The sequence below is a fragment of the Pecten maximus genome, chromosome 18 (assembly GCF_902652985.1).
Source record: "Pecten maximus chromosome 18, xPecMax1.1, whole genome shotgun sequence".
Taxonomy (NCBI): Eukaryota; Metazoa; Mollusca; class Bivalvia; order Pectinida; family Pectinidae; genus Pecten; species Pecten maximus.
This window is the reverse complement of record NC_047032.1, coordinates 20,335,154-20,396,101: the sequence shown is the minus strand read 5'-3', so window position 1 is coordinate 20,396,101 and position 60,948 is coordinate 20,335,154. Positions and strand designations below refer to the sequence as shown.

Below are 60,948 nucleotides of genomic sequence, written 5' to 3'. Positions count from 1 at the left end.
TCAGAGATACCTTCATCAGAGATACCTACATCAGAGATACCTTCATCAGAGATACCTTCATCAGAGATACCTTCATCAGGGATACCTACATCAGAGATACCTTTATCAGAGATACCTACGTCAGATATACCTTCATCAGAGATACCTTCATCAGAGATACCTTCATCAGAGATACCTACATCAGAGATACCTTCATCAGAGATACCTACATCAGGGATACCTACATCAGAGATACCTACATCAGAGATACCTACATCAGAGATACCTTTATCAGAGATACCTACGTCAGATATACCTTTATCAGAGATAACTACATCTGAGATACCTTTATCAGAGATACCTACATCAGAGATACCTACATCAGAGATACCTTTATCAGAGATACCTACATCAGAGATACCTACATCAGAGATACCTACATCAGAGATACCTTTATCAGAGATACCTACATCAGAGATACCTTTATCAGAGATAACTACATCTGAGATACCTTTATCAGAGATACCTACATCAGAGATACCTACATCAGAGATACCTACATCAGAGATACCTAAATCAGAGATACCTTCATCAGAGATACCTTTATCAAAGATACCTACATCAGAGATGTCTACATCAGAGATACCTACATTAGAGATACCTTTATCAGAGATACCTACATCAGAGATACCTTTATCAGAGATAACTACATCTGAGATACCTTTATCAGAGATACCTACATCAGAGATACCTTCATCAGAGATACCTTCATCAGAGATACCTACATCAGAGATACCTCTATCAGAGATACCTTCATCAGAGATACCTACATCTGAGATACCTTTATCAGAGATACCTACATCAGAGATACCTACATCAGAGATACCTAAATCAGAGATACCTTCATCAGAGATACCTTTATCAGAGATACCTACATCAGAGATACCTACATCAGAGATACCTACATCAGAGATACATACATCAGAGATACCTACTTCAGAGATACCTTTATCAGACATACCTACATCAGAGATACCTAAATCAGAGATACCTTCATCAGAGATACCTTTATCAAAGATACCTACATCAGAGATGTCTACATCAGAGATACCTACATCAGAGATACCTACATTAGAGATACCTTCATCAGAGATACCTACGTCAGATATACCTTTATCAGAGATACCTACATCAGAGATACCTTTATCAGAGATACCTACATCAGAGATACCTACATCAGATATACCTTCATCAGAGATACCTACATCAGAGATACCTTTATCAGAGATACCTACATCAGAGATACCTACATCAGAGATACATACATCAGAGATACCTACATCAGAGATACCTACATCAGAGATACCTACATCAGAGATACCTACATCAGAGATACCTACATCAGAGATACCTACATCAGAGATACCTACATCAGAGATACCTACATCAGAGATACCTACATCAGAGATACCTACATCAGACATACATACATCAGAGATACCTACATCAGAGATGTCTACATCAGAGATACCTTCATCAGAGATACCTTCATCAGAGATACCTACATCAGAGATGTCTACATCAGAGATACCTTCATCAGAGATACCTTCATCAGAGATACATACATCAGACATACCTACATCAGAGATACCTACATCAGAGATACCTACATCAGAGATACATACATCAGAGATACCTACATCAGACATACATACATCAGAGATACCTACATCAGAGATGTCTACATCAGAGATACCTTCATCAGAGATACCTTCATCAGAGATACCTACATCAGAGATACCTACATCAGAGATACATACATCAGAGATACCTTCATCAGAGATACCTTCATCAGAGATACATACATCAGACATACCTACATCAGAGATACCTACATCAGAGATACCTACATCAGAGATACCTACATCAGAGATACCTTTATCAGAGATACCTTCATCAGAGATACCTTCATCAGAGATACCTTTATCAGAGATACCTTCATCAGAGATACCTACATCAGAGATGTCTACATCAGACATACATACATCAGAGATACCTTCATCAGAGATACCTACATCAGAGATACCTTCATCAGAGATACCTACATCAGAGATACCTACATCAGAGATACCTACATCAGAGATACCTTTATCAGACATACCTACATCAGAGATACCTACTTCAGAGATACCTACATCAGGGATACCTTTATCAGAGATACCTACATCAGAGATACCTACATCAGAGATACCTACTTCAGAGATACCTACATCAGATATACCTACATCAGAGAGATACCTTCATCAGAGATACCTACGTCAGATATACCTTTATCAGAGATACCTACATCAGAGATACCTACATCAGAGATACTTTTATCAGAGATACCTTCATCAGAGATACCTACATCAGAGATATCTACATCAGAGATACCTACATCAGAGATACTTACATCAGGGATACCTTTATCCGAGATACCTACATCAGAGATACCTACATCAGAGATACCTACATCAGAGATACCTTTATCAGAGATACCTTCATCAGAGATACCTTTATCAGAGATACCTACATCAGAGATACATACATCAGAGATACCTACTTCAGAGATACCTTTATCAGACATACCTACATCAGAGATACCTAAATCAGAGATACCTTCATCAGAGATACCTTTATCAAAGATACCTACATCAGAGATGTCTACATCAGAGATACCTACATCAGAGATACCTACATTAGAGATACCTTCATCAGAGATACCTACGTCAGATATACCTTTATCAGAGATACCTACATCAGAGATACCTTTATCAGAGATACCTACATCAGAGATACCTACATCAGATATACCTTCATCAGAGATACCTACATCAGAGATACCTTTATCAGAGATACCTACATCAGAGATACCTACATCAGAGATACATACATCAGAGATACCTACATCAGAGATACCTACATCAGAGATACCTACATCAGAGATACCTACATCAGAGATACCTACATCAGAGATACCTACATCAGAGATACCTACATCAGAGATACCTACATCAGAGATACCTACATCAGAGATACCTACTTCAGAGATACCTACATCAGACATACATACATCAGAGATACCTACATCAGAGATGTCTACATCAGAGATACCTTCATCAGAGATACCTTCATCAGAGATACCTACATCAGAGATGTCTACATCAGAGATACCTTCATCAGAGATACCTTCATCAGAGATACATACATCAGACATACCTACATCAGAGATACCTACATCAGAGATACCTACATCAGAGATACATACATCAGAGATACCTACATCAGACATACATACATCAGAGATACCTACATCAGAGATGTCTACATCAGAGATACCTTCATCAGAGATACCTTCATCAGAGATACCTACATCAGAGATACCTACATCAGAGATACATACATCAGAGATACCTTCATCAGAGATACCTTCATCAGAGATACATACATCAGACATACCTACATCAGAGATACCTACATCAGAGATACCTACATCAGAGATACCTACATCAGAGATACCTTTATCAGAGATACCTTCATCAGAGATACCTTCATCAGAGATACCTTTATCAGAGATACCTTCATCAGAGATACCTACATCAGAGATGTCTACATCAGACATACATACATCAGAGATACCTTCATCAGAGATACCTACATCAGAGATACCTTCATCAGAGATACCTACATCAGAGATACCTACATCAGAGATACCTACATCAGAGATACCTTTATCAGACATACCTACATCAGAGATACCTACATCAGAGATACCTACATCAGGGATACCTTTATCAGAGATACCTACATCAGAGATACCTACATCAGAGATACCTACTTCAGAGATACCTACATCAGATATACCTACATCAGAGAGATACCTTCATCAGAGATACCTACGTCAGATATACCTTTATCAGAGATACCTACATCAGAGATACCTACATCAGAGATACTTTTATCAGAGATACCTTCATCAGAGATACCTACATCAGAGATATCTACATCAGAGATACCTACATCAGAGATACTTACATCAGGGATACCTTTATCCGAGATACCTACATCAGAGATACCTACATCAGAGATACCTACATCAGAGATACCTTTATCAGAGATACCTTCATCAGAGATACCTTTATCAGAGATACCTACATCAGAGAAATCTACATCAGAGATATCTACATCAGAGATACCTACATCAGAGATACCTTCATCAGAGATACCTTCATCAGAGATACCTTTATCAGAGATACCTACATCAGAGATACCTACATCAGAGATACCTACATCAGAGATACCTAAATCAGAGATACCTACATCAGAGATACCTTTATCAGAGATACCTACATCAGAGATACCTTCATCAGAGATACCTAAATCAGAGATACCTACATCAGAGATACCTTTATCAGAGATACCTTCATCAGAGATACCTTTATCAGAGATACCTACATCAGAGATACCTACATCAGAGATACCTACATCAGAGATACCTTTATCAGAGATACCTACATCAGAGATACCTTTATCAGAGATACCTACATCAGAGATACCTACATCAGAGATACCTACATCAGAGATACCATTATCAGAGATACCTACATCAGATATACCTACATCAGAGATACCTACATCAGAGATACCTACATCAGAGATACCTTCATCAGAGATTCCTACATCAGAGATACCTTCATAAGAGATACCTACATCAAAGATACCTACATCAGAGATACCTACATCAGAGATACCTACATCAGAGATGTCTACATCAGAGATACCTTCATCAGGGATACACAAACTTCGTCAGGTTTAATCACCGGAACATACCAACCACAAATCGTGATTCTATGACTTTTTATTTTTGAGAAGAAGTCATTCAAGTGTTTCATCAAATTGACCCTTGTTAGCTTGAGTATTGGCAAAGTCCTTTGCATTAACAAACTTTGTCAGGTTTAATCCTCGGAACTGATCCTGTAATTGCAGAAGGCGTTTAAGCGTTTATGGTCATTTCTTTTCGCAAATTTTGTCGGACTTCATCCCAGAAATAGCTACCGTTGGACCGCTGATTATTGGAAAGATGTTGTATAACGGAAAATCTTGACGCCGGACGGACGGATGTACGGACGGGTTTGACTTGTGAGTTTCATTCTTTTGTCCGTTACTTGTGAGTCGCATTCATTTGGTCGTGACTTGTGAGTTGCAACCCATTTTTTTTATATACGGATTTCACTTTTATTACCTGCTCATTATGTCGCTAAAAATACACATGCGCAGAGAGGAATTCACCATATAAGTAAACATGCGGACGACAGCTGACGGACGCCGCACCAAGTAGTAAAGGAAATATACACTGTATAGGGAAGTTCACGAAAATAATAAAATACCATTATATTTCATTGGTTAGCAGATTGGGAAATCAGTCTTTTGAGAAGGAAATAGCTCCTTGACAGTAATTAAGCTACCATTTTTTAACTTGCTATCTAGTAATTGTTTGGTTTTTATGTATTGGTGGGCCATTTAGCTGACTTTCTATCATCAGGTATCGTTTTGACTATGATACATTTTTTATTTTGGTACTTAAACAGTTCGGTCATATTTCAAATCACTGTGCACGTGCTCACACATATAAACTGCGTGATATACTCGTGCCTCAACCTTTCCGATATTGATGTGCACTCACTGTGGTCGAAACACGTTATCGCGTTTATTCTGTTTGAAATGTTCTATGTATAGTAGAGTACATTTACATGCCAGATGTTCTTTATAATATAATTGTATCACTCTAACCATGAAAGTCAACTAATCGTATGAACTTTGAAGATTCCGATCTTTCTATCAAGATGACGCCGAAGGGTAAGAAAAACATGTGAAAATTGACACAGGCAGTATTAATAATTGAAAATGAGACACGCGAATAAATATATAAGGAGTATGGGAGCTCTGCTAGGAAGGTGTAAAGGAAAAATAGGACAGATTATTTAGATTCCATTTATCCTCTTTACATGTTGGTCATTCGGGTTATATACAAATAAAAGCATCCCGATATAAAAGCGACTGCTGTTTGAAGATGATGATCAAATTAGTCCAGTTGGACAACTCAAAGCCGAAGTCAACAGTTAAAACAAAATATAATTTACACCTTTGTAATGCAAGTTTATTTTATTTTCAAAAAATAGCATCACTTTTTATTTTTGTATTTCATGATACTTTATAATTAAGAAGATCAAATACATCTTTATATGTAAATCTATTGATGTAGCTGAGATATCAAAATATAACAATTCTAATATAAATAACAGATTTTTTGGGAACATTGTTGGTTTTTTTTTGCATTTGTTTGTTTGTTTGTTTGTTGTAACCTTCTTATGATTGGTAAACATGAATTAGATTTCGGACTTGCTCTGTAGATATGTGTTTATACACATTCCTCGTTAATTTTATTTTTGAAAAAAGATGTATAGCATACAATTTAAAACAAACAGACCGTCACCACAGGAACCAGTTGAGGGGCTATGTTCTTTTATAGTTCCTGACATGAAAACCACGTGTAATTAAATATCAGTGTTAGCTAATATGCTATATAATCTGGTCTGTCTGGGTCTAAACGCTGGAAGCTACGCGAACCATACCGCTGGCTTGTTAAGAAGGGTGCCTGGCTATTTTCCGACCTGAACTCACTATGAATACATAGTAAACATTATGGTATTTTTTCCAGAATCAAAGAAATTTTGATTACTTAATCATCAGAGATACTTAATATAGAAAACATGAAAACAAATACAAGTACAAACAGTTTCGACTGGCAGACCAAGACATTCACAGACCAATGCACAAGTGAAAGCATTGAGGAAAACATTAAACTTCTCAATTTTGCCCCGTAAATCATCTCATCATATGTAAAAGTAAAACTTTGAAGAAATAGATATTATGTTTTGGTGCGTTCGGGCGCGTGTGTTTTGTGCGTGATATTTGATTGATATTCCTTTTGGGACACATATTATCGTGCGCACTAGATAATATTTTATCAACATTGATTAACTATGCTGTAAACGCAGTTTACTATATCGTATGCACGAGTTGGTTATGTTGTGAGCACAAATTAGTACAGTATATCGCGCGCATGAGTTAACAATTCAGTATATCGTGTGCACGAGTTAAAATGACACTTTATCACTAGCCCTCCACCTCTGGGTTGCGAGTTCGAAACCTACGTGGACAGTTGCCAGGTACTGACTTTAGGCCGGTGGTTTTTCTCCGGGTACTCCGGCTTTCCTCCACCTCCAAAACCTGGCACGTCCTAAAATGACCCTGGCTGTACGTTAATAGGACGTTAAACAAAAACAAACCAAGTACATGTATCATGTACGCGAGACATTGTCTAGTAAACACGAGATAAAGAAGAATTACGGACATTTCATTAATAATTAGAAGACTCATTTTTTACATGTACTACTTCTTTTCTTTATCCTTTTCCAATTACATGACCCAGTAGTCACCAGAGAGAATGTAGATTTGTTGGTTAAGCGATCCAAACGACATTGTTCCTATTTTATCTGAAATGACTTCGCCTTCACCAAAGGTCACATGTCCGATTGAGTAAACATATCTCTCGATATGATATACATTGTACGTATATCATCAAATGGCACAGATCAACACGAATATTGGTCGACATAAGATAACTATTTCTAGTCATGCAAGCATTATAGCGATGCTTTAGGTTATGCTAACGGTCAAAATACAAGAAACCAAATGTGACCGACTAATAGCAGATCATATTTCACAACTCGCATCAGGTACAAATGTCAATGTGAATCTCGCGAAATATCACAAATCTATAAATATATTGATTAAGCTGACCATTCTTCTTTAACATAAGGGTCTTGCCTTCACATATATCTCCATGTGTATACAGCGTAGAAGTTCCCGGTTTTTAAGTCTGCCGTCCCCTGTACGTCTGGGTTTATTTCCCCTCCATTTAACAAACCACAGGCGCCTGTTTCTAGTTAGTATTTTTAGTTGATATAGAAGTAGGGACAGATAATTTTATATTCGCCGTCAGGTGCTGTTTTGGTTGTGTCTATGGATAACACACTTTACCCAAAGCATACTAGGAGTCTTCTGTACGTGTTCGAGTCAGATAGCCACCAGCTGCTACAAAAAAAATTATGGCTCAAAATGAACCAGGTTGTTTAGGGTTGATAAACACAACAAACAGGTTTTTTTTTTATATAAATATCGTGTGTCTATATGTGTAGAATTATTTCTAAAACTATCATCGGATGAAGAGAGGTAACTCTCATGTTTAACGTTTCCTTGTGTTGTACAGTAGTAGAGATAGAAGATAGTAAGTATGATTTCATAGCAACATGACCGCCTCAAACCGGTTCACACATCATTATCCATGGTCATTAACCCTTAATCTACTTTGCACAAAAATGTTTAGACATGTAGTTTCTTACACTCACCAATTAAATGATTTGCTGTAGAATCGATGCTATCAGTTTCTTCTATAGAGTTACTTTGTGTTAAGGTGTAGCATGTCACAATTCTAATATAAGTCACCCAAATGACCAAACCTGAAAAATAGCCAAGCTGTTCATTGCTTAAATTCCAATACAAATCCAACAAATAATAGTCAAAAATGTGATTTCCCTTTATAAACTATAGTAAAGTTAACCCCCTCCTCAGGGACAAACGTGAGACCTAAGGGACATGAAATTCACAATTTTAGTAAGGCACCTTAAAACCCTTCAATCTATGAAGATTATTTGATTCTATCCCTATTTGTGTCTTGAGAAGAAGATTTTTGAAAGCGCAGTCAATTTGACCCTTTTTAGCGCGGCCCGCCCATCAGCCCCTGGGGGTCAGTCAGGGCCAACATGTGCATACCATCAAATTGTCAACCTTGCTAATAATGTTAACCAAGTTAGTATGAATTCCAATACAAATACAACAAATAATAGTCAAAATTGTGATTCCTCTATATAAACTATAGTAAAGTTAACCTCATCTCCAGGGGCAAACTAGAGACCCCAGGGTCATGAAATTCACAATTTTTGTAAAGAACCCTAAGACTCTTCCAACTATGGAGTGTGTTTGATTCAACCATATCTGAGCGTAAAGAAGAAGATTTTTGAAGTTTTAGTCAATTTGACCCTTTTTGGCCCTGCCCCTCAGGCCCCTAGGGGTAGGGACCATGCATATAATTCACAATTTTGGTTGTCTTTTAGCGATAGAAGCTTCCTGCCAAATTCATCGAATTTGTTTCACCGGTTTTGGAGAAGAAGTTGAAATAAAGGAGCATTTTTATCATACTTTTTAAGATCTGATCATAGCAAGGACCTTTTTAAATCAAATTATTTAACTGGAGAGTTCATGGCCTTTTTTAGAAATAGATGTATTTTTACCCCAATCTCAAGTCTTCTTACCATTTTGCGAGCTTTTTTATAGTGTCTAATAAGAGCATTTTTGACGCTTGAAATACCTCCTTATATGCCATATTTTTGTGATGTCATTCAAACAGCTTAACAAATTACATGTCAACAGCAAGTCCCACAGTTTGTAATGATACATACTAAAAGTTCATAAAATTATTTCTGTTAATTTGCACCATAGTAGAAATTCATAAGCCTGCAAAATATCACTGTTTTGACTGGATTTGCTGTTTAGATGCCCCTTAAGCAACCAGCTAATGTCTCCACTCCCTGGGGAACATACAGTCCGGAGCTGCCATTTAGGCGCCAGCTTACACACGACATTTCTTGCATTGCCATATCACGTACTCGTTTACAGCCCAGTCTACTGGAACACAACAGAGTAAAGTATCTTGTTCATGGATACAACACAGCGCGGTGTAGGGACTCGAACTAGTGACCCTTTGGTCACGTACAAAGTAGCAATGCGTCCTACTACAACACTGTCGTGCCTCAAAGGAAGTAAAGGTAAAATGAAGGTAACCAGTCAATAACTGACTAATGGCGAATATTTTAGAATGTCATGACCTCTTGGGCTACCAATTAAGTATGTAACATGCAAAACAAACAACATTAATTTAATATAAAATACCTTTTATTGACAAATTGCACCAATAAAGGAAACGTGTAGACTCATTACAACTGAACAATTTGCTACCTACACAATACAGCGGCTTAATTTACAACCTTGTTATTATGTGAAGTGGCTTTCTATATCATTTAAAAAAAGTCTTTCTTCTTTACCAGACTTTATTTCCAAGATATATGATGGTCAAGGTTTTATAATCGTACAGGAAAAAATCCCAGAGAGTGGTAATAAAAATTTATGTCAAAAACTATCTAGTCATGAAAAACAATTTAAGAAACCAACCACTTTGGTCTTTAAAAAGGTTGTCTACAGCACTGTGGTCTATATATTGGAATACATTATTGAGGGTGCACAATGAAATTCTGAAAAATGAATTTTAAGACACTTAATTTCTATCATAATCAACTATTTTCCAAAAGATCCTCTTTTTTCTTATCAGAAAAAATAATTCTTGAAATAAACTACTTATAACATAAATCCTATCTGTGATAAGCAATGAGCTGAATTCTGAAATAAGCAAAACGCCTTACAGAACAAGCCGACACATTAGGTCCAAAATTATAAAACATGACACATACACTGTACAAGGTAAAGGCGTATCAGTTCATTGGTAAGAAATGTGCATTTATTATTAGCAGGCAACATAAATTTATATAAGATTTTTGTGAAAATTCACAAGCATAAATACCTGCATAGGTGGAGGCTTTATCCATATTTAATTTTTATAATATACATACTTAATGGTATATGTTAGCCAAATAAGGTAATCAAGTTATTTTGTATTGTGGACCAAGGAATGTGTTAGTGGTAGGAAACATACAATATATATTAGTCTACTCTCTCCTCTCCTTCCCAAGATCGAAGTTAATTAATAATATTTTACCCATCCCCTTCAAGAGATTCAGTATCTATGTTAATTCTGGGGGAAAAAAACAACAGATTGAAGTTTCTTTGCTCCACATTGAAGGCAAGACTAGAAATAATAATAGATACAACATATTCAACAGAAAAGTTATCTTTGGAAAAATGGTCATTTGGAGATACAATCATGTCAGTAGTTATACAAATACAGGATGACAAAGTTTGTGGATAACTATTTTCCACCGTTATTTACCTTTAATATACCATCGACTTACAGTAAGCCCCTGCTCCGCCAATAAGACGTCCCTGCTAAGCAATAAGCCCCTGCTTGGCAATGAGTTCTTGTTTTGCAATAGCTCAAAGGTCCTATAAAGTCTTTTTGAATCAAACTTTTACCCTATATTTAGCTATTCCATATAATAGTATCCTCTAGTGTTATCAAGTACTACAAAGAAAGTTTTATCAATCACTACAAAGACAACTTGACCCTTCAAGGTCACTAGTGTTATCAACTACTACAAGGAAAGCTTGACCCTTAAAGATTCCTCTAGTTTTATCAATCACTAGAAAGACAACTTGACCCTTCAAGGTCACTAGTGTTATCAACTACTACAAGGAAAGCTTGAACCTTAAAGATTCCTCTAGTTTTATCAATTGACAGCTTGACCCTTCAAGGTCACTCTAATGATATCAACCACTAGAAAGACAACTTGACCCTTCAAGGTCAATCTAGTGTTATAAACAAAAACTTGACAACACTTTGATGTCAACCATAATACCACACCTATATGACATGCATTTATATATATTATGATTGAAATATCAGACTTCTCCACAGGATCATATATCAACTTGCCATTGCTACAAACTTGATTTTAGAAAATCTTTACCCAGATATATATCTATCAATAAAACAGAAAACAAAATTTATCAAATGAAATAAGTATGTACACAAGACTGTACATGAATACTTCAAGAATAAACTCACAAAAAGTTATAGATTACCAGGAAAATTAAATATACTTATTTTTTTCTTCCCCGACTGAACATAGTTAGATAGCTACACTTCACAATGTCCTCTCCTCTGAGTCATTACATTACAACAGATACATGCATACAACAGATGGATACAACTCTAGGTTAAATGATTTAGCCCAATTACCATACATCTAAGCAATGATGATGCAATCAGCAGTCTTTCAGTTAAATTTTCATTAAAGAATTCATGAATATGTATGTGGAAATGTTTACTTGTTTTTCCGTTGACATTTTGGGGCTGATGATAAGTATAATTCCTAACTGAAATGAATTCATATTTAAGCCAAATTCCCAATATTTCTTGAATTTTTTTTTCTCAATTTGCCATTCAAAAATTTTCCTTAAATGAGGCAACTGAACCGGCATCCCAAACCAGTGTAAAAGCTGTGAAATTGGTATTTCTTATGCTTGTTGGATTCTTTTTGCCATGCGCTGTATAAATGAAATTGTGGAGCATTACCCAATAACAAAAATATTCTATGGACATTGCATAAATATATAAAGATACATGGCCATAATTACCCAAAAATTCCAATGATGGTAATAAAGCAACTGGTTCAAGGTTAATGTGAAAATATCCAAGATGGGTCGAAACAGTTGAGAAATGTTAACGTTGTTAACAACAATATTTAATGTCCTGTAACACAGGGACTTGGTCCAAATTTCCAACACAATGATCCATATACCTACATATAATACATCTGCCAAGTCCCTGTGTCAGTAAACACTACACTACTAATTTATTTGACGAACACTGTTTAATGTGTACCTCAACCTAAATGATGTATTTACAATTAAGAATAGATCTTTTCTCAAACATTCTGTGATTTAAATTGGACACCATGTCAATCACACCCATTATCAAACAAACATTACTTTTTTAAAAGTTTAATAGCTGAAAAATTATGATATACTATAATTTGAACATCCTGGATTTTTGTTTTCCCCAATTTTCATTACAAAACATCTCTTATGTGATCATAAATTATATAACATCTGCATTATATTTGTTAATATTACATTATGAAACATTCAGCAAAAATTTGACTTGTGTGTTTACATATCCCTTAAATGTCAAGGGACAACTAGAACTAAAACTACAGAGAAAGAACGTTTTAATATACATTTCTGTATACGTGTGATTGAACTTCAACCTTGTACACTGTACGTCAACAAAGTAAAAATACTATATCTAGCATAAGGAAATAAAACCCTTTGACAAAATCCAACAAAACATTTTACACAAGAGTATGCATGCAATAATAAAGTAGATTTACATAATTAGTAGAAAATGCATTTCAATTAGAACACATGTGAAGTTTCTAACATTATAGAAAGCCTGATCATTAGACACTTAAATTTGTATGTCTACATTCATTTTACTTAAGGACAGGAATTCAGGAATAATATTGCTCTACATGAAAATCTACACATCCAGCTGATCGCTTTAAAGATCCTTATCACTTTAAGGACATTGACCACTTTAAATATCCTGGCTGCTTTAAAAATCCTGGTCTTTTTAAAGATCCTGTTTTCTTTAAAGATCCTGGTCTCTTTAAAAATCCTGGTCTTTTTAAAGATCCTGGCCTCTTTAAAGATCCTGGTCTCTTTAACAATCCTGGTCTCTTTAAAAATCCTGGTCTCTTTAAAGATCCTCGTTTCTTTAAAGATCCTGGCTGCTTTAAAGATCCTATCGTATTGTCAAATGTTATCCAGAAACCACAATACAACAAACGTCTTAGGAAAAAATGCAATACCATCAAATAATTTTTTTAAAAAAGAAAGAAAATGGAAATCTTGAGTTGATAATTTTGATGCAAAATGCATGTTTTGGTCCTGATCAGTTAAAACTGTTTCCCTTTTTAATGATATAAGTGTGATCAGATACTTTCATTTCAGTTTAAAAAAAACATTCTTGTTGCTGGTAGATGTATTTTCTTCATATTATTTCTTTCTGTTTTCACAAAGATTTATCAATAATTAATCACACACACTATTTGTCAAATGAATTTCGTCTTGTTATTTTCTGCTACCATTGAATAGTTCAGTTCCAAACATCATATTTTGATGACATATAAAAGTATGTTTGAACTCAAAGAAATCTTTCACATCCCACAATGGAATCAGGTACTTGCATTCAGTCATCTGAAAACAAAAGTAAAATAAAATGCATAATATCGGGAATACAGCTGCAATGATATCCAAATACAAACTGATAGAGATACACACAAAACGAAAATTACTACCACACACTATAGTATCAATTTTTTGAAATCAAATTGCAAATTTTACATTAATACTTAAAATTAGATCATTTAATTAAAGTAATTTTCCACAATCAATTGAATTTTTTATTCTTTTCTTTAGGTGCAATGCTGACAGTTATCAGCCATCTATCTCATGGATAACGGCACTTTGGGTATCCTGATACATAATAAACCAACCAATGCCTTCCAGTGCCTACACTATAGAAGTTGTCATCTGAAACATCAGAGAGACAACATACCATATGCATATGTGCAGGTCTTACTTGTAAACTATGCAACAATGACACGGAAAGATAGATTCATAAAGAGAGACTATCCTGAACCATTCCTTGACAACACCATCGCTATGGCTAGTCAAGTGTACTGTGATAGCCTTTTGGACAACCGGACCAAAACTGGGAACCAGACAGTCATAGCATTTGTACTACCGTACAATCCTCAGAATCCGCCGATAGAAAAAACAATTAAGAAATATGAACACGTACTAAGTGATAACCCAGAGACTACGAAAGTTCTGGAGGCGAGAATACTGGTATCATACACAAAACCAAAATCTATTAGGAACTCAAAAGGTCCTGAAGAAGACCCTGCCATAGGATAGAAACTAGCAGACAACAAATAAAGTTCCTACTAAATGGTAATGCTTTAGTATGCTGCGTTACTAGTATTATCTCCAGCCTGTAATTAGTTTATCTGCTCTAACTGCCCGGCATATAAATATATATACCTCTGGGGTATCCATACTCAATGCCAAGTTCCACACTAAGATAACCCACTGATCTTGTCTGGTATTGGCTACTCCCCCCTCTGAAGTTACTCACACTACTAGTTACATAGCTAGTGTTTTCCTGTAAGTAAATAATTAAAATTGTCTAGGTCCCTACAGATTTATTATGGCAAATTAAACCAATGCCTTGAGTACCAGTACTCCAAATTAAACCAATGCCTTGAGTACCAGTACTCCAAATTAAACCAATGCCTTGAGTACCAGTACTCCAAATTAAACCAATGCCTTGAGTACCAGTACCCTTAGTATATTTCTGACTAACAAGCTATGACAAAAAGTGACTTATAATTTTTTTCTTTAAAATAATTTTTCAGTCCTATAATTAACCTCAGTGCAAACAAGAGTTGTCTCCCCTCTACTGCCTTCTGTAGACCTAAACAAAAGTGTCAAATCCATGTATTTGGCCTGATAATCAGTGGCCTGACTGCCATTCAGGAGTATATTAAGCACATGTTTTGAATTTATAATGCCATAGGCATAATTTACCTAATATTTGGCCAGTTTCTTCATGTGTACACTTGTTGTAAGATTGTACATTAAACAAGAGTACCATTATCAGTACAAAGCTTGCCTCACTTTGTATATCACTATACGTCACACTAGAATTACGGAGTGAATTCAGCAACTGGAATCTATATTGGAATACATGTACTCCAATATGTTAACAAAATATATTGCAATATTTAAAGGTAAAACAGACGTAGCTCAAATTAGTTTTTGCATTGTAGAAAGCAATGAAATTATCATTATTATGAAACATATTCAACTCCAGGAAGCAAGTCATTAACCCCACATCACAGCAATCCTTAAACCAAATATTATAACACTAGTACAATTATAAAGGAGTCTACTGACGCTTTTCATTACTTTCACCTAAAACTTCACATTTTCCTCCTCTGGGAAGGTACTACTCTTGATACATATAATACATTGGACTACTGGAAGGAGTTGGAAGTTTGTGCCAAGTCTCTGTGATAAATATTATGCATGAAGTGCGTTATATATTTGCTTAATAACCAATCAAATATGATGACGTTACTTTTCATGTATTTATCTGTGATTGGATAAGTCAGAACTTCATATGATTTTAGACTTCAGTTTGTTTTATATTCCAGGGCCCTGAAGCTATAGGGGAATATGTTTATAAAGTTTTCTACTAGCTGTCTATTACTCGGTAGTTTACTGTTCAAATAGTTTATGTCCATAAAACTAGTAAAATGAAACATTCTATGATATCATATCTAGTTATCACAAGATCAATTGTTATCCCGAATCACTCACCTTATATCCGATAAATACAACTACGCATCCTTCAGACAATCTGGAAGAGGATGCTTGGGATGCTTCATCTCAAAATGTTGTCTGTATGTCTTAGGGTCGGGCATCTGTGACTGCAAAACACAATTACTCGATATATATATATACAGATTGACGATTTATATTTTTTTTTTATGTTCATAAACAAGTTCCTTATTGGGGGGAAATTTTATCAATATATATATATAGCTAGTGCCGTAAAAACATTTAATACTTTATCATATTTCCAATTGCCTATTAGATGCTATGAGTTTATAGATTGCAATATACATGGATGTGAAAGGTACACATATTACAAATATTTTGTCGTAATTGTGCTGTGTTGAATAAAAGAATTCTATGACTTGTGCCCAGACTGGGCCTCGAACTCACAATCCATGGCATCTAATCACCCAGCCATAGCTTTTGATCATTGGTTTGAAGAGACACATCTGTGTTTTGGATATATGCTTGGACTTTTCAGATTTCTGACCAATGCTGATATGACAGTTAAATTGCCAAAAGTCAAGAAAGCCTCTCGAGTCTTGACATTTGAATCAGAGAAAGTTGTTTATTATAAACTTGTTAATTACAAAATGTTTAAAATACACAGAATATCATGAATGAGAAGGAAAGCAGACCCACCATACAGACAGTACACTTGTATACGAGCGCTGCAGCAGCAGCCTTCTTGGAATCTTGAGCTTGTCCCTTCTTTAGTTTGGCCTGCTTTTCAGCATTCTTCTGTTGAGACTGTATTTTCTGTTGTCCACGGGCCATTTTGCTTTTTGTGTCTTAAACACTGCAAACTAGTGCTCCTGTAATAAAAGTCTATATATCATATTCATGAACATACACAATATTTCAACAGAATATGGTTTTAGGTTTTTTTTTTCAAAACCATGGATTATAACTACTGGTATATATAACAGCTAGAGAAAAATATTCATGTTTTTGGTAATATGTATCAAGATGTTTCGGTACTTCTACATTTGTTACAGTACACTGTATCATAAAAAGTTTGTTTACATTGATTAACTCAAGTTTTAACCATCGATTATTGTTCTATTACATGTAATTTGTTGACAGTCAAATGCAACTTGGATACATGTAAAAAACAGTAATGTATCTTTAGTGGAAATTGTCCATTAATCTGAATTGTCAATTTGTCAAGCTCTCTTTTCAAAGCTTGATTATAACTGAAAAATCTCAAAATCTTTGTCTTCATCCATGCAAAATCTTTTTTGAGTGGTAAAAAACCCCAGAAAAGTCAAATGGAGCTAATGGAGTGAATCTATCGAAATGCAAGTTGTTTAGTACTTTAAAATTAAGAACTGTAGTACTTTAGAATTCTGTTTAAACCTGAAAATCCTCTCAAATATAAAGCAAACTATAAAACAATTGAGGATTCCGACTGGAATGATACATGAGTTCAAATGAAAATTTGTGAGTAAAGAAAAGTATGAAAATAGGTGTATAGATATAGTAGTGCTGGATAACTGGATACCTGATTTAGAGTTTGGTTAGCAACTCCTGACAGACCTAATCAATGTTGTCTTGTAAGCATTACAACTGTCAGACTGTGACAGCAAAAGCCCCTCTTCCTCTGATGAAATCTCAGTATATAAACTAAGAGTTCAACACTAAAGGCTGGTTATCTGGTTACAGTTCTGTTAAACCAAGACATTTATCCAGTTACAGTTCAGTTAGTCTGAGACAGTTATCTGGTTACAGATTATTTAGTCAGAGTCAGTTATCAGGTTACAGATTATTCAGTCAGAGTCAGTTATCAGGTTACAGATTGGTTTGTGTGAGTCATTTATCTTGTTTCAGATTGGTTAGTCCCAGTTGGTTATAATTATCTGGTTACAGATCGGATAGTTAGAGTCGACGTCAGTTATCTAGTTAGTGTTCAGTTAGTCAGAGTCAGTTATATATAGCTGGTTACAGATTGGTTAGTCAGATCAGTTATCTGGTTATATTACAGATTGGTTAGTCCGAGTAAGTTATCTGGTTACAGATTGGTTAGTCTGAGTCAGTTATCTGGTTACAGATTGGTTAGTCTGAGTCAGTTATCTGGTTACAGATTGGTTAGTCAGAGTCAGTTATCGGGTTACAGATTGGTTAGTACGAGTCAGTTATCTGGTTACAGATTGGTTAGTCCGAGTCAGTTATCTGGTTACAGATTGGTTAGTCCAAGTCAGTTATTGGGTTACAGATTGGTTAGTCCGAGTCAGTTATCTGGTTACAGATCGGTTAGTCCTGAGTCAGTTATCGGGTTACAGATCGGTTAGTCCGAGTCAGTTATCTGGTTACAGATCTGATCGGTTAGTACGAGTCAGTTATCGGGTTACAGATCGGTTAGTCCGAGTCAGTTATCTGGTTACAGATTGGTTAGTCTGACTCAGTTATCTGGTTACAGATCGGTTAGTCCGAGTCAGTTATCGGGTTACAGATCGGTTAGTCCGAGTCAGTTATCTGGTTACAGATCGGTTAGTCTGACTCAGTTATCTGGTTACAGATCGGTTAGTCCGAGTTAGTTATCTGGTTACAGATTGGTTAGTCCGAGTCAGTTATCTGGTTACAGATCAGTTAGTCTGACTCAGTTATCGGGTTACAGATCGGTTAGTCCGAGTCAGTTATCTGGTTACAGATTGGTTAGTCTGACTCAGTTATCTGGTTACAGATCGGTTAGTCCGAGTCAGTTATCGGGTTACAGATCAGTTAGTCTGACTAAGTTATCCAGTAACAGGTGATGATCAGTTAGTCCAAGTCAGTTATCTAGTTACAGTTTGGTTAGTCTAACTCAGTTATCTGGTTACAGATTGGTTAGTCCGAGTCAGTTATCTGGTTACAGATCGGTTAGTCTGAGTCAGATCGGTTAGTCTGAGTCAGTTATCTGGTTACAGATCGGTTAGTCTGACTAAGTTATCCAGTAACAGGTGATGATCAGTTAGTCCAAGTCAGTTATCTAGTTCAGTTTGGTTAGTCCGAGTCAGTTATCCAGTTCAGGTTTTGTTTATCGGAGTTGGTTGTGTGGTTGTCATTTTTTTGCTAACCATTATAACACTTAACATAGGAAAACAAACATAATACAGCTGATTATATGTCCCTTATACTGGCAATTTGTTTTCATACCTGTGACAGTTTATATTAGCTAACAAGTGATGGTCGGAAAGTATGGAAAGGCCACCAATAAAGTTCATATTGACAATGGCAATAGCTTGCTTATGCAGTTAAGGACGTACAATTCATTTGAAAATAAACAATGAACGGATGGGTGTTAATTTAAAAATAATCATCAAGATATTCTCTTCAAGTTTGTAGTATTTGCTAAGAAAACAACAAGCGGAGTGTGGCATGTTTAACAATTAATGGTTCACAGACACAGACTGATATAGCCAGAGTTTCCTCTGGCCCTTACACTGCGTCTGGTGTAGGGCCAGAATGCACTACTATATGAAAACGTGGAATTCTCCAACAGTACACTGTGTCGCAAAGATTTCGGTACAAACGCAATAAAATTGGGCGTGACTTAACACCTACCATATGGATAGATGGGATATCTATTTACCCCAAAACACCCATTTTGTCCATATACCCTCGTTTTAAGCTAGGTCAAAATTTCACACTGTTGGATGCCATTTTGTAAGTGACAGTACTACTAATAAATGTTGTATTTTTTTCTTTTCTCTCCATCGCGCACTGATTAGGGCGATTAGACCAACCGCGACCTACATACCATATTTGACCAAATAAGGGCACAGGGCGCGAGTAATTGACAGTGGGGGCGCCCTTATTAAGATTAGTTATTCTGAAGTTTTATGAAACAGACTATACCTTATAGCAGAATACCCAAGGCTGTGGAAATGGTAAAATATTCAGTCATAAAAATATTCCAGGTGAAGATATCTATTCATTATCATATATTAAGCTTAAACATCACTTGAATATTCCTGTAAACTTGTAAACCATGCCAGCTGATCTTTAGACCAAAGAACGTGTGTTCCATCATTTATGTTCAAATGGAACTCTTTTGTTATATTTATAGACACAGGTGATTTCCCAGATCATATCAGACATTGTTTTCTTTGACCTAATAATTGATTTACTAGCTTTCTGTTCTGAACAAAAGTTATTTATCAACAAGAATGAAGTCTTTTACTTTATCTTCAAATAAAGATGGTAAGTTAATATTTGTATGTGTGTTTAGTTTTGGGTGCTCTTTGCACCGAAGTCATCTGTAAGAATAGACAAAATGTGGCGAAAACTTGTGTTCCAGTTACTTAATATGCTGAAGAAAATTGAACACATAAAGTAGCAAAACATTTCACATGAATTATCACTTTTGAACACCATTTTGACACTTAGTCAAAGATTTATTTCCTTGAAAAAAGGTAGGGGCGCCCTTATTAGGTCAAATACGGTATACCAATTACGGTGTCTAACATGCCCGATTTTGTCGGAGAATTCCACGTTTTCATAGTAGTGTGCTCTGGCCCTACATCAGACATGGTGTCAGGGCTACTCCAACAATGTTAGAGGTTTTACACAGCGAGATACTTTTGACAGGCGCCGTGTAACCTCTAGCTGCCCATAGCTGATTTTCCGGATGCTGACGATGAAATTTTCAAAGTTCATATTTTGAAAAAATATAGCGTGTCAACTTACATTTAAATGACTAAAAGGGTCCAATATATATTCCTTTCCATAATTCCATGATTAAATGAGAAGAATTTTGTAGCAAACACACAAATTATGAAGTTTTCTTCTTCCGAAGCAAAGAAGAGCTCAAGCAGACAATACTGCCGGTAATGAAAGTAGAAATACCATGTGATTTGCTGGTTAATACAAAAATGGATTACAAGCCATGTCCTACATTTTAAAACCGACTAGAAAAGTGCTACAACGAAATGGACATGGATTTTGTGTCTGTGACATACATATGGGATATATATTGCATGAATGATGCGTAGACATCGTTGTAATGACCTGTCAACCACTTAAGTGTTTTTTTCAAGCATATTTCGTTGCGCCTGCATTTCAGGCGCAAGCTGCATCAAAGAATTAGTGCTTCGGAAATAAGAAGTCGCAGTCAGCAAAATCATATCCGATAGAAAAAGAGTAGACCAGCGGCCTCTTATATATATTATAGGAGTGTCAGGGCCAGAGGAAACTCAGGCTAAGATAGCCCGAGTTTTCTCTGGCCCTGTCACTATGTCTGGTGTAGGGCCAGAGCGCACTACTATATGAAAACGTGGAATTCTCCGACACCGTTTGGTGTCGCTAAGAATCTGGTGCAAATACAATAAAATCGGGAGTGACATAACACCTACCTTACATATATGGATAAATGAGATATTTATTTACTTCAGAACACCCATTTAGTCCCACATAGGTGTTTTATTCCATCCGTATAGACCCTCGCTTTACGCTAGTGAAAATTTCATACTTGACTCGACGCCATATTGCTAACTATGTAGGTCGTGGGCGGCCTAATTACCCTGATCAGTGCGCGATGGAGCGAAAAGAAAAAAAAATACAACATTTATTTTTATATATTTTACCGCTTATAGTTTATAAATAATAAATTTTTGAATTGAATATAACAGGTTTTGGGAAATAATAAGCTTAGTTTTCTTAATTTTAACTATGTAAGAAGAAAAACACAATAATTGATATGTGGTCTTTTTGGTCCATTGCGTTCCGATTCGGGTGGTTAGTCGTACTATCACTTACAAAATGGCGGGTCAACAGTATGAAATTTTGACTAGCGTAAAGCGAGGGTCTCTACGGACGGAATAAAACACCTATGTGGGACTAAATGGGTGTTCTGGGGTAAATAAATATCTCATTTATCCATATATGTAAGGTAGGTGTTATGTCACTCCCGATTTTATTGTATTTGCACCAGATTCTTAGCGACACCAAACGGTGTCGGAGAATTCCACGTTTTCATATAGTAGTGCGCTCTGGCCCTACACCAGACATGGTGACAGGGCCAGAGGAAACTCGGGCTAAGGCTAAGACTGATAATACCCGACAGCAGGCACAGACACAGATTGATTATACAAAAAGTGTGTGACTATGGCCACAGACATGGTCTGACTATACATTGAACACACTTCTGGGGACCGGCAAAGTAAAAACAACCCACAAGTCCGTGACAGTGGCACAGAGATAACAATTAATCTTTATCATTAAATCATTTGTCTTTTAACACTTGACAAATTAAATCATAAACTGGCATTATCTCCCCTGGTCCTCTGTCACAATATTCGCAGATTTCACAACATAACTAATGGACAATAATACATGTTCTTGCTGTCACAGATATAAATACAATGAAAACAAATAAACACTTAATACTTAAAATAGTGGCCAGGTCAACCCAACCTAACGAATTCTCAACGTTGTGTTACATTGATGTTATGGAGCAGGTGAATACAATTATGAGCGATTGAATCAAATCTGCCCTACTCAATATAAGAAGTTAAAATATGGATCAAAATAAAGAGAAATTGAAACTGAGCTGTGAATATAGCTGAATAGTACATAGAAAATGTTTAAACCAACAACAATATATCAGAATATATGGATCCATGTGTTTACCCTCTTTCCACGATAAACCTCTCAAATCTCAGAACGGAAGTAAGTGATACTAGCGCCACCTGTTCCGGAAGTTTGCACACGATACGAATGTTGTTCGGCGTTAAAACTGGTTAAACTCGGGCTAGAGAAAATAATGCGGGAAAAACGATTATTTTATAGATCTAATTTGTTAGGCATATTATTTCTACGAGAGGGAGGGGGTTATGATGACAGGGGGTGGGGTTATGATGAACACCAGGGATCTGTCATGTCAAAATACATGTCGACTGTCACAAATTCTCAGGTCCGTGTGTACAGAGATAAGTCTCTGGTGTGTACATGTATGTGTGTATGGTGTGTGCTATGTAAAAGTTGTTTTACCACGATACATTCAATCTAAATTTGTTTTTTGTTCTTTGAGGCCAAAAATAAGTGTGTTAAAATTACATTAACTAGTTGGGTGACACCTGAAGGATGTCACAGAAAGAATGAAGCGTAGTGAGGGGCGATAACTCTGTTTCAGCAGTTTTCATCAAAAATCGCTCAATATCTAAATTTCAACCAATGAGAAGACTGTGTTAAAGGTTGGGCCGCAGGGCCGAGTGGTTAAGGTGTCCCAACATTTTATCACTAGCTGTCCATCTCAGGGATGCGAGTTCGAAACCGACGTGGGGCAGTTACCTTGTACTGACCGTAGGTCAGTGGTTATCCTCCGGGTACTTCAGCTTTCCTCCACCACCAAAACCAACACGTCCTTACAAATATTGTAAATGACCCTGGCTTTTAATAGGACGTTAAACAAAAATAAGTAAAACTGTCTTGTTGCCAAGGAAATGAAACCCATAAAGTTGAATTTGCTGTCCCATAATACCCCTATTTCATTGAAATCAGACAATATCTAAATTTGGACCAATCAGAGGCCAGGAAATGGCGACCATTTTGGTAAAATGTGAAAATAGGGTGACCAGAGGGACCGGTGTCCCATGATGTACCTGCATATCAAATTTCATCAAAATTGGACAATATCTTATTTTGGACCAATCAGAGGCTGGGAAATGGCAGTCATTCTGTTTAAAAAAAAGGTTAAAGTGAGGTTACAAGAGTAACCGGTGTCCCATGATGTACCTATATACTGTACCAAATTTCATTGCAATCAGACAATATCTAAATTTGGACAAATTTCCTCGAAAAAGATAGGATTAACTCTTTCAGATAGGAATATCCAAGATTTTATGGGAATTGGCTCGCCCCAATATTAATCTTGGAGAAAATTGTTAATAAATCACACTTGCGCGAGGAAAATCCCATTTTTGTATGAATTCCCCAGTGGAACACAATGATACAAATGAGAGAAGGAAAATTGTTTGTTTGTTTGACATAGCCATTTCTTTAAATTGATATTTCGAGACTTTCCCCATAGTTTAAAGTCAGTATCAGTGTCTTTGTCAGTGGTCCATGTCGAGCAAATTGGGAGATTATCTATTTTTTTTTTATTTAAAACTTTTGCAACTTCTTCAGTAGTGTTGGGAATCACTAATAAGTTCATGATCAATCATCATCATATCGATAATTGATCGATCATGAATATAACTTTAGGGAAATATCTACAAAAGCATTAATATGAATTGTACATTATAATTACCCAGGTAATTTTATATCAAGAACAGGTGAGCAAGTTATCTCCCTTTTTCTATCACAGATGAAAATTAGGTAATTAGCAAGTTTTAAATTGTTGTATGTGAATTTGAACAATAATTCATGTAAAGGAAGCTTAACCATGCATAATAAAACATGTTTTTATTTTTAAATATCTTTTTTCAACCTTTTATCAGGTAGCAGTGTACACCAGTTTGCCCAGTTTCTGAAAATTAAGTGGCAATTATCTCTTACTCTTATATATATTTGGTTTGTTAGCTTTGTTTATCACCCTTTGAATAGCCAGCTGAGTCAGTTTGAGGCAGGGTCTCCTTGTAGTAGTTAGTGACTACCTCTGAACAACATGCAGGAGACCTGTCTGTCCACATGCCATCCAGGAAATGGTGCAATAATTTATGAAAATGAAGCTTACCAAGCAAAATAAATAATATTTTCTTTTCAAATAAATGATTTAAACTTCTTGTAAGGTAGCAGTGTAGACCAGCTTGTCCGGTTTCTGAAAAATAAGTAGCATCTTTAAGTCTGAGGCTGGGTCTCCTTGTAGTAGTTGGTGACTACCTGACTGAACAACATATAAGAGGCCCATTGCATGCCATCCAGAGCAATAAGGGTAAAATGGTCTTGCCCAAAGACACAACCACGACAGCACATACCGGCCTGATTGTCAGCTTCCCTTTTCTTCTGCAGGATAACTGTTCAAACTTTTCTATACTTCTTCTATATATATAATACTAATAAACTTTGTGTATTTGGTTTAACAGCCAAGTTCATTTAAGGACGTGCCAGGTTTAGAGGTGGAGGAAAGCCGGAGTACCAGGAGAAACACTACCGGCCTACGATCAGTACCAGTTAACTTCCCCACGTAGGTTTCGAACTAGCAACCCAGAGGTGGAGGGCTAGTGATAAAGTGTCATGACATATCTTAACCACTCGGCTATCACGGCCCCTCAATAATAAATAATTAATAAACTATCTTACAGTAAATATTGTGGAAAATTTGTTTCTTAATATCTAAATGGCTTGAAATTGAGAGAATAGTTTTACTAAATGAAATGAAAACCATATTTCATACAAAGTCTCAAAAACATTTTAATGAAGTTTTTTTTAAGTAGAACATAGAGGGTAATTACTTGCGGTCTAAGGCTTGCAATTACAGTAACTGTTTAAAACTTTTTAATTCTTATTTGTCACAGTTGCAATTGTAAAAGATGTGAAAATTAAAGAAAATGGTGTTATCCCAATATCAAAATATTTGATAATGAGAGAATAGTTCTACAATATGAAATTAAAACCAGATTTTATGTAAAGTTTCAAAATTCTGAATTTGTTTCTTCAGTAGAATATAAAAGGAAATTAAGTGCGGTCTTTGGCCAACAATTTAGAACACCCCTCCTAATGTAAATGCATATGGTGGTGTTGGCCTAAAAAACAGAAACATATAAACTATTTACATGTACACTAGTCCCTGTGTTACAGTATTTTACCTGTGTGGAGATGACATTATGAAGAAGACTATTTTGTAGAATGGTTATCATTAAAATCCTGGTCATTGTTTGAATTTGTCAAATAATTTTCTATAATACCTTTATATAATTAAAGTTTAAATTCAAAAGATAAAAAAAAAACTACATATGGTTCCCCAACATTGAATTTAACTTAGTGCTACACAATAAATACATAATAGTTAAAAAAAACATAAGTATAAATTTGTCAGAATTGGTTTCTTGCACATTGTTTTCTTTGGTATATGTAAGCGAAAGGTTGAAATATGTTGGAATGGTATTTAAAGCAAAGATATTTCAAAATTTACTAATTGCTACCTGTGTGCAGATGAAATTTTGGAGAAAAACTATTTTGTAAAATAGTGATAACAAAATATTGGTAATTCTTTAATTTTGACAAGTAGTTTTCTATAATACCTTTTGTAATAAGTTGAAACAGATTAAAAATTCAAAAGATAAAACAAAAATACAACATGGTCCCACACCCTAAATTAGTTAATTAAATTAATGTGATATAACAATTGACATAATTTTAGTAAAATTTTGTCAGAACAGGTTTCTCGCACATGGTTTTCTTTGGCACATGTACATGTAAGCAAAGAGTTGAAATATGTTGATATGGAATTGATAATAAAGCAACTTATAGATATTTGAAAATTGACTAATTCATGAAATTTCAAAGTCAACTATTTTGTAAAATTGTGATAGCTAAAACCTGGTAGCTCTTTGATTTTGTCAAATAATTTTCCATCTTATACTTTTTTTTGTAAAGGTTGAAATTAATTTAATTTTAAAAGATAAAAAAAAATGCATGACACCCAAAGCAACATAATTTTACTTAATGCAACATAATAATTGACAATATTTTAGCTTAAATTTGTCAGAACAGCTTTCTTGCATATTGTTTTCTTTGGTGCATAAAAGCGAAGGGTTTAAATATATTTGAAAACTTATTTCATATATTTATTAATGCAAAAGATGATATAATTTGACACTGTCCTAAGAACCATCTCAATAAAGGACAGGTCAGAGACTTAAATTTCAAAATTTAAAGCATTAGAATATAAATATTTCATTAAAAATTTGAAAAAAACCTATTACTGAAAAAGAATTGTTCAATATACTGCTAGTGTGTACTGAAGTACATGTACACTAGCTAGTTCCTTGAAAGTTCGTGTCATCGTAAGCTAATATGTATGAGATATGATTCTCGAAACGTCGTTGCTCCTCAACATAAACAAATATCAGCTGATCAAGACATCAAAGCATCAACCAGAGACCTATACTAGTATATAGGTCTCTGCATCAACTAACGACACAGTAATTTCATTAAACAAACAATAAAGAAATTAATTAAATATTACATATTTAAACGTCGCCTGTCTCTAAAACGTTAATGAACACGTAACATTTACACTAGGCCTACTGCCAGTACTGGAAGCCTACGACTCAGTACGAGTTTAGATTTGTTATCGAAAAGAATTGAACGCTGGTCTGGGTTGACGATGAATACTGATCCTGGAAAGCAACAAATATGGTCATAGTAGAACAACTATAATCTCCAATGTCACTTTTGATATGAGATGGTATTAAAAAGTCCTGGCCCTGACGCGAAAATGTAATACAACTCACTTATACTGCCTGGAGTTGAACGAGTAAGCGGCGTGAAGTCCCCGGTGTTGTTCCATCCGGAACTCCTCGGAGAATCATTTCAGGCATAATACCCGATGAGTTCAGGATGGCGTTATTCTATATTGTCCTTTATATATGCGGTCAAGCCGACCAAACCAATTGTGTTAATAATTTCTATTACATATAAACTTCATACGTCAATTTCAATGGACCTGTTGATGTTAATGCAGGCTTTCAAACACACCATCAAGATGACTCGCGCAAAACAAATATAAAACCAGTTGATTTGTAATAAATTTAATGCTGATAACTATGTATGCCGACCCGGTCCATCTGTTCAACCGTGCTAAACGGAAAGGAAACACCCGGTCTTGCGTCATCAAAACAGGCAGGAAAATACCCCAGTCGAGTGGAAAAATACTGAGAAGGTCGAAAAAATAGGCCATTTTCAAAACAATCTTGTAACCGTTCTGCTAAAGATATCGAAAAACTAAACAGACTGTTTTCTTCAGGAAACATTTATCTCTTTGTATGTGCATTGTATATATCTCTGGATTTTTTTCAGAATTTTGAGGGCGATTTAAACAGAACCTCTTAGTCAAAGTGACGATTTTGGCATGTTTGACCCAAAATATCTCATAAATACGAATTTCCACAGGGATACCAGATACATCCAGACCTAGATCGAGCCGAGTTTTACAATGGTTCAAAAGCCCATCAAAATTGTATATGCCATTTTTTCCGCTCCCAAATCGCTACAATAGCCGGCAAAAATCGCGAATTAGCTCATACTATCATTACGTTCCGTAAGGAACGATAACGAGTTATCGCCCCTTACTACACTTCATTCTTTATAACATATTGCACAAAAAGTCTATACATGTAGATCAAATCTCGGTAATAAATCCTCACGGACTTAATTAATGTAGACTACTAGTATTAGGCCTAGAATCTATAATGCAATATATTTTATCATAGATTAATTATTTGAACTGATATCTCGTACATCAAATGTAACAGATCAATAGTTTGGATCGATATCACTTACGTAGACTAGAATAAGTTAAATACATTACTTTTAAATATTAAAAATGAAAAGATTTTTATATATTTTACCAGATGTTGCCTTTGACCAGAGACTTGTATATCCGGTATATACGTCTCTACTTTGACCATGTATTCACCATATAAAGCCTAAAGGGCTTATTTCCTATGGGGTTCATATATACTAGCTGTATAAAGGAAATCTTCCGATTGAGGATTTATGAATTAATATTTACTATGGACACACAGATACGTCTCTGTAACTACACATATATAATTATTATTTTTTGCATTATTTTTAAAATACCAGATCTGGTACCAACATTTTTTTTTATTTTTTTTTTTTCGAAAACAGTTCACATAAATATTGTGGAAATCTACCATCATAAATCTATGATTTATGCGAAGTTGACGAACTCGTCGTTGTACATTTAAGCATGCATATTTCCTCCAATTCAGTGACAATATACACTTGTAACCCATCCATGTCTACGTCACACAGCACAAGAAAATACAGGATCGTTTTACGATTGGTCAGAACAGAGACCTATGTTATACTATATGATATAGGTCCACGTCAGAACTTATTTGCTTCCGGCGGTCAGGCTGCATAAATGGAGGACGTTTTACGATTGGTCAGATCTTGTTTGTATGTACATGTAATATGGTATTAACATTAGAGACATTCTATAATTTTATACCAGAACTTCTTTTCAGACTAAACGAAACGTCCTAGTTTCTCGTTCAATTATTAATTATCCCCGTGATCGTTGATTGTTCAATTCTGTCAAAAAGGAAATATTCAATAGTGTATCTATTTAAAAGATATTTCTTGTTGGAACTATTTCTTGTTGGAGCTAAAACCCGGCTATCACTTAAGTATTTGCGTGGAAAGGGAAAAGGCCATATTTTCTTTCTTAGTAGTTGGTACATGAACGTATTCATCTAGAGGGAGTTATAGAAGTATTCCCAGCTCACGGTTCATACGATAGGTAGGATACTAGAACACACACACATCATATGGACTGTGGGTTGGGAATTCGTACCAAGTCAAGGTGTATGTATCTAGTCCTGGGTTCGTTTTTATCATCATGTAATTGACTGTACAGGTAACGCCTAAGCCTAAGATTTCCAATACAGGCGCATGATTGGATTTAACGCGAAATCTTGGGTATGAAATTTCCGTTAGATTCCGTAATTATTTCCTTAGGGCAATTTTCAGTTTTAATTCATTATGGAATATTGATGCACAGGTGCCCTCCTCGTCTGTGAACACACCTATATATAAGTTGGTGTATTAACTGACGATGTGAGGACATGTAGGTGATAAAGCCGTGTACGTGTGTTCTCATTGTTAGTATCAATAGCATCAAATGTTAATCTCGTTACACTACAATTGACTATGTAATAGATAATACCTTAGATTTAATTTGTAACGAATACTTCACTGTTTTTAGCTCATGTTTAAGACGCCATATTCAAAACACATTATTAATCATTGGTATATAGTTGGACTTCAACTGAGTTTTCATTTAGTATAAGATTTTATGATACCAGTCTTAGAATTTTAAAGACTTGGACACGGATTCAGTAACATGCTAGTAACGTATATCTATTGGGTCTTTGTTTATTAGTGGTGCTGAGTACCTATATTATTGTCCAGACTATCGATCTACTATATAACATATTACTTGCCACGTGAACTATATGTAGTTTGGGTATAGATTAATCTTGGTAAGGCGATGTGTCATGCATTCAAAGCAATCTAATTATAAGATGTTCACTATCCACTCCGTAAACCCCTTATGAACATATACTGAGTTTACGGAGTGGATACTAGATAGTGAACATCTGAACATACGGAGTTTACGGAGAGGATAGTGAATATCTGAACATACGGAGTTGACGGAGTGGATAGTGAACATCTGAACATACGGAGTTTACGGAGAGGATAGTGAACATCTGAACATACGGAGTTTACGGAGTGGATAGTGAACATCTGAACCACAGGGACACGTTACAATAGTAATGTATGTATAAAATATATGGGGGGTCGATATAAACATAACAGTTTATATCGACCCCCCATATATTTTATACATACATTACTATTGTAACGTGTCCCTGTGTCTGAACATACGGAGTTTACGGAGAGGATAGTGAACATCTGAACATACGGAGTTTACGGAGTGGATAGTGAACATCTGAACCACAGGGACACGTTACAATAGTAATGTATGTATAAAATATATGGGGGGTCGATATAAACATAACAGCTTATATCGACCCCCCATATATTTTATACATACATTACTATTGTAACGTGTCCCTGTGTCTGAACATACGGAGTTTACGGAGAGGATAGTAAACATCTGAACATACGGAGTTTACGGAGTGGATCGTGAACATCTGAACATACGGAGTTTACGGAGAGGATAGTGAACATCTGAACGTACGGAGTTTACGGAGTGGATCGTGAACATCTGAACATATGGAGTTTACGGAGTGGATCGTGAACATCTGAACATACGGAGTTTACGGAGAGGATAGTGAACATCTGAACGTACGGAGTTTACGGAGAGGATAGTGAACATCTGAACATACTGAGTTTACGGAGAGGATAGTGAACATCTGAACATACGGAGTTTACGGAGTGGATCGTGAACATCTGAACATACGGAGTTTACGGAGAGGATAGTGAACATCTGAACGTACGGAGTTTACGGAGTGGATCGTGAACATCTGAACATATGGAGTTTACGGAGTGGATCGTGAACATCTGAACATACGGAATTTACGGAGAGGATAGTGAACATCTGAACATACGGAGTTTACGGAGTGGATCGTGAACATCTGAACATATGGAGTTTACGGAGAGGATAGTGAACATCTGAACATACGGAGTTTACGGAGTGGATCGTGAACATCTGAACATACGGAGTTTACGGAGAGGATCGTGAACATCTGATTTTAATTAGATTGGGATTCAAAGTAGGTCACTTTGACCTACATTTTGAACCATTACATTCAGTACAAAATGTTGGCCCATTCTTTAACGTTATAATTTCACACTCGCAGGATGATAGTTGAATTATTTACGTTAGAGGATAAACTGCACCGATTAGTTTTGAAATATTCATTTGTCAAAAAGTGACAAGAGGATTGGACGCAAGTTATCACAGTATCGTCGATATTGATAATACCGATAATTATCGATATCTTGGTAATCAAGGATTGGGGAGGGTCCATTTAGGCCATTAGTGCATAAGCATCGCTAATGGCCTATAGAAGTTTGAAAGTCTTACAAAGACAAAGATATAATGGCCAATAAGAATTTCTAAAGCAGTTGTAGGTAAATGGCCCGTACCTAGTCTCGGCCTTCCAATTCCCTGGGTAAGATACAAATATATAAGTGTATGTTTTGGATTAAAAGGGAATTCGTTTCTTTCTCGACCAATAAAAAACTGTCATAGTCAATGAATACTCGATATGTCTATTGATGATCTACAAATCTTTGAAATGCAACACTTTTGCAATATGATGTCTTTTCAGAAATTTTGTTAAATTTAGAGCATATTTTCACAGAATAACATGTTTTTGTCATAATTCATACAATGTAGTAAAACTAATGTACATCTTTATAAACAAGTTTTTATAATGTATTTATGGAATACATGTATATTGGAAAGTTGATCCCTCTCTAGACCGTCCCTGAGACTTCATCAAAGTAAGCTATTTTCATAAAAGAAAACAATGTTACTATTCTTTACGGAATTGCAAAGTTAAAGTCAAGAGTGAGCGCATTATTTTTTATGGATTACAGTGCATCTCACTGGAAGTAAAATGTAGATACCATATTTTAAGCCATTTTTTTAACCTGAATATCGGTATATATAAAACTCAAACGATGATACTCAATCCGTATATGAAATGTGTTAATATACCTCCTTTGTCTGGCGTGTAATCTGAATTCATTGTATACAGATGGTATATACATGTACCTTAAACATTATACAACGAGAAAATCATTAATTATATTGACGCATTCATAGTATATACACCACATATGATTATATGTACATAAAAAATCTGATCGCTGTCGAGCTATCAATCTCCCAAAACGATACATAGGTTACTGACATCTGTCGGAGGTTTTTGAGTTTGTGTAATTCCCGAGACTTACCTGTTGTGTTGATGATATGCATACGCATTTTATTTTGTTGAAGTCTATAATGTCAATAATACTGAAAAACAAGAAATATCTTTAAAAAAGATAAACGGCATAGTTTTAATTCTGGTGGTTATAATGTAAAACTGCTGGTGAAATAAATTAACGAACTAATGCGTTTCAGCAATGATAACAAATCAGTTTGAATCATTTTTGGTGATAATAAGACTGCATCTGAATAAGGAATATAAGTTTAATGTGTCATTTGAAAAAAAATACATCCACTTATTCAGCTTACATTCAATCTTAACTTTGTTTCGTTTTTAACTGCATATCTGCATTTTTCATTTACCGCTACATTGACCAATCACATACTTCATCTTGACCAGTAACGCCACCTGTCGCGTCATATCCGGAGCCAAAAGAATATTAGACGGCTATGCCGAAAAAAAGACAAAAACAAAAACAAAACCAAAACCAAAAAAACACGCTACTACGCATGACAGTTTGCATGTTTACGACAATAAAAATGACATGGTGCCGACATCGAAGGTTACATACGTTATCCCAAATGTAATAATACTACCATGAAATAATAAAACAACACAAATAGATCAGGATCATTATCAAAACTATCTACTTAAGTGTGACCCCATGAAGACACAGACCCGCCAGGAAAAAAACACCGTTGACATCCAATGAAATTACAAAAGAAATTAATGACGCTATAAAAAGACCAAGAAACGTGAAAGCCTTGCCCCAAATGTGTCTGTCAGAATAGCTAAGATATACCGCTGTGATAGTAGCATTCGCAAAACTCTGGATTATCAAGACAGTCGCTACCAAACGTAATAACCAAAGACATTACCTGCGTAACAAAAATGATTAAAACCGTAATAGCTTGACAAGATATACGGATTGGTAGAGAAATCAGTACACGACATTTTCGATCGGGATGATAATAGCAGAGTTCAGCCAGAGAAGGCAGACGCTAAGAAAGTTGGACCAAATGAAGAAAGATCATTAAGAGTACTAACAGACTACAGACTGCATCAGAAATACCATTCAGGATAACTAGACGCCTAACGTGTCACTCTCCACATTCCAAAGACTTGAACCAAAACATATATTGATTACTTCAATGATATCTAGAAATACTTGTCAGTGTATCCATAATCAAAATATGGCACGGACATTACAGGCCATTAGGAAAGCCGGTATCAGGGTAGGATCTACCCCGAACATCTGATCGATAATAAAACCAATACTAACGACTGTAAAGATTGACTAGCGACTGTGATATTCAAAGTCTGGAAGAAAGTGGAAATATAACCAGGAAGGACAAAGATGAAAAGGATAGACCAAGACTGTGCAGCAGCTACATACAGATCAGGATTAGAAAGGCAGTTACGGTAATTCACAGAACATGTAAAGAGGGTACATGAACAATACCGACAAGTAAGAACACTCTAGGAAAATTTGACGGACAAAGAAATGGTCCTCCTGATGGACTTTGCCGAATATAACAGCTGTCGGTCTCTAGATGAGGTCAAAGCAACTTTCTGGGATCAGTCAATGGTGACTCTACATCCAGCTGTAGCCTAATACAAAGACACAGGCGAACTAAAGCATGAATGTTGTAGTTGTGAGCGAAGAGATGGCGTACTCCGCTAGTACTTTTTGTAAATGTTTAGACAAAGTAATGATGCAAGTTTATTACTGAACTTATTCGCCAATACAACAATCGGTATATGTTACAAACATATGGATCTATATGACATTGAAGTCATCTGGAATGGCAGTGATGTGGGTCATGGCAAGGGCCCCTATACTGGCTTAGGAGGAACTGAAAAGAGCATTGCAGATGAAGCAAGGTCATGTTATGATACAAGATACTGCCGAGCTTTACAACTGGACAGTACAGTCAAGCCTAAAATATGTGAGGTTCATGGATGTTTCCAAAGTTGACACTAAAGCCAAACAGGAAAGCATCAACGTAATCAAAGTAAAAGCATTTAAAGTTACAATGAAATGGCATGCAGTTGCAATGATGACACCAAACAGGCATATATCTTCGTGGCGTGTTTTGCAGTTCTTGGCACAGACAGTCGTTTGAGTACAATGTTGAAATGGAAATCAATCCAGAAGTTGAAATTCTGAACAGCAATGAAAGGAACCTGACAAATCTACGGATGCATTTGCTGATAATCTTGATGAAGGTGACCATCCTGTTCCAAACATAGGGAATTTCGAAATTGATGATTATGTTGCGGCAGAATACAACGGAAATTGTTATGTTGGTCAAATCATTGACATTGATAGTGACGACAATGAAATTGAGGTGACTGTCATGACGTGCGCAAAAACATTTTTGAATGACCGCAGAAACAGGATCGTATCTGGGTCAGTAGGTGTAGTGTCATATGTGAAATAACGCCAACATTGGCATCTGGTAAGTCGAAAAGACTCAATAAAACGTATTTATTGCATGATTAACAACACGATCAGGTAAAATATAGCGTATGTGTCGTAGTTTTAGCAGCAAGAGAAAAAAAAAACAAAAACAAAACACGAAGACATGTGTTTTACAACTTTAAATTCAATTGCCTATACGAAACAGCAAATTACCGCAACTATACTACACACTTTATACTTTACCTGATGTTAATACTACAATACATACATTATATTTTACCTGATGTTAATACTACAATACACACTTTATACTTTACCTGATGTTAATACTACAATACACACTTTATACTTTACCTGATGTTAATACTACAATACACACTTTATACTTCACCTGATGTTAATACTACAATACATACATTATATTTTAACTGATGTTAATACTACAATACATACATTATATTTTACCTGCTGTGGTGCGAATACTACAATAAATACGTTATATTTACCTGATATTGCTGTGAATACTACAATACACACATTATATTTTACCTGATATTGCTGTGAATACTACAATACATATATTATATTTTACCTAATATTCCTGTTAATACTACAATACATACATTATATTTTACCTGATATTGCTGTTAATACTACAATACATACATTATATTTTACCTGCTGTGGTGCGAATACTACAATAAATACGTTATATTTACCTGATATTGCTGTTAATACTACAATAAATACGTTATATTTTACCTGATGTTGCTGTTAATACTACAATACATACATTATATTTACCTGATGTTGCTGCTAAAACTACAATACATACTTTATATTTTACCTGATGTTGCTGTTAATACTACAATACATACTTTATATTTTACCTAATGTTGCTGTTAATACTACAATACATACATTATATTTTACCTGATGTTGCTGTTAATACTACAATACATACATTATATTTACCTGATGTTGCTGCTAATACTACAATACATACTCTATATTTTGCCTGATATTGCTGTTAAAACTACAATACATACGTTATTATTTACCTAATATTCTTGATAATTCAACAATACATATATTATATTTTACCTAATGTTGGTGTTAGTACTACAATACAAACGTTATATTTTACCTGATGTTGCTATCAATATATAGTAGTGATTTTTGCAATTGAGTTATTCCTCCAAATTATTATTGTTCTGAATAAAAATATAAGTATATAAAAAATATACACACATTACGTGCTCGTTTGATGTGATTTGATGCTGAGCTTGGCTCACTGGTATCTTCCCTTCTATATTGTATCATTGGTTCAGACCCACGTTTGGTTTCCTGATAACTGTTTATATTTACTATACTAGGATGCAGTACTTCTGGCTTTTTACATCTGTGATGAGTCCTAGATGGACAAAACATCTGTATTATGTACTATGTCCATTATTCAGCGAAAACTTTTTTACTTAATATTTTCTGTACAATACTTGTAGGTCAAAGTCAAAATCGACAAAAGAAACTCGACATATAAACAAATAAGGTAAATCTGTATTTATTTTACAAGAGTTGTGAAACAAGTTACACCAACCTTTATCTATCACTCTTATTGGTTCGAATTGAATCGCAATGAATCTTCCTGTCGGAAGAAACTGAAATATCCGGAGAAAATCCACGTTGTCGGATAGGACCCAAAACCATCTCACGTCCGATTTGGGAATCGGACCCAGGCCGCCTAGGTGGAAACCACGTGTGTTACCACTGTGCCACCCGACAACCTCTTAAAGTGCAGTGAGAATACGACCAGGTGTTCTTCTAGGGGGATAAACGTCTTTTTCATCGACGACACCTGCCGTACAAATCTAGGCCAAGTCCATATTGTACCATGGAAACATATGCATCTTTCAAAATACTAACCTAGATAAGCTGATCTTAACCTAGATGTGCTAATGTCTCTACCTACAGATACAATGTAGAAACAACAGTCTGGACGAAAAGTAATGAAAAGCTGAATTCTCATAGAGCGTATGCTCTCTATTTAATAACGCTTGTATTACTAGTCGAGTGATAAAACACATTGTAATGGTGTGTTTGCATTCATTATTCTATATTGTACAATTCATACTGCAACATATGCATCGTTTTCCCCTCTCCGACTAGAACTTTCATCTTCTTGCCTATTGCAATGAATGTAGCAAGAGACAACTCAAGTTAGAACACCCGAGGACAATGGGGATATATAGATCCCTACACTTTGCTTGTTGATTTGCAATGCTATCTGCTGTCCCAATTGTTGTAAGATCTTTATTTTTCTACTTTATAACATTAGTTTATGCTAGTCAGTACTGTACATAGGTAGTTGTATAATTTACTTGTGTTTGTTTTGTTCTGTCTTCTCCATCCTCTATCGTTAAGACGTATTGTTGATTTTGTTCTATCGTCAGCATCCTTTATCGGTAAGAATTTTTGTTGATTTTGTTCTGTCTTCTCCATCATCTATCGTTAAGACGGTTTGTTGATTTTGTTCTGCCTTCAGCATCCTTTATCGATAAGACTTTTTGTTGACTTTGTTCTGTCTTCTCCATCCTCTATCGATAAGAATTTTTGTTGATTTTGTTTTGTCTTCATCATCCTCTATCGTTAATACTTTTTGTTGACGTCTTTTCAAGTGATAAGCAGTGCATACAAAATGTACATAGTATTTGTATCTTCAAAAAGATCAGGGTAGGATAAAAGTGGGACAATCTTTATTTCCTTAAATTCTATAGGGCTTCCCTATTGGAAAAATAAGTTAAGAAATTGACTTAAAGGAACGTTGACGAAACATTGACCCGTTACAGCATTGTGTTATCGTATTAACCCTTAAGAGGCCCAAATCATCCTTGGACATGGTTTTCACTAGACGTCAGTAGATGTTGGTTGTCAGAAGGATAATATAGATAACGAACGATTGGCAGTGTTCTTTTTATGCCGAAACACAAAATTCTGTTATCTAGTTTTTTTTAAAGCATATTGCTTGTGAATTGTCACAACATAAATAAGGTAACGCGATATTTCGTATTTTCTGAGTTTAAAATGCTTTAAGGCTTTATACACATTATACAGAGCGAGGTACAGCTATAGTAGTGGGGCGTCACGACAGGTTTTGCATGGACATTTTGTTTTATTTTCAGGTTAATTGCAAATCGCACCAGCCCGTACCATGCGACTACTGATGTCTTAGGGGACACTACCATGAGGAAATAAAGACAAGAAAGGAGTGAAAGGATGAAACAAATACACTTTGTATCTGATTATGACCGGCGGGCGGTTGTTAGCTCATGATCAGTCGGTTAGAGCGCCGACCTGTGTTGTTGCTGTCTTGGGCGAGACACTTTACCCTAATTTCTCTGGATGGCATGAGTCGAGCCTCCCGTATGTTGCCGAATAAGGTAAAGTCACCAATAACAAGTAGAGTCTGCTTCAATATGAACTAGACTGTTCACGGGACGATAAACTGAAAAAGCTTGTGCTTGTTGGTGAAAGGTCATCCTCTGATTTATTGGAAACATCACTGATGTCCCAGCTGTAGTGCGAGACGTGTATATGGTATAATGACACATTAATATACATGTACTATCAACCTTCTAAGTCACGCGCATACTATATATGCTGATGAATGCCCAGCAACAAGATAGCGAGGGAGAATTGGACGAGCAATGTTACTCTACCTGTATGTTTGTGTTGATGTAGCAATATAACTGATCCCTTATAAAGCTCACCTCTCTGATCCTCAAGAGAAGCACAGTATAATTTATGGTTAATACAATGACGCCAACAACACCTCCTACAAACAAAGGTGAGTATTAGCAAAGTGTCTCTCTAGAAATCAAGTACTGTTTACATGTTCATCGATAATAGTTGTTAATATTTCCCTCTACATTAAATGTACATGGTAGTCAAAATACCCTCAGACATCGATAATACAAAGTGTACGTTTGAAGCATACATGTATGTTTTCAGTTATTCTTTGCGAGGAAATTTCATGATAATTTTTAATAAGAATGTGAAAATTTTTCGCTTGAACTTAGTCGGGATTTTTCGGACAGGATGTGTTGGTAACTCAATTATGCTATTAATTTGCAGTTTTCCTTTGTGATATAACAGACACTTGTAATCAACGGAATATTCGACTCATCTATGTAGCAAATGTTTCTATCTAAAGTCCCCCATTGGCACTACACGGAAATAGAAGCATTGTCGCATTGGAGTTAAAAGAAATGAAAAAAGTGATATAACACGTACTTTCAAACTTCTATTTCTGTTAAGTATGGGGGCTGATATCGCTAATGTTGCACAGTCGCATTGGCGTCCCCGCCAAGCGAAGTGTGACAGTGCACCATGCAATAATGCGCCATGCAAAGAGCGGAAGTGCACAATGTGACAAGTACCTCACTAATGCGACAGGGCGGCAGGTTTTTATATTGCCCTGTAGTGTAATTTGATCACATGGCGCGTTCTTTTTGTCGCGTGACGCATTGTCGCTCTTCGCTTGGTGGGGGTGCAAATGCGACAGTGCCACATAGTCGAAATCAGCTACCATAATTTTCCATAATAACTATTTAGAACCATTGTTTCTCGCTTAATCGGCTTAAAATGAAAAAATAACAAAACAAAACCAAAAACAAAAAAAACAAAAAAATACAAACACAAAAATGCAAGCATGTTTTGAGGTTACGCAAGGAGAAAATTGCTGTTTAAAGGAAAATGATGATGTATAGTATTTTGTTTGTCATACATACTTACAGAATTATTTTATACTGATAAGCGTTCTATCAAGATATCGGAAAAATTGTAAGTAAGATGACTGTTATCACCCTGCTACGATGTAGATATAAACCGATTCCCCCATTGGTACCGCCTACACCCGGATTGTCTTTGGGCGAGAGCGAGAACAATATTCTTGGCCGTTCTCGATCGCGGGAGCAATTTTCTTATCACCCTTATCGACAACAATGTACACAACATGTTCCAGGAACAAGATTCCCATGCTACCTCCACAGCTAGAACAGAAGAAAAAAATGGCGACGCTGTACTAATTAAAACTGCCAAACGTGTGTATGTCATTCATATAAGCATAAACAACATTCTGTTCCGTGTTGTAGTCCTTTAACGGAATTGGTTGCAGACAATTTTAATAACGCGCGTTGATAGCTGAAATAAATATTTTATCTTCGGAAAATTAAATTGAAATGAAGCGGTAATATTTTTATTGATAACCCGACATATGGTCGTATATATGAATAATAGGGCGTAATTTAAATTTTATCTCCGTCAGTGATACATACATTTAATGTTTAACGTTTCTAACAATCATATGAAAATCATCTTTATGCATAGTTCTTATTTCACATCTAGATATTTAGATGTAAGCGAACTATCAAGACATCTTCAACTGAAATTTAATCTATAACGATTGTGTATATGCATTATCAAAATATCATTAGTAAGAGAACATTAAGTTTGCAGTCCGAGACTGTGGAGGGTTAGCATGGCTATGATATAACAGTTTGTGCACAGCCTCGTTATCAGTCTACAGTATACAGCTGGAGGCTGTTGATTGGTCTATCACCCGCCCTTAGCAGTATATCAAACCAGACAGTTAGAATCGGACTAGCTCAATTAAACAAATACTCTTCATAACTTCTCAAAAATCGCTGAATCTGTCTCGCTATCGAGCTTTTCTCGAAACATCCACACAATTAATGAATATATACAACGTACCGCACGATAAGTATATACGTAAAGTTTTGCAAGTGTCAGGTTCTACTGAAACACAATTAACATATCTAATTAAAATTGAACTCTCAATAGCAGAATGTCAGTAACAGATGTCGGCTACTAAACAATCGGATTAAAATACAGATCATCAGTACACTCTTTGATATGAAATGGTATTTTTGATCAGATTGACTACCGAACAACTTCATAGCTTTCAGAAATGTGGGTTGATGGATGCTGTTCCATAACTATTCTTTTGTGTTGTGTGAAGATAAATGTAATGCGCAATGATTAGTGTGCAAGACGATTCGGCTACGCTCCCAAAAGATGTTTCATAATACACGGACACGTTTAAGAGATACTCTAAAAATGTACGAAAGAAGTGTCTTGTACATATAACTATTAAATCAGTACATCACCTGCTGTTTTTTTTCTTTTCAATTTCAAGAAATAGACTTCTCCATCTGTTTTCTGTTGATGTATACTTTAATGACATACGAAATGTGTTTCATGTATGATTTGTATTCGTCCTTAACGAGATGTTCTAAGTCAAAATGTAACGGCGTTTATAGACTATCGTATTCGTAGTAAATGATAAACATGTTCATACATCAAACAAGTATAACTCGTTGTTATTTAAGGATTGATTGTCAATTTTGTTGCTTGCATGGACTGATGAAGGGAAGTGAACCTCGTGCAAATGAAGTGAACTGCGAAGCAGTTCATGTACCATTTGCACGAGGTTCACTTCCCTTCATCAGTCCATGCAAGCAACAAAATTGACAATCAATCCTTATATTTACGTTAACCAAATTTAAAACTTCGCCACCAGATTGCAAAATTCGGTCGCAACAGTGTGACATAAGTGCGTCACTTTGTAACATTGTTATACTTATCGTACATGTGTGCACAGTAGTGGAACAGCAGACAGTCAACTATTCTCGTCGCCAAGGCAACACAAAATATAGTGCCATACACGTTTTGATTATTAACGATGTTGATACACATAGATACGATATTTTCAAGGTAAAATATTCATTTATAACAAATATTTATGATATTGTATAATAAAAACTTAGCAATACCCATATAAATACGAATTTAAAGTACAGTGTTGACAGTATAGTATGTGTGTGATTTGGTCACTCGAGACACAGGGACTCGGTTAAAAAAATGATGTGATGCAGTCTAATAGCCGGGATATTCAGAGCTCGAGAAAAAGTGTAACAATGTGGATTTTAGTCGCAGGTTAGCTGGTGATATACATGGTGTTCTTGAAATATTGGATTTCATTGTCGCACTGGCGTTTTGGGATGTACATTCTGATAATAGTAAGTAAAGAAACATTGATTTGAAAATTGGCGGTATTCGACGGCAGGAAACTTGTGTCCTCCATGTTCAGATTGGGTCAAATTACGACAATAATGTGTCCCTGTTCTCGATATAGCATACTTCTGCTAAGTTTTGTGTTGTTAAATAGTGTTTAAATTGAGCTTTATTTTCTGTGACCACTGAAATGGTATTAAGCATGGCATTCGAGATACAGCTAACGTTAGACCTACTTCGCTACGTAGGTCATGAGCTCGGTGCTATCGAGAGTGTCGGTGTTCTGTCAGATCCTGTTTTCTAAACTGTCTGCATTATACTGGCATTTTTATTAGCACATAAAGCGGCTATTCCACTTGTGTTCATATACGTTGATAACAATGTTACACAATTCACAAAGTGAAAGTGCATTCAAGTCTGAGGCGGTACAGAACTCGATCGCCATTGTAAACTCGGTGAATGTATTCACACGCCGGCAAGAAAGTGATTCGTCTCTCAGAACAGAAGCACGCGGCCCAAAATCTTCAACGGGAAATGAAGTGATCTGAGTTTACTATGTTCATTGAGGCGGAGCGAAGTGAAAATGTAAATATTAAATCATGTAATATTTGAAGACAGATGTATGCAAAATATACTGCTAACAATTGGAAGAAACAAATACTTAATTCAACATACATTTAGAATGTTCTGAACTAATTTACAAAGGCTAGTCTTGATAGGAATTTCGGCTGCAATATACTGTCTTTAGCCGTGTGTATTTTTATGTTGATATTTTGTTGTAAAATCGAATTATCCATCAACAAACAACAATAGTATTATTAAATTAATTCAAAACAAAATACCGTACCAATATAGGTGATATGTATGCTAGCAGGGAATTAGAACCAGAATAATTCATTCTACCGTCCCTGATATATGCGAGAAAATTTCAAAATCTGCGCCTTTAAGCAACACAATTGATGACATGATTAAAGGCTTTAAATGTTGACCTAGATTATTTGATGTATCCTGAATACAGCGCAAAACGGTTAGTGATATCAAATTGTTTGAATTCTCCCCGTGTTCGACCTGAAGTAGACTCAATGATAATGATCTGGAGTTGAACATAGTAGAATATCCCGCATTTGTAATCCTACAAAACTCCTATGATTGTGTGTAATGATCTTTTCTCTGTCTTTGGAATTTAGCAACCACTGGGGATATTTTGATCTGCTTTCCAAACCAATAAAAAAGTGACATAAGAAAACATATCTTTTTTCTTCTTTTTTCAGGATATGGAGCCCGTCATACATTTACCATTCTTTCCTTCATAGGATACTTCCATTTATATGCCTTGCGGTTTAACATTAGTATCGCTATAGTGGCCATGGTTAACCATACAGACACCCATCTGGATAGAAACGACACCCAGATATCCGAATGTCCGGACCATGGAATCAACAAGACAACGAAAACATCGAACCAGGTTCGTGATACCGTATGACAGTGATAAACTGGTGTAAATATGATGTAAAAAGATAAGACTGGTAAAATATGGTGTTTAGTGAAGGACTGGTGTAAATATGGTGTTTAGTGAAGAACTGGTGTAAATATCATATAAAGTGACGAGACTGGTGTAAATATGGTGTAAAGACATGAGACAGGTGTAAATATGGTGTAAAAAAGATAAGACTGGTAAAATATGGTGTTCAGTGAAGGACTGGTGTATATATCATATAAAGTAATGAGACTGGTGTAAATATGGTGTAAAGATATGAGACCGGTGTAAATATGGTGTAAAGATATGAGACAGGTGTAAATATGGTGTTTAGTGAAGGACAGGTGTAAATATGGTATAAAGATATGAGACAGGTGTAAATATGGTGTTTAGTGAAGGACTGGTGTAAATATGGCGTAAAGATATGAGACAAGGTGTAAATATGGTGTAAAGATATGAGACAGGTGTAAATATGGTGTTTAGTGAAGGACTGGTGTAAATATGGTGTTTAGTGAAGGACTGGTGTAAATATGGTGTAAATATATGAGACAGGTGTAAATATGGTGTTTAGTGAAGGACTGGTGTAAATATGGTGTAAATATATGAGACAGGTGTAAATATGGTGTAAAAAAGATAAGACTGTAGTATGTATGGTGTTTAGTGATTGAATGGTGTAAAATGATGAGACTGGTGTAGATATGGCGAAAAAAAGATTTATAGAGTCTATCATACACTTTGTATATACATTTGTAGGTGTGTGGTATAGGGCAATTCTACCCTCAGGTGTGGAATTTGAGGTCAGAACCGAGGCTTGTGAAATGCATGGGGGAATCGATCCAACAAGGCGAAATCATACTTTGTTTTTTTTTTATTCGGTGACCGACAATAAAACCAATTTTTACATATTTGGAAAAATGAGAAAAAAAAAATGTATACCTTCGGTATACCATGAAAAACAAGCTGACTGTCAAAGTGTCAAGATAACAACAAATATAAATTAATATTTGTCAGAGGTGATCAGCTTTTCGGAAACTGATGTTTGATCAACCGGAAAACCACTCGGGCCTTTCCGTCATATCTTCAGAAAAACACGTGTTTTAACGAAGATATGACGGAAAGGCCCGAGTGGTTTTCCGATTGATGTTTGGCATCACGTCATATTCCTCCGCCAATGCTCTCACAACTACAAATATGCAGTCTTCCGCCATTAAAAAATAAATAAATTCTCAACAACCAGTTACAATATGACTGAATTTATAGGTCAATGATCACAATTAATAATATGTTCAATAACACACAGAGAAAATGATAGAGTGCATTTACGAAAGTTATTATACATATAAGTAAACAGAAGGGTTTTCCTTGTGACGCCAAACAGTTAAAGGTAGTCTCGGACCTGAGGTCACTCGGTGCACCTACATGTATGTGGAATATCCCACATGAGTGTTCCACATGGGACAAATGTATCTTACATATGCAAAGGTGTGAGAAAAGAATGGTAAAAATATGTTTTTTTTTTGTGAAAGGTTGTTGTTAATATGGTGTAAAAAGATACGACTGGTAAAAATATTGTGTTTAGTGAAAGAATGTGGTAGATATGGTGGGAAATGATAAGATTGACATGTGGTATAGATTGACGTATGATAGAGATTGACGTATGATACAGATTGACGTATGATACAGATTGACGTGTGGTACAGATTGACGTATGATACAGATTGACGTGTGGTGTAGATTAACGTGTAATACAGATTGACGTGTGGTACAGATTGACGTGTGGTGTAGATTAACGTGTGATACAGATTGAGGTGTTATACAGATTGACGTGTGGTGTAGATTAACGTGTAAGACATATTGGACGTGTGGTGTAGAGGACGTGTGATAGAAAAAGTTGATGTAATACAGATTGACAATGACGTGTGGTACAGATTGACGTATGATACAGATTGACGTGTGGTGTAGATTAACGTGTAATACAGATTGACGTGTGGTACAGATTGACGTGTGGTGTAGATTAACGTGTGATACAGATTGAGGTGTTATACAGATTGACGTGTGGTGTAGATTAACGTGTAATACAGATTGACGTGTGGTGTAGATTGACGTGTGATAGAGATTGATGTATGATACAGATTGACATGTGGTATAAATTGACGTGTGATAGAGATTGATGTATGATACAGATTGACGTGTGGTATAAATTGACGTGTGATAGAGATTGAAGTATGATACAGATTTACGTGTGGTATAGATTGACGTGTGATAGAGATTGATGTATGATACAGATTGACGTGTGGTACAGATTGACGTGTGGTACAGATTGACGTGTGATACAGATTGACGTGTGATACAGATTGACGTGTGATACAGATTGACGTGTGATACAGATTGACAAGTGGTGTAGATTGACGTGTGGTACAGATTGACATGTGATACAGATTGAGGTGTTATACAGATTGACGTGTGGTGTAGATTGACGTGTGATACAGATTGATGTGTGATACAGAGTCACGTGTGATACAGATTGACATGTGATACAGATTGATGTGTGATACAGATTGACATGTGATACAGAGTCACGTGTGATACAGATTGACGTGTAATTTATATTGACGCGTGGTTTATATTGGGATGTGATACAGATTGACGTGTGAAACAGATTGAAGTATGATACAGATTGACCTGTGGTTCAGATTGACGTGTGATACAGATTGACGTGTGGTTTATATTGACCTGTGGTTCAGATAAACGTGTGGTATAGATTAACATGTTAGACAGATTAACGCATGTACACACTCGAGATTATTACGTTGCTGTCGGGAAATGAAAAGCGATGTTACAGGTAGCGATGTAAATTGTTTACGTTATGGGCCGATAAAATGAATTTTAAGCATGTGTAAATATGTTTGCTTCAAGCAGAAAAAGTAACCATACATTGAGATATGTTTCTGTACTATATGGCTGCTCTTTTGTGCTTTTTTTGCGAGAATCAGTTTATACGTTGTCGGCAATGTGGAATCTTTAAATGACGGGATTTGTTGTTATTCATTATAGCAATAATTTTACAGGCTACTTATGATTGGGACGAAGCCACCCAAGGAATGATATTGAGCTCCTTCTTTTACGGATATGCACTCACACAAATACCCGGTGGATTTCTGGCTGAGAAGATCGGAGGGAAGAGATTGTTTGGATATGGTATCCTCATCACTGCCATACTTAGTCTCCTGACTCCCCTCTCCGCTAAAGTCGGAACTTGGGCAGTGATGGTCGTACGCATCTTAATGGGACTGGCAGAGGTAGGATTGGATTTTGATAACTCGATTTTATTTTCAAAATGGATACCGTAATATGTTTATACATTATTGTAACTGTGTTCCTTTGATCTGACATCATTTTACCTGCGTGTTAATCATGTTATAATATTTCTTTTGACAAATTTCGAGATTCCTGCATGATGTATATTCACACATTTTGTCCCTATCATTACTGCGGAATATAAACGGGAATCATTGAACCTGTCACGCATTGACTAAGTCGTAAAGCGTGGACGTCGTTCAAATATTTGTTTTCATTGTACTTGTGCATCATGGATGCGTTCACGCTGCGGAAAATATATCTTAACTTCCAAAATGGGGAAATTTGACATTTTAACATAATACGTCGGCATACGATCTGTGAATCAATCATGTGTCACAGGGATATACGAGACGTATGGGGCAGATTCAGCGTGTTTTATGCATATTTAAGATATATCTCTAAAATCTCCTATTCAATTTTGTACATTTTATTCAATCATCGTAAAAATGTCAGAAACTGATATTGATACATTTACATCATGTATTCAATAATACAGTAAGTATTGCTGGATATTTACATTCGTATATTCATGATGTAATCTTACTAGATAGATCTGCAGTCTGTGTGACACCCAAATCGTGAACAACAGCTATATATCATATTTTGGGCCAATGCGAAATGTTTACCATCAAAGCTCTATCCTTTAAATCATGCAAAGATACCATGTCGAGACAGCCAAATGATTTAATACCTATCGATGATGTTTTCTGAATGTACATGTTATGAAAGAGGAAATAAGGAAAAATAGGATGAGAACTCATTTCATGCTGCGGTGTAATCGACACAGATATGTACAATGTGTTCAGTATTTATACTAAACCATGTGCTATCTTTTCGCGACATATATATGTACAATGTGTTTAGCCTTTACACTAAAACATGTGTTATCGACATGGATAGGTACAATGTGTTTAGCCTTTACACTAAACCATGTGTTATCGATTCGCTACATAGATATGTACAATGTGCCTTTACACTAAAACTAAACCTTCTACTCTAACATATGTGTTATAATGTGTTACCAGGGTGTTACCATACCTGCTCTCTCGTCTATGCAAGGGAAATGGCTGCCTAAGTTGGAAAGAACGCTTTTATCAAACGTAGCGAATGCAGGTAAATTGATGATTTCGGTAGCATACGGTTGCAATACTCGGTAGTATGGTATTCTACCATTTTTTCTATGTAACGCCAGTTTTGATTGGTTTAAAACCATGTATTATTTTCCAATAACCCACGCTCGTGCCAATAATACACGGTCGTGAGTCACGGCTGTTACAATTTTAAATATCTAATATTCACCCGTTTCATAAAAGGTTACTATAGCCGAGTGGGCTAATGGGTTAGTCTTTCAATATATTTTTATCACGACGCGAGTTCGAATCCTACGGAGGCCCCCCCCCCGTAATCCTCTATTAAGCTGGGAGAACACGGAAGACTGTACATCTAACTCACATTCAATAAAACAAAACTTGAAGAAAATATACATGTGGATTAACACGAAGTCCCAAAAATAATTAAAAGAAAGCAAGCTCATGGCCTAGATTAAATCAATGTTCCTTAATCTAAGGAAATTGCCCTAACTTCAAGATTCCAGCCTTAAATTATCGTATCCCTTTCTGTGGGGAATTTCATGTAAAGGAATTTCTGTCGGTTAGAGAACGCAAGCCAATATCTCAGAAGGATTAACAGCGTTTTCTGCTTAAATAACTACAGTACACTCATCATATACATATATCTCATCCAGGTAGTTGCACGTTCTTAAAAAGAGAACATAAGTTGTGGCTCTAGGTATATCAACGAACATGGAACACGTGGAATATAATATCACTCACCTGAATAGGATCATGATGGTCAGTCATAAACATGTTTTTATATTCTTCATCAGCCAACCTCTCCTGGAATCCTTTATTGTATGTTTTCGGTCATTAATCATCTATTACGGACCTTGCGGTAATGATGATTATCTGAGATATCGATTCGTAAGGACTAGGGGTCTAATCCGTACAACGGACATTTTTAAAAATAAAGGTAATAGAAAAGAAAATATTATATTATGTCAACTTAGAAACAATGCAAGTAATTTAAATTTTGACCGTTTTAATGATCATCTCATAGATTCACCATTGTGCAGATGTAATCAAGGGGATGAAACTTCATACCATTACTTTTTTTAATGCTGCTTATATGAACAGCAAAGGCAAGAGTTGAAACAAAATATCAATAACCAGCATCATCTAACCACTATAATGTTAACACATGGAAATTACTTGTTGTCTGATGAAATTAATATCAGCATTCTGAATGCCGTTCAAAAATACATTAAAGATAGTAAGAGATTTGATTAAACTCAAAATTAACCATACTTATTCAAATGTTATTTTCTAGACCCAGACTCACTCAATTAGTTTTGGATTATTATTTTACCTGTATTTACATATATTCTATATTGTTCATATTCTTGATATAAGAATGTGGTGAACCTGCGACCTGCTTCAAAAGTCAGCTGATCCCTGAATATCTCTGATTGATTTACTTAATTCAAAACTAGTATTTTCAACTAGAATCTTTTTATTCAAATGAATAATTACACAGTTTGTTATATCTAACATATGAAAGCTTTGCTTGGATGCAAGGGCATTCAGTCTGAATCTAGCACACTAAGATGGATGGCTACAGAAAGAGGAGTAAGACATTTTATGCCTGAACATCTATAGTGCTGCTGGATTTAAGGCTGGGTGCCGATCCTGTATCTAAGCAATAGCTATTAACTGAGAACAAAATCTTTTTATAACTCTGTAACACGATCATAATTTGACAAAGGATATACTAGAACCTTATTACCCCCCTTTTCCACTAATTGTTAGTTCTTTTTATAATTACCACCCTTTGACCATAAAAATCAATATATTCATAAAAAAAATTTCATCTCCATAGATATTTCATCTCCATTGACTTAATTTATATACATATTTCTTATACTTTTTCACTTTCAATTGTCTTAGTTTAATTCTACTATTGTTCTGTTTGTATTGGGGAAGACTTATATAGGCCAAGCCTGCTGTCTAACCCATTTGTATAAATGTTATACAATAATATATGTTGAAATGACAAGGACTGAAAAAGCCTGGATGCTACTATCCATATAAGACATTTTAGCATTTGGGAAAATATGTTTCAAGTGTAATTTGTTGCACTGGTTTTTAAAGCAGTTAAGGCCTCCAAACGTCCATCATAACACTCGTATAATTTTATATTACTTCCAAATTCAATCAAACATGATATATCGTTAATTAGTATCTTACTATTGTGAATATTGTTGATACTTTAAATACTGGTGTGCTAAGTGATTTAAGGGCATTTTCTGCATTGTATATGTATGTAGTAACGCTTTATAATAGAAAAGGTCGACAAACAAATATTGTTTGTTTGTTAAAACTTCGGATAAACAGCAGCAATAGTTTATTAAGTAACTGTATGTATAACTAGTTTAAACATGGAGATGTTATGTTTGAATCGTGGAATAAGTGAACCTTGATTGCATCTAATTACTGGGCCTTGAAGTCGATGTCAAAGTGATTTTTTAATGCCATGGTGATAAATGGATACCATAGTGATCAGTTTATGCCATAGTGATCACCTGATGCTATAGTGATAAGTTAATGCCATGGTGATAAATGGATGCCATAGTGATCAGTTTATGCCATAGTGATCACCTGATGCTATAGTGATACGTTAATGCCATGATGATAAATGGATGCCATAGTGATTCGCTTATGCCATAATGATCAGTTCATGTCATAGTGATAAGTTGATGCCGTAGTGATTAGTTCATGCCATAGTGACAAACTGATGCCATAATGATCAGTTCATGTCATAGTGATCAGTTGATGCCACAGTGATTAGTAATCCGCAGGTACGAGGTAGTCACAAATCATCTAATATATGTGAATACCTGAATCGTGGTACATTGTATATACACATAAACACAAGTTGTATACAAGTAAGATATTAGACACTGTACATATAAGACTTGACATTTATACTGTAAATTAACAAAGCTGATCCATAATATTTCTTATCAGATATAAAACATGAACACAAAACTGACGAAGTAAAGCCATTTTACTCCTACCCTGTCAATTTCTTGTTACAACTACAAATTTCGATTTTCAAAAAAAATCTGCATTATCTTGATCCTCGTTATAATATTAACATACACATAAACAGTACAGAATACGGATTTGTTTAGTTATGTTAGACATATGTATATAATATCACTAAAGATGAGGATATATGAAACGTATGCAAGTTTGCATTGTATCAAAATTAGGAAGCTGTGATGATATTACAACAAATGTTTTACTGCAGGTGCTCATTTCGGCAACGTGATTTGTCTACCTATAGCCGGCTACCTCAGCTATTCTGATGAACTTGGTGGCTGGCCGTCTGGATTCTACATATTTGGTAAGCAATTGTAATGCCTTACATGTTGGTATCTTCACCATTCATGTAAGTATTATGGATAAAGAAATAACAATAGAAAGTTGTTCGTGATAATGATCATTGAAATAGACAATGTGCAAAAACATTAAAAACATATTGTTGAAAACTACGTGCATCGCATAGAATAGGATGCATTTTTCAAGATTTGGAATGTCGTATTGGTGTCAAAACACAGAATCTGCAGCAAAGGGACATACCGCCTCGGATTGTAAAGTTAAGGCGATTGAATGTATTATTTGTCCACATTTAAAGAAGATACGTGTCTGATGCAGTTCATGTATGTACGATATCTTATTACTTCATTCATTTTTACAAGTGCTTTCCCTTTTCTGGTTTTAGTGAATTAAGTGTTCTGACGTCTTTATCTATCATACCATAAACTGTTTTGATTTCCCTTATTTACTATAATACCTATTGTACGATATGGCGTTTTAATGCACGCTGATATCTATTAACGTTCATTCTGGGTTTTTTTTATTACACAGGTGGAGTGGCAATAATATGGTTCTTCTTCTGGCATTTCCTGATATTTGAATCCCCTGCGGTACATACACGTATTTCAAAAGTGGAGAAGCAGTACATCGAGAGTACAACCGGCGTCCGACACAATAAGGTGTGAATGTGCATGGCGCCTAGGGATGATGCTATTTTAAGCGTTATTGTATAATAAATTTAAGATCTGTTTTTCAAATGATGACTTCATTGGGTATTGTATAATATCACGTTAGAAATGCTCCATTTTGGTTATGCGATATAATTTGGATTTTGCCTAAATGAAAATGAAAACACTTACCCTTGATAAGCACCTGTTCTTAATATCCTTATATTTTCTCAAGTGTTTTATAAATTTCAGTGTCTCCATGTAAATGTATATTGTGCCCTTGCATTATCAATTTCAATTACGTTTTGCGATTCTGCGTACATATGAGATTTCTTAACATGGGGTTTTATACTTGGCACTTGCTTGATTTTATTTTCTCGAATAGCTAAATAGACAACACCAATTAGAGAGTAACCGAGTTTTCATGATTTACGATTTACAATGTATTTAAATTCTTTTATTATAAAAAGAACTGGCTTATATTTCAATGTTGAGATATACTTAAGTAACGCAAAACAGCTGTTTAAGTCTGTTTTTACATATATAATATGACCAAAAGTATTGTATTTAACGTAGTTACTGTTTTGCGTATGTAAATATATCAGTCTTACTTCTGATACCTATTGTTATGAACAAAGATTACTTTTGTTAATTATCATAATTTCATAGTTTATACAACAATGGTTAATGCATAAATATAATTTTGATAACAACTCTTTCAGAGCTACCCGACTCCATGGAAGGCGATCCTGACGTCATCAGCCATGTGGGCCATTATTCTTACAGCGTTCCTACAAACCTGGGGTATCTACGTCACCCATACAACGTTGCCCAGATACATGCACAACATACAGAAGTTTGACATCGCACAGGTGTGTCGAAATACCTATTACGAAATAAACAACATTTACTATCTTTACATGAATTAAGCCATTTAGTGTCGGACATTTACCGCAGTTTTATAAAAACAAATATCAAATTACGAAATCGTAAATCAACGCTGTTTTGTTGCGGCTTTAGTTCACAACAATGTGTGATGGGAAACTAAAACAAAAACAAAAGCTAGGCTAACGTATTTAGCCAAACCTATGTAGAACCATACAGTAGATATTGATTTAAAAAAAATCATTTATTTATCGTTTCTGTTTGCTTGTTTTTATTACATTATGTATCTTATTTGTTGTTTGACCTAGCACATCAGTTCGATAACGTATTTGGTCAAATTTGGCATTTTCTAACATGATCTCCTCTCGTGTCCTCTTTTAAATGTTGTACCGATAATAGGATGGTCTACTCATGGCGCTACCGAACTTGTTCAACATATTCGCAAGTGTTGTTGGAAGTTGGTTTGCAGATTTCTTACTGAGGAAACAATGGATGTCAACTTCGACGGTACGGAAAGTGCTGAACACACTAGGTGCGTGTCACTATATTTGCAAAACAGCTGATTATTGGGAGTTTTAACTTTATTACTGTTTCTAAATTTAGTTTTTGTGATTTTTAATTTGTATTTTAGTTATGTTGATAAAATCACTTTAAAAAAAAGAATTTCCAAACAAAAAACATGAATAACAAAAAAAAAAAAAAAAAAAAAAACCGAACAGTGTTAAATGAAGTAAAGCAATAACATTAATCAACGAATAATTGTGACGTTACATCACAAATTCCAGCAAGGCTGATTTCAAAATGGAGTCTTACATTTGCATTAAATCAATAAAATAAAGACATGAATAAATGTAGGTATTTTATAACACGGTACCGTGTTTTGAAAACTGCCCCGTCATGAAATTGCCTCTGCATATTGATATTTTCCGATCTGTTATGTAGCATAACAAGAGATTATCAAGGTTTGTCTACACGTTCTATACAACGTAATATAAATTTGATGTATAGCATTACTTATTCATTATTGGATTGAAATACAAGGAATTCAACAGCTGTAAAAATGCTAACAATGAGGAAATGTCCTATTCCAAATGCATGATGATGTAGTAAAACACCTGTACGAGTGTAAATATAGGATTATGTAAAATTGACTTATCCTAGAATTTGCACTTAACGTTTCATTTCAGGATTACTTCCGGCGGCGTTATGCTTGCCTTTCATTTCTCTTGCGGGATGTGACCACGTGACTGTTGTTGCACTCATCATTTTTGGAAATGGCATGTTAGGTGTGTGTGGCTCCGGAATTTGGGTGAACATCCTTGATATCGGCAACAACTTCTCTGGTACGTTTCTTTGGCATCCGACTCCTCATTGTATAGTCGTCAGTGGTGTTCCGTGCCTGGTTTTGTCCACAAACTCGTCTAGAAGTTGAGGGTGTGGCATTCCTTCGAATCTACCTCCTCGGCGAAAGTCGTATATTAAAAATAAGTGTCTTACCCTTCCATAACACGTATCATTCTTTGTGTACGCTTTTTAGTGTAAATCACTCTTATGTTGATGTATGTATGCACGTTTCTGCCTATTTCAGGCTGTGACGTTGGAATGAAACTTAATGCATTTGTCTTTTGTTGCCACAGGGTTGACAATGGGCCTAGCAAACTTTGCTGCAAACCTATCGGGGGTTATATCTCCCTACTTTGTCGGCCTGATGACCAATAATAACGTAAGTATTAGAAACAAACTTCCTCTGACCGGAACTCAGGAACTGTGGACACAATTCCTCAAAGTAGTGTATCGCCTGTGTTGTGATGATATTTTAGTGGCTCAGCTTGGCAATACTGCCCAGAAATAGGAAACCTGTTTTTGTACCTCGAACGTGTGCGTGAAAAATATTTGAGGATTATTAAAGGCATGGTAATTTATAATAACTACGTGAAATGCACAAGGTCAAGGACATACCTAACCGAGCATAAAGGAAACGGAAAAGAAACATGAAAATTTTATTATCCTATTTGTTTGCTTTGTTTTAAACTTATGAAGCGGAGTACAAGGTTGGTGTCTGAAATCGCCAAACATCGCAAATATTCTAAGAACGATGTTTCTCGAAACTTAATTTGAACTATTAATCCACCATCTTGCAATTGACGATCGCTAGCAAGTTCATATACTAACATATGTTATATTGTAACATTATCGTTTCAGGAAACTATGAAGCAGTGGAATTTGATTTTCTACGTGTCGATGGCATTCTATCTCCTTGGGGTCCTTATCTTTATTGTGTTTGCGAGAGGGTCAGAACAACCGTGGAATCGCCTACCGCAGGAGAAAACAGAAATTGGCGACATCGAAAGGAAAGACGACAATGCGCAAGACCGGGAGTTAATTCAATAGACACGAGAAAATTGAGTGAACATCAATAAATGTAAAAAAAAAACAAAAAAAAAAACAAAAAGCAAAAAAAAAAAAAAAAAATCAAAAAAAAATCGATACCCGCCAATTAGGTCCGACTGGACAACCCGCGAAAGATTAACCCATTAAAAACAATTACACGATATGTTTTCACTTTCAGTGAACTAATCATACATAACTATGTAACTATGTTATCATAATCAAAACATTGTATATCAATGGGCTAAACAGACTAGCCATTTTCCTACGTATCATCGTGTTTTTCTCTAACCTTAACATACTTTGTTATCGTCCACATCATGCTTTTATTTGGAAATAGTCTATACCCTTGTACGCCATAAAGTCACATATGTTCCATGTTTGTTGATACCAACGGTGCTTCCGTCACCACAGCCCCGACAGTTGTAATCCTGGGGTTGTGTCTTAAGAAGGATTGCAGATGTCGTCGATGACGCAGAAGACGGTTATCCTTGCAGAACACGTGGTTTGATTCTCCTTTTCCCTACTTCCTTGATGTTTATATATTTGATTAAACGTATACCTTTGTTTTATTGATTTTGATTATTTTAAGTGGATGTTAACAAATCAATGTTACATGGCCAGATTTGTTATGACATTTCCATCGCTTGTTTGGTCGGTAGATATAAATCGTGTATTGAGTGTATATAATTAAGTAATATCAATATACTATCATATAAAGTTCAAACGTCTCCGAAGACTGGACAACATCGAATGGATTAAAGCAATTCAACATTCCAATATAAGATTAAAATATGCGTCGTTCTTTTTTTATTTGTTTCTTTGTTTGGTGATGGAAGTCTGTTTGAAAACGTGAAAAATGTTTACGGACACAGTACTTAAGTATGCCACTTTCATCGTTAGACTTAATGAAATAAGAATAAGAAGAATTAGGTTCCATGACTTCTCTATATACTCCGAGCGCATGCGTATTGTTTTGATACATATCATGAACAGCTCAGACCTTACTATACCCGATTGTATTTACTTATCACATGGATGCGATGTTTTAAAAGACTAAGTATAGTATCAACCACGTTATCATTATGATATTTTACTACATCCTCAAAACGGCTGCACACTGCAATCGATTTTAACTTAACCGAAATAAAATGTACATAGCACAACAAATGATAACGCAGACAAATAAATTGCATTCATATGACAGTAGCCTGGAGAGTTGTAACACGTCATGTCATATTCGACAATACACGTCAATAATCGTGTAAATACGGTTTTTATATACTGCTTATGTGACAGGTGGCTTCACTTACCGTTGAACTAAATACCCTTCACCTGCTATAATTCATTTCCATATTTTGGTGCAAATATTTCCGGATTTTCAGACCCGGGTCAATTGCTAACTTTATAATGAATTTACAGATTATATTCTGTAATTGGTTTCATTTGTAGTGTTTCGCAACTAATACATATATTTCACGAGTATGACAGAATATCGATATCGAATTATTATGTCATACGAGAAAACCATTGATTTTTATAGTGTTTTATATAGTCAAAACGAAAAAATAATAAACTTCGAAAAATTGATAGTGTCAAAAATGCGGGAATCAGTTACATCATTCATGACGTTATTTCTTTGTGGCGTTACTCGACGTTAATTTGACGGCGCTATTTTGAAAGGACCGATCTACGCAATTCAAGCGTTTTCTGCTGTTATCGGAAAATCTGTGCGCGGATAGCTTACGTCAAGTGCGTAGGCCTATTTTGTCATAAACTAGTCTGAATATTTCTGTAATACAGCAAAATAACAATTTATCTATCTTCGCTTCGATAGGAAAAACCGGCAAGTTTCAATGAGGTGAATAAAAAGGTTACTCTGATTGGTCAAAAACGAAAAACTTGTATTTTCACTGCAAAACTTATATTTTCGCTTTAGAATCTACGTATTTATTGCATTTTTGCCAGTGAAATAAATAAACAAATATTTTCACTGCAGCGATAAGCAGTCAAAATATAAGATTATTGTCACAGCAGCGATAAGCAGTGACATTATAAGAATTTGCAGTGAAAATATAAGTTTTATTATTTTGATAAATTTAAAGTTATAAGACCTTATATACTAGCGCGACATCACCATTACTTACTCACTACTAACTGTCTAGGTATTGTTTTGATATTGGGACTGAGAGATAATGCTGATTTAGGGTGATCGGTAGGCACAGTGATGACACGCTTGCCTTCCCCTAGGCTGCCGATCACGTAGGTCTTCTCTGGGTACATCGGTTTCCTCCCACCATACGTATCCCCTCCATCTTGGTCGATAGGAGTGATACATATAAGTTTACATATCTTAGTTCACAATTGCTGTAACTTAAATCATGTTAACACTGTCGCCTTAAATGGTCAGTGAATACAGTGAAGACCTGTCGTGGATGACCCCTAGTTACCGATAATAGGCTGATTAGGAGGTAGTAAAGGAAGGTCATCGTATACAATATGTAATGATTAACATACCTAGAAAAAGTGTTGTCGTGACATATCTATATCACCTGGAAGTAACGTAATGGACGAGAAAAGTAAATTACTGAACAACAATGAAACTCAACTAATCCCTGTACATAAAGGTAAGTCCTTTAGACTGTTTTATTTAACACTGTAGCACATAGATGTCACCATACACAAGTGTGAATAGCAACAAGACGTCATTGGTTTCATTAGTTACAGGGTACAGTGTAATACATGATAATGGTATTGATCGAAATAAACAACAAAACAATGATATGAAGATATATTGTGAATATATTTAATGATAATTGTAACAACACCTAACAGATACAAGTTTTATGACACTATCACTATATTTTTTCACTTAACCTTTTGTGATATCAAAGTCACTTGACTTGTACAAAATCCATAAACATCATAGAAATGTTCTATGATCTGTAGTAAAGCGGGAAATGTATGTCTGTTTCTTACAAGTGTAAGGTAACTCATGAATATTGATGAGGGAAAATGAATTGCACGTGAATTGTATGATATAAGCGGGTACAGTAGTCACAGCGTACAAGTGAAATAGATCATGCTAGCCTGTGACAGTGCACGGTCAGTTTTTTTATAATTTGAAAAGTTGTCGGAGTCGGAATGTATATTGTTAATTTTTAAATATTGAGTTTATGAGTTTTTGTTTTATTACTTAAATGGTTCAGAACACTAGTAATTGCCGTTCGTGTGACGTCAACGGGTTTTCACGGACTTTTGGCCTCTCAATTTTTCTCTCTGGTTTTTAGTCATGGACGTTTTTGTTGCTATAAAACGATTTTGGTAAGAGAGGAATGCACACATAATTATGTATTCTATATATTTTTACATAACTGATTAAATGCTGCCCCATCAGGTATCTCTATCGGGCAGGCACAGGTAATGTTTTTGTGTGATTGAGTTATTATTGAAGAAGAAGTGAATTGGTTTTCTGTTTACAGTATAGAACAGACATAATTATTCATGCATGTTCTTTTCTCTTTTAAGGGTATGGAGCGAGACACACCTTTACAATTTTGTCTTTTATCGGTTATTTTAACTTGTATTCACTTCGATACAATCTTAGTGTCGCTATGGTTGCCATGGCAAACCACACTGACAGCGTCCCGAATCCAAACGTATCCTATTCCGGAGAGTGTCCAGATCCGGGTAATAACACCACGATCGATCAAGCAGCTGGCAAGGTATGGTGATATAATGACCATATATTGTACAGCCAATATTTTCATACATAATTTGTAATTGATACCAACACTCATCTTAACATTATATACCCACCAGTATGCAATGTTAAAAATAGTTGTTCGCGGGTTTCTGTCCCATTGAAAAACATATAGAATGATTTCTTACTGACGTTTGTTGTGTGATGGGATTGGGACATGTAGCAATACTGAATACATTATTGTTCTGGGGGAAATGATTTTTTTATCATTTGATTGACAAACATATGACACATAGAAAATACACAGAAACTATATTGTAGAAAACATATTGAATTTCTGATCGACAGCATCTTCATTGAGTTTGGTGACCAGACATTCCTACATACTTTTAGCATACCCAAAGGAGGAAACTGTTCCCTCTCTTGGCCGACTGTTTTTGTTCTCATACGAGTTGACAGTTGACGGTGTTGAATAACTTCTAGGAACAGGTAACTGTTACCTTACAAAACAATTCAATTTCTCAGTTTCGAAAGCAAATGTATGTATATTGACGATGTGTTATCTTGACATAACTGATAAACAGCAACTGATTAAATTGATCAATAAAAAATGAAAAAAATACATATTTATCGGATAACCCTTTGGAAAATAATACCAAGACGCAGACCCTTTATCTACAACCGCTTAACAAGATATTTCCTTAAAGCATAGCCAGCAGGGACAGCTTACAGCTAAGCTTGATGATGAGCGTGATTATTATAATTTCTCAATTGTTTATTTTCCATTCTTTCGACTTATACTTGCCTTTGTTGATTCTATATGGAATGACTTGGTTAAATCTGTACGCAAAGTCTCGACAGATGAAAGTTGGTGATGAATAGTGAAGGTTTGAACGTCTACATTATCCTCATTTGGAATATTCGATTTTCTTGTGCGATATGAAGTAAGATATATTCGGTGCTTATTGATATGCCCCGTGTTTCCGTTGTCACCAGTTGACGCGTGCTGTCCCGGAACACTTTGGATCGTATTTATCGAACTCTTCTCATACTAAAATTTTCAGCTCAAACTTAAATACTTTTTTTTTTTGTGATAAATCTGATTGCTTAATTATTATTTTTTCGATGATTTAAAGAAATAATGGAAAGAGTTCAGATGTGTTTTTATTTCCGATGTTCAAACTTTACTTTCACTACTATTTTAGGTTTGAGTGAGTTTAGATGAAGCTTTTTGGAGTACAGATTTGATGCTTCAGCATCATAATAGTTTCAATGATACAGGTTCTTGTTTTGTTCTCCTGTACATGTACAAGTATCTCCCCGAAAATCCATCTTTTTACCTCATATTTTGCCGTCATTGAAATCACGGTTTTTTATCACGTGGGTATTTTCTGTTGTTTATATATATTTGTAATATATAATAATGTTCTATAACTGTAGGCTGTCGAGTTTGACTGGGACGAGGCGACCCAAGGAATGATATTGAGCTCATTTTTCTATGGGTACGTCGCCACACAGATTCCAGGAGGGATGTTATCAGAAAGATATGGAGGGAAGCACCTTTTTGGATGCAGCATATTGATCATGTCTATACTG

At 35.5% G+C, this 60,948-nt stretch overlaps 2 protein-coding genes and 1 long non-coding RNA gene across 3 annotated transcripts in view; 2 read left to right on the top strand and 1 right to left on the bottom strand.

Moving 5' to 3' along the window:
* Positions 1 to 10,074: 10,074 nt before the first annotated feature.
* LOC117317071 lies at positions 10,075 to 22,987 on the bottom strand. Its single transcript, XR_004530088.1, has 4 exons — positions 22,948 to 22,987; positions 16,981 to 17,153; positions 16,321 to 16,430; positions 10,075 to 14,130 (listed from the first exon to the last, which is right to left on the bottom strand). It is a non-coding gene; the product is annotated as an uncharacterized LOC117317071 (long non-coding RNA).
* A 16,169-nt stretch (positions 22,988 to 39,156) lies between these two features.
* Positions 39,157 to 56,446, top strand: LOC117316298 (sialin-like). The gene is made up of 11 exons (XM_033870837.1): positions 39,157 to 39,187; positions 43,707 to 43,900; positions 46,981 to 47,211; positions 48,298 to 48,385; positions 51,641 to 51,736; positions 52,261 to 52,388; positions 53,099 to 53,248; positions 53,661 to 53,793; positions 54,449 to 54,604; positions 54,899 to 54,984; positions 55,464 to 56,446. Exons 1-11 carry the CDS (start codon positions 39,157 to 39,159, stop codon positions 55,650 to 55,652), a joined length of 1,482 nt encoding a protein of 493 aa, XP_033726728.1. The 3' UTR covers positions 55,653 to 56,446.
* Positions 56,447 to 57,854: 1,408 nt separating this feature from the next.
* LOC117317069 (sialin-like) overlaps positions 57,855 to 60,948 on the top strand; it is an 8,473-nt gene continuing 5,379 nt past the window's right edge. Inside the window, exons 1-3 of the mRNA XM_033871856.1 lie at positions 57,855 to 58,276; positions 59,178 to 59,374; positions 60,793 to 60,948. The exon at positions 60,793 to 60,948 is cut by the window's right edge and continues 78 nt beyond it. Coding sequence (XP_033727747.1) covers positions 58,216 to 58,276; positions 59,178 to 59,374; positions 60,793 to 60,948 — 414 coding nt within the window. The 5' untranslated portion in view covers positions 57,855 to 58,215. The remainder of the gene's footprint in view (positions 58,277 to 59,177; positions 59,375 to 60,792) is intronic.

What these genes read in the sequence shown, in the direction of transcription:
- LOC117316298 (XM_033870837.1), top strand. Translation starts at nt 39,157, where the DNA reads ATGACGCCAACAACACCTCCTACAAACAAAG. An exon ending in AACACCTCCTACAAACAAAG is followed by an intron (nt 39,188 to 43,706) that starts GTGAGTATTAGC and finishes TTCTTTTTTCAG; the next exon opens with GATATGGAGCCCGTCATACA. An exon ending in GAAAGTGCTGAACACACTAG is followed by an intron (nt 53,794 to 54,448) that starts GTGCGTGTCACT and finishes GTTTCATTTCAG; the next exon opens with GATTACTTCCGGCGGCGTTA.